The 72,089-nt window shown below is 45.1% G+C and overlaps 2 protein-coding genes across 3 annotated transcripts; both read right to left on the bottom strand.

Moving 5' to 3' along the window:
• Positions 1-3,837: 3,837 nt before the first annotated feature.
• LOC137347780 (metalloreductase STEAP4-like) lies at positions 3,838-18,671 on the bottom strand. Its single transcript, XM_068012750.1, has 5 exons — positions 18,442-18,671; positions 13,349-13,821; positions 12,642-13,169; positions 7,222-7,386; positions 3,838-5,857 (listed from the first exon to the last, which is right to left on the bottom strand). The coding sequence occupies exons 2-5, from the start codon at positions 13,817-13,819 to the stop codon at positions 5,609-5,611; spliced, it is 1,413 nt and encodes a 470-aa protein (XP_067868851.1). The 5' UTR covers positions 13,820-13,821; positions 18,442-18,671; the 3' UTR covers positions 3,838-5,608.
• A 20,526-nt stretch (positions 18,672-39,197) lies between these two features.
• Positions 39,198-55,683, bottom strand: steap4 (STEAP family member 4). 2 transcript variants are annotated; one of them, XM_068012763.1, is made up of 5 exons: positions 55,434-55,683; positions 49,146-49,583; positions 45,376-45,903; positions 43,744-43,908; positions 39,198-42,668 (listed from the first exon to the last, which is right to left on the bottom strand). In XM_068012763.1, the coding sequence occupies exons 1-5, from the start codon at positions 55,449-55,451 to the stop codon at positions 42,399-42,401; spliced, it is 1,419 nt and encodes a 472-aa protein (XP_067868864.1). In that variant the 5' UTR covers positions 55,452-55,683; the 3' UTR covers positions 39,198-42,398. The 2 variants fall into 2 exon arrangements, with proteins under 2 accessions (XP_067868864.1, XP_067868872.1); XM_068012771.1 differs by having other exon boundaries at positions 55,464-55,678.
• Positions 55,684-72,089: the final 16,406 nt, after the last annotated feature.

Below are 72,089 nucleotides of genomic sequence, written 5' to 3' on the forward strand. Positions count from 1 at the left end.
GAATGGAATGTTGGCCTTTATTGCAAAATGGATAGGTTATAAAACTAAGGAAGTCTTGCTACAGCTTTACAGGATGTTGGTGAGACTACACCTAGAGTACTATGTATAATTTTGGTCACCTTATTTCAGGAGGGACATTCTTGCATTGGACGCAGTTCAGAGAAAGGTTCAGAGAATCGGTGAAAGGGTTGTCGTACGAGGAAATGTTGGTGTTTTGAGGAAGGAGAGGTGATCTTAATGAAACATATAAGATTCTGAGGGGGCTTCACAGGGTAGATGATGAGGAGATGTTTCCCCTCGTGGGGGAATCTAGAACTAGGGGGGCACATTTTCAGAATAGGGCTTTCCCATTTAAGACAGAGGTGAGGAGAAATTTCTTCTCTCATAGGGTCATTAGTCTTTGGAATTCTGTACCCAAGAGTGCAATGGGAATATATTCAAGGCTGAATTAGACATGTTTGATCTACAAGGGATTCAAGGGCGGCAGGCAAGAAAGTGGAGTTGAGGCCAAGATCAGGTCAGCCATGATCTTATTGAATGGTGGAGCAGTCTCGAGGAACTGAATGGCATACTCCTGCTTCTATTTCTTATGTTCTTATGTAGCTCAGAAACTGACACTGCATGTACCTTAGAGGCAGGTATAGAGGTGAGATCAGCACGTGGTCCAGGCCCGAGAGGGCTGCAGCCAGACCAGGGGTGAAGGATGGAGTGTTTGCCAGATTACTGGAGGGCAAGGTCACAGACAAGTTCTGCTGCAGGGGGCTCAGATGAGGAACTCAATGGGGCGGCATACAGGAGAACACTGTTGGGATGCACACCGAGATGCTGGGTGCATTGGCTGGCCTGCCAGACAACTTCCTGTTATTGTCAGGGAGCATGGAGGAGTCCAACTCCAACTTGGCAGAGGGCATTGTGCAGAGCTTGCTCTCCCTGCAGCCTCTGCTCCATCTCACTATCGTATTGCAGACCCAGAGGCACTGCAGCTATAGCCCTCATACGGTTGCAACCTTTGTGTGGACTAGTCACCAAATCCTCTGCACCCCCTGTGAGGATGTTGCAAATCTAAGAGCTCACCACAACACTTCCAAAAACACTCATGAGTACTTCCAGATACTTTGCAATAGCAGATGTTATTCAAAATTACCTTACCCACAAGTTGGGTGCCTGGCCCATTATTTAATGATAGTGCAGGGCCCATCTTGCAGCTTTACTTTTGTTGCTTGCAGACTAACATGCAACTTTGTGGCCTGGACCTGCATGGTCCTATTTAGATATCCTGGCATCACATCAACAAGTAGGGCTGTGTGACATCAGGATAGCGCTCCTTGATAGACTTCTGATGCCTGCTGGAGACACCTGCATGGGTGTCCTTCTCAAGAGGGTGTGCTGTGCGGGCTGCACTGAAAGTGGCTGGTAGCACAGGATGCTAGGCCTCTGTAGCACAGATGAAATTCATGCCCTTCATCTTTACTCCGAGTTCAGATGGCAGCTGCCAATCAAGAGATCAACAGGCCACATTAACCCTAGTTCAGTTTAGTTCACTGATTTTTGTAAAATATCCATTCTCGGAATGTGGGTGTCGCAGGCAAGGTTGGCACTGATTGCCCATCTCTAGTTGCCCTTGAGAAGTTGCTGGTGAGCCACCTTCTTGAACCACTGCAGTCCATGTCGTGAAGGCACCATGCTGTTGAAGTGGAATTCTAGGATTCTGGCCCCCAACAATGAAGAAAGGGTGATATATATCCAAGTTAGGATGGTGTGTGTCCTGGAGGGGAACTTGGAGGTGATGGTGTAACCACCATTTGCTGCCCTGTCCTTCGGGAGGGGATGCTTAAGCCAATGATTTAATTTGTAAACCGTGTAGTTTCTCATCCATTCCAGTGGATACCTGTCATTGAAGTGGTGGCAAACTCTGCAAAGACCTGGATAAATGATGGTCTCTGTGGTGCCTAAAAGGCCACCTGGGCCCAAAGAGGCAAAGCCGAGGAATGCACTGCCTACACTGAGAATTTCCTATCCTTATCCTAAACTGGGGCCTAGCATAAGGTTGGAGTCCAATTTACTGAGGGATGCGAACTGTACCCGCCTCTTGAAGGGCAGAGTAAGCATCATTGATTGGGGAGAAGGGCATTGATCCAGGCTGGAATCATTGCCTGGACTCCTTAAGATTTTATGTGAGTTTTTTTTTAGAATTATGATACTATGACAACCCCCCCCCCACTCCCCCCTCAAAATTCAGTTGCTCGGTGGAATTTTGCGTGTTTTTACAGGGGATGCCTGATATGCTTTGACCCAACAGCAAGGTGAAGTTTCCTAACAGGTGATCGCCTATAGTGATCTGACGCACTTTCTAACACTGTGCAAATTAGATGCTCTCCCCTGACCCCAGATACTCTGGTGATGGGAATTGGGTCAGTACCAGGTGGAACTAGACAGTGTGATTCCAGTGCAAGTGCCAGGATTGGGACCCATTAAACCTGTGGTGCCTTATGAATGACAGATATTTGAAAAAAAATGACCAGCATCTGTATGGTAAGGGAAGAGATAAAATTATGGAGGCTGCTGTGTATTGATTGAGAGAGAAATGGTTGTTCAAAACCCAATATTGTAATAGATATCGAAAAAATAAGTCAGTGCAATTGGTTCTCAAAGCTCTCCACCTGTGTAGTTTTCCTCCATCATGACTGGGTCTGTTGTAGACTAATTGATAGAGATTGATTGCTATGATTAATCAGCTACTCCATGAGCCATGTATCATCCAACCACCAAAATCATCGATGGTAAAGTCGATGTACTTGGTCTTTTTACATTGAACAATTGCTATGTTATTACACATAAATTTCAAAGGTGAATTACGAGTGAGGAACTTTATTGTAAATATAGAGTATATTGTAGCTGTATATAATGCAAAAATACATGAATTCAATTAAGTATTTCAGCAAGTTGATCATTACTTTAGTCCATCAATGTTCCCTGTACTGCGCAGTTCAAATTCATAGGTCATGTTCACTGTAAATCTGGAGCTGCTTTCTATCACTCAGTCCATACTATTAGTCGCAATGCATTGACAGGCCTGCTATACGACCCGAACCCGACGGGATCCGACGACATGTGTCAGGTTCAGGTCGGGTCGGGTCACTCTGCCAGGTCTGGCTTTCAGGCTCGGGTCGGGTCCAGGTCGAGCCGGGTCCGGATCGGACACACACAGTATTAATTGGACTTGAAAGTTTGTTTAAAAAGAAGATTGGAGCCACGCAGTCAGTGATTGTTTGGTCACGAGTTAAACAGAAACCCATGGAGTTGTGTCCAGACAGGTTGTGCCACATTGTACCAGTATCTGTATTACTTAAAATAAATACAGCAATTGCCCGAAGGCTCAGAAAATATCATTATACATTACCTAGACTCCTGCTTTACAGGTTGAAATACTTGTTGCAAGTTTATCCAGTGAGCAGCTGAGATGCAGAGACCAGGAAGGTCCTGAGTGATTAATTATAAAATATACAGTATTTATATAAAAAATATAAAATGATCACTGTCAGGACTCTAGTCTACACACATACAGTACTGTATGAGACTCGAGTCCTTACAGTGATATTTTATTTTTTATATAAATACTATATATTTTATAATAATTAATAACTCAGGACCTTCCTGGTCTCTGCATCTCAGCTGCTCACTGGATAAACTTGCAGCAAGTATTTCAACCAGTATAGCAGGAGTCTAGGTAATGTATAATGATATTTTCTGAGCCTTCGGGCAATTGCTGTGTTTATTTTAAGCAATACAGATACTGGTACAGTTTGGCACAACCTGTCTGGGCACAACTCCATGGGTTTCTGTTTAACTCGTGACCAAGCAATCACTGACTTTGTGGCTCCAATCTTCATCTTTTTAAACAACCTTTCAAGTCCAATTTCAGTTTTTGTTGCTTATCTGCACAAGCTGAAAAAGTGAAAAATTCAGAATCGGAAGGTATGTAAAGTGAACATTCCGGTGGTCGGGTTGGGCTCGGGTCGTGTCAGGTCGGGTGCGGATCGGGTCGCACGTGGGAAAAAAATGGAAGGACTTGGGCTGGGTCGGGCTCGGGTCCGATGTGGTTCTGTCAAGTTCGGGTTGGGTATTTTTCCCCCAGACCCGAGTAGGCCTTTACATTGAACTACAACGTTGGATTTCTACAGCAACGATGAAAGCATCCCTATGCAACAGGACCAGGAAACAGTCCGAATAATTTTCATGCTACTTTTGTATTTTGACGGTACAAGTAAATATACCTCATAACTTTTGCTACACCATGTATTGTATATTGTATTTGACTGAGTATATTTTTAAAGACTGCATTTTACTGAATTTAAAAACAATGATGTGTCTTGATGATACAGTCCACTGCAACACTACTGACGTCGCAACTAAAACAAAATCTAATACTACAGCTTGATTTTCAAGCTACCCATTTATCAGGTGGGTGGTGGGCGGGGGCTGGTGGGGTGACAGATTGAGCCCACTACCCATTTGATGATATTTCCTGGAGGTCCAAGTTATTTTCATGTTTAGGATTCATTAGAACAGTATTGGTGAGCTGCCTGCGCATTTGCAGTGCTGACAGGCATCTTGCTGAGTGGGATGGGGTGGGCAGGGGTTGCACAGGGTAGGAAATCCAGCAGCTCCAATACAGGCTCAAACTTCGGGGGTGGGGGTGGGGTGCTCATCTTAATGAGAAGCTTCCAGGCACAGTGAGGGGTTTTGGGGAAGGATGGGGAAGGGAGGTGGGGCTGGGGGTTGCTGTGGAAAGTCCAGTAGCAAGCGTGGTGAATTATGTCGGTCCAGGAGGAGCCTTAAAACCACTCACATTCAGCAATTTTGCAAGCACCTCCAGTTTTAATCACCGTTAGTTTGACCACTTTATGTGCTGGCTTAATGAAGATCGTGCACTGCAGACGCCAACATAACAGCATCAAAATGGCATTGAGGTCTTATGTACCTTTGAGAAATTTTCTATAGTAAGCACTTGGGGGATCATTTTAACTTCAGCCAATTGTGTTGAACAGGCGATAGCAGATTGACCTCCCATTTTAATACCTCCCTTGTAATTTTCTTTTGCATTGATTTCAATGGCTGATCTGCTGTCATCAGTTTTACACTGACCTCAGATGTTAAAATGACATGGAGATGTTTCACCATGATAAGCAGCAATATCAATACAGGTATTATTTATAATACCATTTAAATTAAAGTGAGACGCTGATTTTATAGGTGACTGTTAACAGACAGATATTAGTGACAGAGCAGGGGTAATTTTAACCCTCAGGAAGGGTGCAGGAGGGGGATGTCAGCGAGAGATGGGTTTACCTGTCAAAAATGGGAAACTAGACCTCAGTTCTGCAAACACAATCCCACTTTCAGTTTAACCGGGGCGTGTTGGGGTTCGGGAGAGTAGCCTACTTTCTGGAGATGGGTCAGGAATGATAACATTTAACATCAGAAATGCCATTATTCCAAGAGGTGTGGGGTACCAGATTCCAGTGTCGAACATTTCTGTAGTATTCTATTCAGAATAGACTAATCATGCATTTGCAAAACAGATATTATTCAGGTGGAATGCTTTTGATTAAATGTTTAGATTGCCTAAGTCTTTTCCTTTCCTTTCCCAACCCTGTCGGATTCTTGTGATCATTCTGTCTACACATGGAGTTATGAGAATCAGCTTTAGAACCAGCACAATGCAAGGAATCACCATGGACAGTATGTACCCTGGTGGAAGCCCCCATTTATACGATGTGGGTCTTAGAAATGTATTCCCTCCAAGTACAGCAGCGTGACTCGTGCACAACAGCAGCGTGACATGACCCAGCTTTGACTGGAAGGAAAGGAGAAATATTTTAGGCAAGATTAATGATTCATATTTCTGACATCACATCGAGATCATTTAAACACGTGCTTCTCACTGAGAGCAAACACAAAATAACCACAGTTGAATGTTTTGTAGTGAAAGAAAATTCCATTGACCAAATACTGCCTCTTAAATCACAGTAGTTGATGCAGTCTAATGTAAACTGAAAACATGTACCTGAAAAGATATTCAGCATAAATAAGTTCAACAGATCAGTTTTCCAGATCATAGAGTTTAGAATTTGACTTCTGGGGATTGATTTTAAGTCCCAGACAGGAACTTGGCTGAGTGAGCAGCCAGCCCTTTGGGAGTGGCAGGGAGGCCCAACTACTTTTAATGGCCAGGCTTCATTAGAATGCAACTTCCCAACCAAGACAGTCTGGAAGTCAACAGGAGACAGGTGCCTGGTTGTCAAAATCGGGTGACAGGAGACACTCCCACTGGAAACCAGCAGGAACGGTCTCTGGTACTGATAAGCCTTCAGTACAGGTGGGGAAAGAGTCCTACAGGAATCATAGTCGGGGAGAGAGAGGGAAGCTTGGGACAGAGCAGACCTAAAATTTCCTTCTGGGACCCAGAGGAGTACTCCTCCACTCTGCATTATATACCATTATTGCCAGTGCTTCTCTGAACTTTTCATACTCCTAACCTCCAAATATGTAATCTTTTATGCTTTCCTAATTCTTTGGATCCTCACTATGTTGAAATCAAAGCTCATTGCTCTGTCCCTAGTCTGACCCATTCCTTCCCAAGTCCTCAAAATTATGGACCTCTTTACATCTCAGCTTCCCTTCCTTCGAAACAATACAGACTTTCAACTGGAAACAATGAAATTAGTAATTCCTGATATACTTTACCTTCTCTATTACTTCTTCAACTATGATTGTGCCTTGCATTATGACCATTGGACATAGGAACAAGAGTCCACTATTCAAACTCTCCACCTTGTTCTGCCATTTAGTTAGATCATGGCTGATATATACCTCAACTCCATTAACCCATCCTTGATCCATATCCCATGATAATCTTACCTAACAAAAGTCTGTCTCAATCTCAGTCTTGAAGACATTAACTAACCCAGTGTCCACAACCTTTTGGGGGACAGAATTTCAGATTTCACCTTGCTTTCGCAACTTAAATTTATATATGAAGAATGGAAACTTATTTCCTATCATTGACCTATGCAAGCCATTCTTAAACATTTGTTGATAAGCCTAAATATATTGACAGTTAAGCATTGCTGCCTAGTTATGTTTGGTTTATCTGACTCCCCATTATATACCAAAATTATATCGTAATGAACGACCCTCTATAACTAACTAATGCACTACCTGGACAAATCTGAATTCTCTCCAGTTCATTGTATTGCTGACAGATGGAAGGGATGTTATTCCAAGCAAGCAGAAGACAAAAAAGCCCAAAATTCCAAGTGCGTAAAACAAATCGCTACGCCAGACCCAGACCATCTCCATCTCTGAGGTTGTGTTCTTTTTCATCTGGGTTGAAAACAAGAAATAAACTGTATTAAGGTACAAAAATGTGTGGTACCTATTTATGTGGCAGCTTGACAATTTGACAATAAGTCAGTCACAGAGAGAAACAATCCCACTTTAAACAGGCTGGGCTTTTAAATCACCTTCTTGGATCACAATTCGTGGATTATTTGTGGTGATTAAAATAACAATCCTGAATATAACATTGCAGTAAAACAGAAGAATGCGTGAATGAACAAAGGCCATTCACTTCATTTAATTTATTCACTCATTCAAGCCCAGTTACAGGGCCAAATCTGACCATTTTTCATACTTATATCCATACTCAATTTGTGCTGCTTTTTTCTGAATCAGAATGAATTGATCCAATTCTCTTATGGATGCTTCAAACGAGCAGGCAACCACTGAACAAAATAAAGCCAATGTTTGTTAGTTCTATACTGAGTTCACATCCTCCATTAAAAGCTGCCAGCTAGATCCTTTCAATCTCAATGCATAGTACCAACGAAGTGTAAGATCCTCAGTATGTGGGATAGATCTTGATGTCGTGCTATGGTGTAAAATGGATGACAGCGAGTTGGCAGCTCCTTTTACATCTCTCCCACTTTTTATTTCCATTGACCTGCAGGCATCATATTTCCTCAGTTATCCTGATCAGCCGTCACAACTGTGGCGGATAACCTTTGCAAACTGAGTTTCTGCCAATCTTCCACTTAAGCTACAGTGGTCAATCAGGAGAAACCCCCTGAGAAAATTCCCAGCACATATAACCAGTAATGTATCACAACCCCAAGAACCTGAAAACAGGACTGAGTTCCATATATAGACAATGAAAATAAAACAACCATTGAGAATGTGTGGAAAATGTTAGGCATTAGCAGAACTGGGCAAAAAGGCAGGTGGACAAGGGATTGGATTTTACGCCGGGCGGACGAGAGCTGGCCACCAATGTAAAAGTTGGTGACGAATCCACTTCCACCCAGCCCTGGGATCTGACCCGCATTTTACAGGTCCCTGGGCTTTAATTTTTCCGAGGCGGGACTTCCAATCGCTTGAATGAGGATGTCCCGCCTCATTGAGCTTCCGGCCACATGGAGCCAGGACTGAAGGGAAGTAAGGGTTGACTCGTTGGGGAAATCGGTCGCGCCCCGGTGAGGCAAGGGTGGTCGTTTGGGGGGAAGGGGGGGAGCGTCTCGAGTCCTGGGAGTGATTGGGGAAGTGGGGGTGGCCCTTAATTGGGCACTTATGGATAAGGAAGGCAATTCTAGCTCATCCCTCCAGGAAAAAAAACCTACAGTCTGCCCATTACAGCATTCAGCTAATTCTTAAATTATTCTATGGTTCTGGGCTACATTATAATTGAAGACAAGAAAATATCACGCAAATGCATTAAACTTTATGGGCTGAATTTTACAGACCCCCTGACATTAGGGGTCGTGGCAGGAGGGCTGGAAAATGCCTCCGGGAGATGGTTGCCATGCACCCCACGGCGGGAGGGCCCGACCCGATATTGCTGGCAGCGGTGAGGCTTCATGGTGGCACCCCTGCCCACCACTAGGCGATGGGACCCCCATTAACATATGTAAATAAATTTAAATTAATGAATTAATAATACTTACGTTCCTGCCGTCTATCCCGGCGCAGTCTTCCTGCTGCTGGTTCTCTGTAAATTTTTTAATTGAGCGGTAGGGCTCAATGCCCTTTAAAAATGCTGGGGATGGACAGCCCTCTCCCTCCACGTCATTGGGAGGGGGGGGGGTGGCGTGGCGGCCCACCCTGGCTATTTAAATGAGCTGCCCCGCTTAATATCGTGGCGGCTCCGCAGCCTGCGGCCTGCCCTTGTTTTCAGTATCCCTCTATGTTAATATCATAAACATTTTAACTCATTGGCTGAGATAACAGGTACATGTCAAATGGGGTGCAGGCTTCTAATATTGAAGCACGTGAATCATACTGAAGTGATATTTTATCAGATGACTTTTAGGGTTAGATTTCCCTCTCATTGGTGGGTTCACAGCAGTACAGGACATCCATCTGACCACGTGACTCCGCCACTAATCTGTGCAAGTTTCTGAAGGGCATAATTGGTTAGGGCTGGAGGACAGTGGCAAAATAGTGACCATTTGTTTACTGCCATTAGGTGGGAATGACATTGAGTTCTGCTGCAGCATTTAAAGTTGAAAAGAGTGAAGCTGAAAAGAAAACAATGACTGAAGAATCAGAATGGTGTAGGCAATGGGGCGATGGCAGTGTATGCACGGGTGGGGCAGTGTGCTCAGCCTCAGAAAAGTCTCCTAGGTTTTCTGATTTATCCAGCCAACCCCTGGAGATGGGACATCCACAATTGGCCAAGCCTCCATGATGGGGCCCTCACCAACAGCCTATTCGGTCCCAAAATCTACTCTCCCAATTGGCTGACCACGCCCTCCTGCAATGGAACCCCTGCGATCAGCCAACAGCCACTCCTGCCCCGCACCGAGATGTCTGACCTCCCCCCACCCCAAAATGGACTTACCTTTGCTCCACTCCCTGGCTGCTCATGCCTGACAGACAACTAGACTGTCAATCTGGCTGGCTGCAGCCAGAAAACCTTTTGAATAAGATTAAAACTGATCCTGCCATTACATTCAGGAGAACCTGCGGAAACCCATACCCCCACTTCCCTGCATGCCTCACAGCTATTTTTAGGGCCTATGCCTTTATTTATAGAGTCAAAGATCCCGTAAGACTTGTTAACAGCGTTCTCACTTGTCCTGCCACCTTCAAACATTTGTCTCTCTGTTCTTTCACTCTCGTTAAAATTGTATCATTTAGTTGACACTCTCTGTCCTCTTTCTTCCCAAATGAATCACTTTACACTTTTATGCATTAAATTTCATCTGCCATGTGTCTGCCCAATTCACTAGTATATGTCCTCCTGAAGTCAGTCTGTTACTATTTTGCTCACTGTTTACTGCATTTCCTAGTTTTATGTCACCTACAAACTTTGAAACTATGCCCTGTATATCCAAGTCCAAGTTATTTAGATATATCTAAAAGAAGAATGACCCCAAAATTGCTCCCTGAGAGAGGCCTCGATGGGTGCAGCTTGAAGAACACTCAAGAAGCTCGACACCATCCAGGACAAAGAAGCCTGCTTGATTGGTACTCCATCCACCATCTTAAACATTCACTCCCTCCAGAGTGGCAACAGTGCATACAATCTACAAGATGCACTGCAGCAACACTGCACTAAGCCTCCTCCAACAGCACCTTCCAAACCTGTGATCTCTACCGCTTAGAAGAACAAGGGCAGCAGCTGCATGACAGTGCCACCACCTTCAAGTTCCTCTCCAAGACACACACCATCCTGACTTGGAACTATGTCGCCATTCCCTCATTGCCACTGGGTCAAAAGCTTGGAACGCCATCCCTAACAGCACTGTGGGTATACCTACACCAGATGGACTGCAGCTGTTCAAGGAGGCAGCTCACCACCACCTGCTCAAGGGCAACTAGGGATTGGGAACAAATGCTGGCCTAGTCAGCGATGCTCACATCCCATGAAAGAATATAAAAACACTGTATACTTCCCTCCAGTCTGGAAAGTAACAGTTCGCCAATACTCACTGGTTTCTGTCCCTTAGCCAATTTCCTACCCACCTAGCCACTGCCCCTTTAATCCCATGGGTGGCAATTTTTCCAACAAGCCTGTTATGTGATACTTAATCAAATGCCTTTTGAAAGCATTTGTCTCATTATCACTCATTTTACCTTGCACCAATTGTAATTTATTTTCTCTTACACCACCCTCCCACCTGTCCTTGGCTTTGTACTTGCTTAAAGGCTATTCATCTATATCACCTTCAGTTCTGATGAAAGGTCATTGACCTGAAACATTTGGATGCAATTTTAACTCACTCATAACCCATTCACTTGCACAGAGTTAAAATAGGGCCCATGTGAGGAGCGGAGCAGGCTTCGGAACTACACCAACAGCCATTGAGTAGGTTTACAAGGAGAAGAAATATCTCAAAGTATTCAGTGCAGGTACAATCATATCCAGATTCTCAGTAAAACTTAGTACAGTCTACTTATTTGAGAAAAAATACAAAAAAAAAATGTGCAGCTACAGCTACAATGAAGGTCACCCATCTTCATAAAACACAGAGTTTTATATTTTCCATTAGTCTTTGGCTTAAGAAATGCAATGTGATTATGGAAATTTGTGGGTTGAAGAAACTGGATAGAGGAAACACATGGATTGAAGAAGCTTGTTTATTGGAGCTGCTGCTTAACCCCTGCAAATGTTAGCGAGCTATCACAGGATAATGAAGGAATGACGGTAAATTAACAAAAACAAAGAACATAAAAGAATGATAATGCTTTAATAAATCATAGTTCTTGACATTAAATATTTATCCGAAAAAACTGTCCCTCGTTATTTACTCTTTTGTAGACTTTCCAAGCCATGGAATTCGCTGGCCGAGAGATCTGCAGGGAATTTATTTCTAGATCAAAGAACAAAGAACAAAGAACAGTACAGCACAGGAACAGGCCATTCGGCCCTCCAAGCCTGCGCCGATCTTGATGCCTGCCGAAACTAAAACCTTCTGCACTTCCGGGGACCGTATCCCTCTACTCCCATCCTATTCATGTATTTGTCAAGATGCCTCTTAAACGTCACTATTGTACCTGCTTCCACCACCTCCCCCGGCAGCAAGTTCCAGGCACTCACCACCCTCTGTGTAAAGAACTTACCTCGCACATCCCCTCTAAACTTTGCTCCTCTCACCTTAAACCTATGTCCCCTAGTAACTGACTCTTCCACCCTGGGAAAAAGCTTCTGACTATCCACTCTGTCCATGCTGCTCATAACTTTGTCAACCTCTATCATGTCACCCCTCCACCTCCGTCGTTCCAGTGAAAACAATCCGAGTTTATCCAACCTCTCCTCATAGCTAATGCCCTCCAGACCAGGCAACATCCTGGTAAACCTCTTCTGTACCCGCTACAAAGCCTCCACGTCCTTCTGGTAGTGTGGCGACCAGAATTGCACGCAATATTCTAAGTGTGGCCTAACTAAAGTTCTGTACAGCAGATCTTCTCTTATTTTCTCTCTATCCCTGTAGGGGGTTATTGGCCTTCACATAATACATCCCCACAGCAGCTGGGTGATACAGAACCCACACCACAGTACTATCCATTCAGTCTCATGCAGTATCCAGATAGAATGATATGAAAACAGAAATACATGAAAATTCAGAAGCAAACCTTACCTGTGATATGGTATACTGAGTTTGCCACCAATAATATGTGTATCTAAGTGGTTTGACCAACGAATAAAAAATATGAAGGAAGCCATAGGCAAATGATACAAGCCCAAGCTGCTTTCGGCACAACATCCATCTGTCGAGCCAGTTAGGGAATCTCTTGTACTTTGTCCCTCTGTAGAGTTGGAGGAATGCAGCAATCACACCTGGTAGGTAAACCAAGCCAAGCAGAATGAGACTGACAATTGGAAAAACATGATTGGGTATGGAAATCACCATCAGATAGGTTAGATCGGCTTTCTTTTTTACATAAGAATAGATCACTTTCATCACCACATAGTACAAGAAGAAGAATACTGTGAGACTAGCCGTTATAATAAGTGGTAGTTTCCACATGGGAAAGAGCTGGAGAGGGTAGTTCTCCAGTTCTTCAGCTGCTAGCAGGGATCCCTGGTCTAAAGGAGTGAGGCCTATACTTCTGGCAACATCCATCACCAGTTGTTTAGATTTATTGTCATCGCCACAGACAAAGACCTGAAACATAGAATAGTAATTTTTATTACTGGTGAAAATATTGATGCAACATTTCAACATATTCAGCATAAACTACTTAATATTGTTTTAAAAATACAGTTAATTGATCAGTGCAGACCATAGTTTTATTGCTAACCTCAATTTCTTCACATAATAAGTCGACACCTATGTGAAATTACCTGACTGCTGGCATCCAGACTGCCTGACTGCAGGGCCCAGGCTGAAACTGTGTTAAATCCCTTCACTACATTTGCTTTAGGAACCAGCTGGGACAGATACTGAGCATTGGACTCAGGGTATTGGTTCATTCTGAGGTTGTTGCTCACATCCACCAGCACTTTTTCATCTAGCAGATCGGACAGAGACGAGAGAAAATCATAGTTTTCCCTGTGAACAGCCAAGAAAATGATCTTCGATGTTTTCAGGGCCTCCGTGTGGCTAAGCACTTGTGCTCCACTTGGCAGCAGGGTAGAGTTCTTTGGGTTTCGGCTACCAAATACCACTGGGTAACCTGACTTGAGCAACCTCATGCCCAAGGATCTGCCAAAGTCCCCAGTGCCAAAAATGCAAATTGCGTCCCACTTATGGTCCAACCTTTTCCTGCTGCTAGTCTGATGAAGTGGGATCATGCCTGACGAATTGCTGTCCATCTCTGAAAAACAAAGTTAGATGAAATTTTACAATGTTTTCTCTGATCAATTAGCTGTAACAAATTAGAACATGCCAACATCCACGGTATTGATATTCATGTTGTTATTTTGCATCTTTCTTCTTAACGGAAAATTTTCCTAAGCTTTCTTTTCAACATAATTTTTGAATTGATTTTGCTTCAGTATGGACAAGATGGGTAGAATCTTCTGCATTATAACAGTTTTTACACTGGGACCGATTCCAAGCTCCGACCACGCTTGGGTCAGCTGGGGAAATTTTCCGGAAGGCAGTCAATTATTAGGCTGCCAGCATGTTCTCCGTCCAGTTAAAGACAGTGGGTGAAACTGAGATGTGGGAGGGCATAGTGGATTTTTTTTCTTTTATTTGTTCATGAAATGTGAGCATCACTGGCAAGGCCAGCATTTATTGCCCATCCCTGGTCCTGGGAAACTCACCCAGAAGCGAGGCCACATCAGGGCCATTCCAATAAGGTTTTCTGCCACTTTCCCGGCCACCGCCTCCAAGGGCTAGGAAGATTCTGGCCAATGTGTGACACCAGTCATGTCACTATTAGCATCACTGCACATCTTGGTTTTTATCATCAGATATCATGATGTCCTTCATGTTTACCAGGATGATGATGAATTCTTAAACATTATCTGATACTGAGGTTTACTGGTGTAGGAACCTTGCATAATAACATAAGAGCATTAGAAATAGGAGCAGGAGTAGGCCATTCAGCCCTTAAAGCTTGCTCTGCCATTCAATGAGATCATGGCTGATCTACTTCAACACCATTTTCCTGCACTATCCCAATATCCCTTGATGTTTTTAGTATGTAAAAATCTATCAATCTCAGTCTAGAGTATACTCAAAGACTGAGCCTCCATAGCCCTCTGGGGCAGCGAAGTCCAAAGATTCACCACCCTCTGAGTGAAGAAATTCCTCCTCATTTCAGTCCTAAATAGCTTGTCCCTTATTCTGAGACTGTGTCCCCTGGTTCTAGAATCCCCAGCCAGGGGAAACAAAGAACAAAGAACAGTAGAGCACAGGAACAGGCCATTCGGCCCTCCAAGCCTGCGCCGATCTTGATGCCTGCCTAAACTAAAACCTTCTGCACTTCCGGGGACCGTATCCCTCTATTCCCATCCTATTCATGTATTTGTCAAGATGCCTCTTAAACGTCGCTATCATACCTGCTTCCACCACCTCCCCTGGCAGCAGGTTCCAGGCACTCACCACCCTCTGTGTAAAGAACTTGCCTCGCACATCCCCTCTAAACTTTGCCCCTCGCACCTTAAACCTATGTCCCCTAGTAACTGACTCTTCCACCCTGGGAAAAAGCTTCTGACTATCCACTCTGTCCATGCTGCTCATAACTTTGTAAACCTCTCTCATGTTGCCCCTCCACCTCCGTCGTTCCAGTGAAAACAATCCAAGTTTATCCAACCTCTCCTCATAGCTAATGCCCTCCAGACCAGGCAACTTCCTGGTAAACCTCCTCTGTACCCTCTCCAAAGCCTCCATGTCCTTCTGGTAGTGTGGCGACCAGAATTGCACGCAATATTCTAAGTGTGGCCTAAGTAAAGTTCTGTACAGCTGCAGCATGACTTGCCAATTTTTATACTCGTATGCCCCGACCGATGAAGACAAGCATGCCGTATGCCTTCTTGACTACCTTATCCACCTGCGTTGCCACTTTCAGTGACCTGTGAACCTGTACGCCCAGATCTCTCTGCCTGTCAATACTCCTAAGGGATCTGCCACTTACTGTATACTCCCCACCTGCATTAGACCTTCCTTAGACCTGCATTAGAAACATCCTTCTTACATCTACCCTGTCGAGCCCTGTAAGAATTTTATACGTTTGAATGAGATCACCTCTCATTCTTCTAAACTCCAGAGAATAAAGGCCCAGTCTATTTAATCTTTCCTCAAGACATTCCAATAGGGTTTTTTGCTACTTTCCCAATCCCTCCATCCCAGGAATTTGGTTGGTTAACCTTCGTTGCACTCCCTCTATGGCAAGTATTTCTTTCCTTAGGTAAGGAGAGCAAAACTGCACACAATACTCCAGGTACGGTCTCACCAAGGCTTTATATAATTGCAGTAAGACATCTTTACTCCTATACTCAAATCCTCTTGGAAGAAAGGCCAACATACCATTTGCCTTCTTAATTGCTTGCTGCACATGCATGTTAGCTTTCAGTGACCATGAACAAGGACACACAAGTCCCTCTGAAGTTTAGCACTTCCCAGCCTCTGACCATTTAAGAAATACTCGGTATTTCTGTGTTTCCTACCAAAGTGGACAACCTCACATTTCTCCACATTGTATTCCATCTGCCAATTTTTTTCCCACTCACTTAGCCTCTCTAAATCCCTTGAAGCGTCTTTGCATCCTTCTCACAACTCACACTTCCACCTAGTTTTGTGCCATCTGCAAACTTGGAAATATATTTAATCCACACATTCAATTCATTGATAGAGATTGTGAATAGCTGGGGTCCCAGCAGGAGAAGACAGATGTGGTTCAGATTCAGCAATACCAGGTTACCAACCTGAAGATAAGTATCTGAAAATTTTTCCGGGCTTTGGGATTGGTCAGTATTTTCATCTCCTGGTGTCATACAAACAGGCAGGATTCCATTATCACTGTAATTTCCATTGTAATTCACTCACTGCTTCCATCCCCTTCACCAAATGTGCTGGGCAATTGCAGAATAATGATGCCCAGTGCAATAAAGTAGTGTAAATGGGTTTCACAGAAGTGATCAAGACCGTGGATTATGCTACTCCACTACCCGGGACCCACTCTAGAAAGTAAATATTTGTCCAAATTTACTGTCTGAGAAAAAGAAATAATTTTATTACAAAAGCAAAATACTATGAAGTTGGAAATCTGAAACAAAAACAGGAAATGCTGGAAGTACTCAGCAGGTCAGGCAGCATCAGTGGAGAGAAAAACAGAGTTAAAATTTCAGGTCTGTGACCTTTCATCAGAACTGGCAAAAGTTAGAAATGTGATAGATTTTGTGCAAATGAAAGCAGGGAGAGGGAAGAAGAACAAAAGGGAAAGTATGTGATAGGGTGGCGGGCAGGAGAGATTCAATGACAAAATGACAAAGCCAAAGGGAGTGGTAATGAGATAAGTAAAGAAACAAAAGATGACAGGATAGCAGTCTGAACACGAAGTAAAGACATTAAGAAAGAAACAAGGGATGGGGTGAAAGTAAAATGAATCAGCAAAAAAAGTATAAAGGAAAAAAATGGCAGCAGAGGTTATGATCTAAAATTTATTGGGCTCAATTTTTAGTCTGGAAGCGTGTAAAGTGCCCAGTCGAAAGATGAGGTACTGTTCCTCCAGCTTGCAGAAAGGATCATAACCTCTCCCCCAGTTTTTTCTTGTTCAGTGTTTTTTTTTTGCAGGTCTTTTTTTTTCTCCCGCATCCCTTGTTTCTTTCTTATTTCTTTTACTTTGCATTAGATGGCTGCTATCCTCTCATTTGCACCTCATCCAGACACATCTTTTGTTTCTTTACTTGTCCAATTACTACCCGTTTTGGCTTTGTACAATGAAACCTTTTGTCACTTAACCCCTCCTGCCCGCCACCCCATCACAGACTTTCCCTTTTGTCCTTCTCCAACCACCCACCCCCAACCCCCCCTTCACTTGCTCAAAACCTATTACATTTCTAACTTTTGCTAATTCTGATGAAAGGTCACACAGACCTGAAATGTTAACACTGATTTTGTTAACTGTCTTAAGACATTCTACCAACTTTATCTGTATGTGGCTAGCAAGCACTACATATTGCTTCCTGTACAGCCGATGACAAGATGCACAAATACTGGCATTGGCAACTGCCTGTATTTTTTGGAAATAGTCTGCCCCAGAAGTCCTGGATGGTTTGGGCCTAACCTTTCACAAGTTGGTGCAAATCTCTCTCTGCCTAGTTATGCTGGTGGAGCAAGTTGGCGAATCTTTAGCACTAAATGTGAGCAATATTTTTTTCCATTTTAGGAAGAGATTCTTAACAAGCATGACTGGTTCAATAAATATTTTAAAATAAAATTGCTGTCATGGGAGGGAAACCATACCAAAGAGGAATCACAATCAAAAGGAGTATGGGATAAGGATAAGGTTGGAGCATAAATTCACCAATGTTTGTCACTTTGAGTGCTGTTCCCCACTAGGAGCTTGAGAACGGTGAATTTATCTGTATCGCAGAGTAGAAATTTATTTTAAAAAACTGAAACAAAACCAGAAAATTTTTAAAATGGACAAAAGATTAGAAGAAAAAGAATGTCAAAATGTCACGAAAATAACAAGTGTGTTATCGAGTTGTCCCAGTAATGTACTGAACTAAAGTTTGCTTCTACTTCAGTGATGCTCCAAGTGAAAAACAAGTACACTGGGAGAAAAATCAATAATGTAGAGGAAATGGATGGCCTTATTTTGTCCATGTTATGATATTACTTGTGAATCAAACACTTTCTTTCCGATAGCAATTCCAGTTGGTAAAGTTGGAAAGTTTATAAAAATTTAAAGAAATTGTTGGAATGAACAATTATTTGTACAATAAGCTCTAAAAATATGAAATATATTAAAGATTCTTACCTTCGTTATTCTGGTTGGCTGGACTAGAAAATGAGGACTGTTAAAATAATGTGTGGATGCAGCCTCCTGATGTTTATCTTTCAATCTGCCCCTCATATTTAAAGACTATGATCCAGCTTCTGAGGTCAGTGTGCCTTTTGCTCCACCTCTTTGCATTTCTGCCAGAACTAGAACCCTCCAACAAACTCTGAGTGTATGTGATTTCTGATGACCACAGGAAATTATTAAATCCTCAAGTGAAAACTTTCGACATGATTGTTCAACAATGAATTTTTAAAACTTGGCTAAATGGCTCCTCTGTGAAATGAAAGTTGTTCTGAGTGTTAGCTTTTACAATGCAACAATTACAAGTAGTTCGCAGTCAGGTTTGCTTAGTATTAAAATGTCCATCAATATTTTCGTTATTGAATTTTAACACAAGTGTAAAGGGACACATAGGAATAAAATTCTTCATTTTATCAGTTTTCCTGAATCAATATCTACACTTTAAAGTGATTAGTTAATTTTATCCCAGATTTAAGGCACTTCCTGAAATTTTCCAATGTCAGTGTATCTCTCTTACCTGCACTTGGAGATATACGATCAGCAGTGTTTCCCTTACATCCTATTCAGTAAGCCACCAAAAGACAAACTAGATGAGCTATTATCTTAATACTTCCATTTTTCTTTACTTCACTCTGTTGCCTGCATGATGGCTGGCTGCCAGATTCTCCATCCTCATTCCTGTAGTTTCTGGTCTATCCATGTTCTCTCTCCTTTCTCCCTGTCTATCTTCATATTGCCTGGTCTCTTCTCAAATCTCTCCATTTCTTACATCTCATAACCTCATTGATTCTCAGTTGCATCCACCGTCCAGGCGGTCCCAGATTAATTTCTGGTCTGTGCTCAGTTACTTGCTCTTAGCCAGAGTTCAGCGTCCCCAAGCTACAGAGATACCAACATTCCACCTTCAACCAACTCCATTAAAAATACATTATCTGCTGATACAGTTCTTTGCTGTGGGATTGCTGCTATTTGCAAAACGACTGTCTTGTCTCGACACAACAATGGTTAGACTAAGAACTAGTTCAGTATGTGTGAAGTGCTCTCTTTCTCTTTTTTTCTAAGCCCTTCTATGTTCATTGCTGTTATTATTAATGATTCATTTCTTCACAGCAAGTAATTGATGTTTGGTGTTTTTTTGCTGAGCTGAAAGGATTCTTTTGTCTTTGTGATATTGGTTTAGTCATTGGAGTAATTTTGTGTTTTACCGGTATTAAGCAAGACTCCATTTTTTTAAATTTCCAAAATATACTTTATTCATATAAAACTGTAAAAAATACATTACAAAACAGTTCCAAAAAGCACAAAGTCAAATAATACAAGGAGTGCAAAAGAGATCAGTTTCCTTCAATACAGGAGTGAGGTGCCTCACAACCCTTCCATTTCATTTTACATGCTATGTACATTTTACAGCAAAACAAATATTTTCTGGAATAAAAACAAGAAATGCTGGAACCACTCAGCAGGTCTGGCAGCATCTGTGAAAAGAGAAGCAGAGTTAACGTTTCGGGTCAGTGACCCTTATTCGGATATTTTCTGGATACAGTTGAGGGGTTTTTCATTAGTCCAGCCCCTCAGTTCACCTTGGTGGGGGGACCTTACACAGTGGTCTTTCCCCATTGAGCCTTTGCCGCGGCTGCCCCAAGCATTAGTGTGTCCCTCAACACATAGTCCTGGACCTTGGAATGTGCCAGTCCGCAACATACCGTCGTGGACAACTCTTTGCGCTGGAAGACCAGCAAGTTTCGGGCAGACCAAAGGGCGTCTTTCACCGAATTGATAGTCCTCCAGCAGCAGTTGATGTTTGTCTCGGTGTGCGTCCCTGGGAACAGCCCGTAGAGCAGAGACTCCTGTGTTACAGAGCTGCTTGGGCTGAACCTTGACAAAAACCACTGCATCTCTTTCCACACTTGCTTTGCAAAGCCACATTCCAGAAAGAGGTGGGCAACCGTCTCTTCCCCTTAAGCAAGACTCAGTGAGACAACTCTTGCTTTGTCTGTTTTTATTTAAACTTGGAAGATTCATAACTAAGAAAATAAATGCATTAGAAATGTTTGTGCTGCCTGGTGCCATGTGATATTTTTCCCACATGCAAATATTGCGTAATGCTCAGCAGGGTTTTCAATGCAAGATAATTCATAAACTGCAAAAATATTGCCAATATACTAAGATCCCTGCAAATATTTTTGAATGTAAATGAGGTATATAAATCAACCTAACAGGAAAGATTGTATTGGTGTGTTAAAGACTGCATTATTGAGATTCCATTGGTTAAAAGGCAGTTTTGCAGAATTGCCTGGCAACAGCATTCTGGAAAATGTTTAAGAATCAGTTCAAACTGTCAACAGAAAGCCTGCTAGAGTGATGGGGGATATAGTTGCTGTCTATCTTGGTGCCCACTCCTCCTGCTTTTTGTTGATAAAATAGAAGACTATTAAGTCAACACAACAGGGACATGAGCACAGGCTGCTCAGAGGGGAAGCTGTGTTCAGAGGGAAAAGGAGAAGGGGTCGCAAAAGAAGACCCTACCCACCAAGGGTATTCAGGGAGCACTTCTGCTACCTCCACCTCAGCCAGGAGGAGTGGGTGAGGTGCCTATGTTTTCAGCAAGGAGGTGGCCACTGATTTGTGCCACCTCCCTCAACAGGACTTACAGCCGGACAGCAGGACAAGGTCGACCTACTAGTGGGCATCAAGCCCACTGTCAATCTCACCTTCTATGCAAGGGGATCCCTCCAAGTGGGAGCAGGCGACATAACCAATGCTTCCCAGTTTGCCATCCTTAGCTGTATCAGAGAGGTGACAGAGGGCCTGTATTCCAGGAGAGGGACTTAATCGTCTTCTCTTTTATCAACCAAAAGCAGGAGGAGTGGGCACCTGGATCTACCAGGGGAGCAGGATTCCCAATGGTCTCTGCAGGCTCCACATATAAATGGGGAGATGTACCAGAACTGCAAGGGCTACCACTTCACCAATATGCAGTGGATGTGCAACCATGGACAGAATATCATGTTGGTGAATCCCTGCTATCCTGGTAGCAGCCTCTGGCGGAGTGGCAGTGCTGGGAATATGAATGTTGTCATCCTGAGAGAGGACGGCTGGTGCCACTGCCTCTGCCCAGGGCAGTGCCTCAGCAATCCTAGTAATCTGTTGGAGGACAGATTGTTGGACTGCTGTGAGAGCCTGCAAGCTCCTTTGAGTATTGGTACCGCAGCCACGATGGCAGCAGTCTGAGCCTACATGCCAGCAATATGGATCTCAAATCTCAGTCTGAGCTTCCATTGCAGCACTGAGATGTTGGGTGGCTTCTGCCTGTGCTGAGTTGGAAGCTGAGACAATGGCCACCAGACTCTGCAGCATTGCTGGGTCCACAAGTGCTGTCATGGAGCTTGCTACTACTTCCACACTGGAACGAGTGCACTCCAAACTCAAAAGGAAAGCCCTCTGCCAACTTGTATTCAGACTCTGCCATCCCCTTGATAGTGACAAACACTGCCAATGCACCAAGCATCTTGGTGTGGATGACCATTAGTGTTCTCCTGTGTGGCGTCCCATTGAAATCCTCATCTGAGTCCCCTGCAACAGAACTCATCTATGGCCTCGCCCTCCAGCTAGCTGGCACACAACCTGTCCTTTGCCCCTGGCTTGGCTACACCCCACTTGTGCCCAATGACGCATCACGTGCAGATCCGAACTCTGTGCTACCCTCTAAAGTACACACAGTGCCATTATCTGAGATGGTGGCTGTGATTATTTGATCAAGTGACGATGCACCTTCAATAGTCCAGGATTGTTATGAAATAAAAACAGGAAGTGGTAGAAATACTCAGCAGGTCTGGCAGCATCTGTGTAGAGAGAAGCAGAGTTGGCGTTTCAGGTCAGTGACCTTTCATCAGGATTTTTATGCTAAAGACTGAGAGTGTAACTTGAACCCAGGACCTTTGAACTTAGAGACAAGAAGTGCTATTAACTGAGCCACAGTGGGATTTCAGAGTCATAGAGTAATAGAGTTATACAGCACAGAAACAGCCCTTCACCCCACCATGTCTGTGCCGGCCATCAAGCCTATCTATTCTAATCCCATTTTCCAGCACTTGGCCCGTAGCCTTGTATGCTATGGCATTTCAAGTACTCATCTAAATACTCCTTAAATGTTGTGAGGGTTCCTGCCTCTACCACCCCTTCAGGCAGTGTGTACCAGATTCCAACCACCCTCTGGGTGAAAACATTTTTCCTCAAATCCCCACTAAACCTCCTGCCCCTAACCTGAAATCTATGTTCCCTGGTTTTTGACACCTCTGCTAAGGGAAAAAGTTTCTTCCTATCTATCCTATCTATGCCCCTAATATTGTATACCCCAATCAGGTCCCCCCTCAGCTTTCTCTGCTTTAAGGAAAACAACCCTAGTCTATCCAGCCTCTCTTCATAGCTGAAATGCTCCAGCCCAGGCAACATGCTGGTGAATCTCCTCTGCACCTTCTCCAGTGCAATCACATTCTTCCCATAGTGTGGCAACCAGAACTGTACATAGTACTGCAGATGTGGCCTAACTAGCGTTTTATACAGCTCTATCATAACCTCCCTGCTCTTATATTCTATGCCTCGGCTAATAAAGGCAAGTATCCCATATGATTTCCAAACCAGCTTATCGATCTGTGTTGCTGCCTTCAGTGATCTATGGACAAGTACACCAAGGCCCCTCTGACCCTCTGTACTTCCTAGGGCCCTACCATCCATTGTATATTCCCTTGCCTTGTTAGTCCTTCCAAAATGCATCACTTCACACTTCTCAGGATTAAACTTGAGCTGGCATTTTTTGCCCCTTGCCTATCCTTTTAGACTACGAATAAATGAATGCATGAATGATGCTATAAATTACAGGAATTGGATTGAAGCATGACAGAGGATAACAGGCTGTTGGAAGGTAGTAATCACTGAGGGGTTGCTACCAAAACACAACATTGAATAAAAAAAAGTACTCAGTCATTTAACACCCCATGATTTCGTAGTACTTAGCATCTCATTACTGTCTCCTACTATTGTAACTTCATGTGAATGTGACTGTCCCAGCAAGAGCTTCACTTTTACAGTTTATAACACCTGTGTTCTCAAAAACAGCCAATAAAATTGCTGATCTGTCGACTAGATTAGGGGAGCTAAGATAGCCGTAGTAACTGGGGAAGATCAGCTGTATAGGCTGCATTTATGAATAATGATTTTGCCAGGTGGTTCACAATGTGATTCAATAGCATCTCAGTACCTCCTGAAACCAACACCAGGCTTATTTATCGGTGTCAGTCTCGCCCCTGAGTCAGACGTTATGGGTTCAATCACACTCTAAAGATCCACTTGGGACGTGTGGGAGTTTTTTTTATTCATTCATGGGATGTGGGCATTGCTGCCCTTCAGAAGGAGGTGTTGAGCTGCCTTCTTGAACCGCTGCAGTCCTTGGGATGTAGGTACACCCACAGTGCTGTTAGGAAGGGAGTTCCAGGATTTTGACCCAGGGACAGTGAAGGAACGGTGATATAGTTCCAAGTCAGGATGATGTGTGACTTGGAGGGGAACTTGCAGGTGGTGGTGTCCCCGTGCATTTGCTGCGCTTGTCCTTCTAGATGGTAGAGGTCGCGGGTTGGAAGGTGCTGTCTAAGGAGCCATGGTGCATTGCTGCAGTGCATCTTGTAGATGGTACACACTGCTGCCACTGTGCATCGGTGGAGGAGAGAGTGAATGTTTGTGGAGAGTTGTGAAAGGTGCTTGCTAACTTTAAAACTTTAAAAACTAAAAAAGACCTGCAAGGTAGTCCACACTTAACAGAAGCTACCAGTCAGAGGCAGTGACAGATTTCCTCAATAAATGAGTCCAGTTCTGATGACCAAACTTTAGGAAGGATGTGAGGGTCCTTGAGAGGGTGCAGAGGAGATTTACCAGAATGGTTCCAGGGATGGGAGATTTTAGTTACAAGGTTAGGTTGGAAAAGCTGGGTTTGTTCTCCCTGGAGCAAAGAAGATTGAGGGGAGATTTGGTAGAGGTGCATAGGCATAGATAAGTTAGAGAAGGAAAAAGAGCTCCCATTAACTAATGGTACAAGGACTAGGGGATGCAGGTTGTAGGTTTTGGGCAAGAGATACAGGGAGAATATGAGGAAGAACTTTTTTCTGCAATGGGTAAAATGACCTGGAACTCGCTACCCACAAGGTTGGTGGAAGCGGAGACAATGATTTCAAAAGGAAATTGGATGGCCACTTGAAGTAAATAAACTTGCAGAGCTAAGGGGATCGAGCGGGAGAGCGGGACTGACTGGATTGTGATTGGATAGCCAGCATGGACTCAATGGGCCGCATGGCCTCCTTCTGTGGTGTTTATGACTATATGTGCACACTTTGGAAGTTGCGGTCCAATTCACTCCATAATAACAGAGAGCACTGCTAGCCTCACCCTTATTCTTAATGATAAAACTGGGCCTATGAGGGGATATGGGGATAGTGTGGGAAAAAGGCATTGAAGTGGAAGATCAGCGATGATCATGTTGAATGGCAGGATAGGTTAGATGGGCTGAATGGCCCACTCCTGTTCCTATGTTCCTATGCATGTGTTTATCTTTCCGTACATGTAAGGAACCAAGAATGCTTTAATCCTGAGGCTCTCTATGATGAGCAATGAAGAGCTGATGTTAGGTGATACACAGCGAAGATAATTGTTCTGGAAGAGGTATGATATAATGACATTTTAGCTGAGGGATAAAAGCAAGACCATTTCGTTTTCTCAAATCCCTCCCCAAAAGGCTGTAGATGCTGGGCCGATTGAAATGTTCAAGACTGAGATTGACAGATTTTCTTTAGGTAAAGGAATCAAGGGATATGGTTGAAAGACAAGTAAATGGATTTGAGGTACAGATCAGCCATGATCTGATTGAATGTTGGAACATACTCAAAGACCTGAATACCTACTCCTGTTCCAATGTTATCTTGTACTATATAAACATAAAGTTAGGTAGATCCGGGCTGATCATCCTGCTACTGAGCTCAACATATCTAGCGTGAGGTCTTTTAGACAAGACTCAGCATCTAGAACTCTCATTCCTGGCATGGAAACAACGGCTTCTAGCTTGTCTCTCCAGCAGCGTATCCAATAGCAACATTTGTTGATATGTATATCAGCTTCAAAAAGCTACAAACATTCAGTTGCCAATAAAATTTAGATTCTACAGTGCTAAACACTGAAAAAGCATGTGCGCAGTAGGTGCAGGGGGAATGGAGAAATGGCAGAGCAGTCCCTAGCTTAGAAATTTGGCTGTGCAGTATCCATTGTTCAGGCACTAACAAGCCTATTAAGGTCTTAATATGGTGTGCAGGTAGTACATACCTTTTCAACCAGAAGTGTGCCGCTCGCCTATTGGAAAGGTTGAATGTACTAATGTCAGAAGCAAATATCAGGATTATTTACTGGGTGTTATCTTTTATTTAAATAAGGGACCTGCATTTCTTGTAGTTCCCATTTTCAATTTTCAGATTCCCCAGTGTTTAAGTTGCCATTTTCTGAATTCACACTTAACAACATAACGCTAGCTAGCAGAAAAGCCCCCTCACCATCTTTATGTAAAGGGATTGTGCAGAACTTACAGGTTAGTTGCTGTTTTCTGATTTCAGACAGCTGATTAAACACTGGAAAGGGTTCAATTTTTCATATTTGTTTTCCACATTTGTTGGCTGCCTTACAGATAGTTGAGCTGCAGTCGTGGAGGACGAGGGAGAACAGCAGATGCAGGAGTGGTTGTTAGAAAAGGGAGGAGGAGGAGTGCACTGCGCAGGAGGTCATCTCCACAGTGGGTATACAGCAAGCACTTCTCCTACATTAACTTTACTCAGGGGCAATGTCTCAGGAGCCTTTGCTTCACCAAGGACATATCATTGAAATATGTCACCCACTGCAGTCACAACTTGAGCCTTGCACCATGGCATGAACTGCACTGTCGATGGCTGTCAAGGCCCCAATGCCCAAACGTCTATATCACAAACTCCTTTCAGGCTGCAACCGGTGACATCAGGAATACGTAGTACATCAATATATCGCTGAGGCTCTCTACGGCAGGAGAAACACTCAGATCTCCTTCCTTAAGGATAGGGCAAAACAGGACGCGAGAGTAGACATGATCCACATGGCAGGATACCCCAAAGTATGAATTGCCATAAACTGAACACACATTTGTTTATGTGCTTCCTAGCACCAGTCTGGCATCTTTATTAGTCAGAAGAAATTTATCTCTCTCTCTGGTTTGCGACCACAGGCAGCGCATCATGCAGGTCTGTTCCCACTACCCTGGCAGCAGTCATGACTCATTTCATCCTACGCTGCTCCTCTCTGCTGCCTTTATTCCAATCTGGTCTCAATCAGGCTGGCTACTGGGTAGCAAGCATTATCCCTTCTGGATAAGGCTCATGACTCCTGCCAGGAACCAATGAGAGGGATGAGCCATAAGAGGGATTAATCTTTACCACAACGTGGCCAGCAACAAGTACAGGAGGAGGAGTAGGAAGAAGGGGGAGGAGAAGGAGCAAGAGGAGAAACAGCAACCACCAGTGCCCCTCCACACCAGAGCTCTCAGAGGCAAGCACATTGAGGAGTGCTTCACCTAAATCAGTCCCCCTATCCCCAGTATGTCAACAATCCCACAATCCTTAGCTTGACTTGGAGACTCTAAAACATTGTGATGGGTTCCAAGGGTCAAATATTTGCCCAACCAAATAAAATTGAAATGGCATTAGTGAAATTAACAGCACTGGACAGCAGTATACAGGAGGCTGATGGATGGTTAGTCAACCCCTGTATATGGCCGTCAGTCAGTTTTTAAAGAGTTGCAGATAGAAATTCCAAAGTGGGTTTTGCACTTTGCCACCATAGCTGGCAATTGTAGCAAGCCTTCATCATTCCTGTACTCCAAACCTCTTGTAATAAAGGCCAACATGCCATTTGCCTTCCTAATTGCTTGCTGTACCTGCATGCTAGCTTTCTGTGTTGCTTGTACGGGTACACCAAAGTCTGAACATCAACATTTCAAAGTTCCACGCCTTTTAAATAATATTCTTCTTTCTATTCTTGCTACCAAAGTGAATAACTTCACATTTCCCCACATTATATTCCATCTGCTACCTCGTTGCCACTCACGTAATCTGTCTATATCTCTTTGCAGCCTCTTTGTGTCCACCTCACAGCTTACATTCCCACCTAATTTTGTATCATCAGCAAACTTAGTTACATTACTCTGGGTTTCTTCTTATAAGTCATGAATATAGATTATAAATAGATGAGGCCCAGAACTGATCCCTATGACACGCCATTAGTTACAACCTGCCCTGTTTATCCCTACTCTCTGCTTCCTTTCTGTAACCAATTCTTCATCCATATTATCCCCAACTCCATGAGCTTTTATCTTGCATATTAACTTATTGTTTGGCACCTTTTATTTGGATGGGTTACATCTGGGCAAGACCAGGACTGATGTCCTAGGGGGAGTATTTTCAAGAGTGGTTGGGGAGGGTTTAAACTAAAATGGCAGGGGGATGGGAACCTTTGCAAGGAGTCAGAGGAGGGGGGATCAAGGACAAGTACAAAAGACAGTAAGGGAAATAAGAAAAGTGATAGGCAGAGAAATCAAGGGCCAGAATCAAACAGGGCCACAGTGAAAAATAGTGGGAAGGGGACAAGTAATGTTAAAAAGACAAGCCTTAAGGCTTTGTGCCTTAACGTGTGGAGCATTGGTAATAAATTGGATGAATTAATCACGCAAATAGATGTAAACGGGTATGATATACTCGGGGATTACGGAGACAATGCTGCGAGGTGACCGGGGATGGGAAATGAACATCCAGGGATATTCAGTTATTAGGAAGAACAGACAAAAGCAAAAGGTGGTGGAGTTGCATTGCTAGTTAAAGAGGAAATTAACGCAATAGTGAAGAAAGATATTAGCTCTGACGATGTGGAATCTGTATAGGTAGAGCTGAGAAACACTAAGAGGTTGTATATAGACCCCCAAACTGTAGTGGTGATGTTGGGAATGGCATTAAACAGAAAATTAGAGATGCATGCATGTAATTATGGGTGACTTTAATCTGCATATAGGTTGGGCAAATCAAATTACTCACAATAAGGTAGAGGAGGAATTCATGGAGTGTATACAGGATGGTTTTCTGGACCAATACGTTGAGGAACCAACTAGAGAACAGGCCATCCTAGACTGGGTATTGTGTCATGAGAGAGGAATAATTGGCTATCTTGTTGTGCGAGACCCCTTGGGGATGAACGACCACAATAAGGTAAAATTCTTCATCAAGCTGGAGAGTGACATAGTTGATTCTGACTGTAGGGTCCTGAATCTTAATAAAGAAAACTAGGAAGGTATGAGGCACGAGTTGGCTATGATGGATTGGGAAAGGTTACTTAAAGGGATGAGGGTGGATAGGCAATGGTAAACATTCAAAGAACGCATGGATGAACTACAACAATTGTTTATTCCTATATTAAAAACAAAATACTGCGGATGCTGGAAATTTGAAATAAAAACAAGAAATGCTGGAACCACTCAGCAGGTCTGGCAGCATCTGTGGAAAGAGAAGCAGAGTTAACGTTTCGGGTCAGTGACCTTCATCAGTTCCATGCCAGACCTGCTGAGTGGTTCCAGCATTTCTTGTTTTTAATTGTTTATTCTTGTCTGGTGCAAAAGTAAAATGGGAAATGTAGCCAAACCAAGGAAGAGGCATACAAATTTGCCAGAAAAAAACAACAGACCTGAGGATTGGGAGCAATTTAGAATTCAGCAACGGAGGACAAAGGGATAGATTAAGAAGGGGAAAACAGAGTAAGAGAGTAAGCTTACGGGCAACATAAAAACTGACTGTAAAAGTTTCAATAGGTACGTGAAGAGAAAAAGATTGGTGAAGACAAATGTAGGTCCCTTACAGTCAGAAACAGGGGAATTAAACAAATAAATGGCTGACAAACTAAATGCATACTTTGGTTCTGTCTTCACAAAGGAGGACACAAATAATATACCAGAAATGTTGGGGAACACATGGTTTAGTGAGAGGGAGGAACTGAAGGAAATCAGTATTAGTAGAGAAATGGTGTTGGGGAAATTGATGGGATTGAAGGCCGATAAATCCCCAGGGTGATAACCTACATCCCAGAGTACTTAAGGAAGTGGCCCTAGAAATAATGGATGCATTGGTGGTCATCGTTCAAGATTCTATAGACTCTGGAACAGTTCCTACAGATTGGAGGGTAGCTAATGTATCCCCACTATTTAAAAAGGGAGGCAGAGAGAAAACATGGAATTATAGACCAGTCATTCTGATGTCGGTAGTGGGGAAAATTCTAGAGTCCATTATCAAAGATTTTATAGCAGAGCACTTGGAGAACAGTGGTAGAATCGGACAGAATCAGCATGGATTTATGAAAGGAAATCATGCTTGACAAATCTACTAGAATTCTTCAAGGTTGTAACTAGTAGAGAGGGGGTGCCAGTGGATGTGGTTTATTTGGATTTACAGAAGGCTTTCGACAAAGTCCCACATAAGAGATTAGTGTGTAAAATTAAAGCGCATGAGATTGGGGGTAGTGTATGGGTCGGAGGGTGAGTTGTGGGGAGGATGCAGAGAGGCTTCACGGTGATTTGGACAAGTTGATTGAGTGGGCAAATGCATGGCAGATGCCGTATTATGTGCGTTTTTCCACTTTGGTAGCAAAAACAGGAAGGCAGATTATTATCTGAACTGCTATAAACTGAGAGAGGGGAATATACGATGAGACCTGGGTGTTCTCTTACACCAGTCATTGACGGTAAGCATGCAGGTGTAACAGGCGGTAAAAAAGGCAAATGGTATGTTGGCCTTCATAGTGAGAGGATTCGAGTACAGGAGCAGGGATGTCTTGCTGCAATTATACAGGGCCTTGGTGAGGCCACACCTGGAATATTGTGTGCAGTTTTGGTCTCCTTATCTGAGGAAGGATGTTCTTGCTATAGATGGAGTGCAGCGAAGTTTTACCAGACTGATTCCTGGGATGGTGGGACTGACGTATAAGGACAGATTGAGTCGGTTAGGATTATATTCGCGGGAGTTCAGAAGAGTGAGGGGGATCTCATAGAAACCTATAAAATTCTAACAGGACTTGACAGGATAGATGCAGGAAGGATGTTCCCGATGGTGGGGGAGTCCAGAACCAGGGTCATAGTCTAACGATACGGGGTAAACCTTTCAGGACTGAGATGAACTGAAATTACTCCAACAAGAGAGTGGTGAGCCTGTGGAATGCGCTACCACAGAAAGCAGTTGAGGCCAAAACATTGTATGTTTTCAAGAAGGAGTTAGATATAGCTCTTGGGGCAAAAGGGATCAAAGGATATGGGGGGAAAGCGGGAACAGGTTACTGAGTTTGATGATCATCCATGATCATAATGAATGGTGGAGCAGGCTCAAAGGGCCGAATGGCCTACTCCTGCTCCTATTTTCTATGTTTCTACCTTATCAAATGTCTTTTGGAAATCCAAGTATACTACACCTGCTGGCTCCCCTTTATCTACGCTACTAGTTACATGCTCAAAACACACAAATAAATTGAAACACAATGTCCCTTTCATAAAACCATGTTGACTCTGTCTGATCATATTATGAGTTTCTAATTGCAAGACTTCCCTTCTTTGAGCCAAGTTTCAGTTCATGCCACCATATCATTGTTCCATGCGGTGACTTGTGCCTGTCGCTCACTGACCTTATTTACCATACTATGTGTATTTAAACACATGCACTCCAAACCCATCTTAGATTGCTTTGCATTTACCCCTGTCCTCATACTTTTGAACTTTTTTTTTACTTTAGTGCTATTTTTCTCTCCCAGTCATCTGTCCACTTTGTTTCCCCTCTTTATTATTTTGTTCTCATGCCCTGTTCCTTGCCAAATTAGTTTAAACCCCATAGCACCAGTTAACTTTCCTGCAAGGACATTGGTTCCGATGAAGGGTCACTGACCCGAAACGTTAACTCTGCTTCTCTTTCCACAGATGCTGCCAGACCTGCTGAGTGGTTCCAGCATTTCTTGTTTTTATTTCAGATTTCCAGCATCCGCAGTATTTTGCTTTTATATCATTGGTGAAACCCGTCCATCTTAAACAGCTCCATCCTGTCCCAGAACTGATCCCAATGCCACAGGAGTCTGAAGCTTTCCCTCCTGCAAAATTCCTTCAGCCATGCATTAACCTGTCTTAACCTGCTATCCCTGTACTCACTTGTGTATGGCACTGGGAGTAATCCAGAGATTACTACCTTTGAGGTCCTGTTGTGTTTAATATCCTCCCCAGTTCCTGAAACTCTGACTGCAAGATGTCTTTCTCTTCTTATGTCATTGGTTCTCACTTGGACTACAACTTCTGGTTGTTCCCCTTCTCCCTTCAAAATGTTCAGCACCTCTTATGAAGTTTTCCAGGATTTCCATTGATCTTCTTATGGTGAAAGATTGGGAGGACTGATGCCACCACTGCCCCCCCCTCCCTACAACAAGAATTCTAAGTGCTGCATTTTAAATATCTGCACAAGTAGAACACCCTTCTTCTCAGATCAGCAAACTATTTAGGTTGAGGGACACCAATCACATTTGATAAGCCTAGGTTTAATACGTAATAATAGTGCACATAATGGACCATAATCTTCCAACATTGAGGATTGGTGCTGGAGGTGGATGTGTTAGGGACAGCAATAGGACAACTAGCTGTAATCAGAATGCTGCAGCAATGCCCTCATTTGTAAAAAATCTTGCTACTCTCATTCTTGCCAAACTCCATTGGTTCCAAGACCTCAAGCAACTTATTTGAAAGTTTGTATTGTTGCTATCAACTCTTTCCATGGCTTAACTCCTGCCCCACAATGTACCTCAGAAGATTCCACTAATGGTCCCTCCACACTTGCACCTTCTCCTTCTCTGACATTTTTCCCATGGCCTTTGCTGCACCATTTAGACTCTATGTGCTGAATTTTATCATGGGTTTCAGGACCCCAACTGTCAGGTCCAAATGGGGGACCCAAGCCTACAATTGCCAAAGGTGAGAGCTGCTTGGCGATTTTCCTGGAGGTGGCCTCCAAATTAGCAATGTCCAGGTCCACCTTCCAATTAAAGATGGCAGGTGGGCCCCCAATCAGGCTGGCAATTTTGAAGCTTCAGAAAGGCCACCGGGAGAGGTGGGCACTGCTGAGGCTAAATATGAAAGCTTGAGCATTGGAGGCGTAAGTTAAAGAAGAACTAGTGATGCCTGACGGCGTAAGACCCCATGGACTGGGGGGAAAGCCCTCCTGGGGGGGATCGTTGGGGCCAAGGAGTCTGACTCCCCTGTCCATGGCCGCTTCTGTGGACCATGGAGCCTATGGCTCTGATGGCCGCCCCCCCTGGCTGCCACAATGAAGCTGGCAGCCTCCCCACACAGCCGGGGTGCTGCCCTGTCATCAGCATAATGCCAGGGGCCCCACTTAATGGCTGCTAATTAGGGCTTTAATTATGCAAATTGGCTCCCCGTCTACATGGAATGGGCAGCCAATTTACATCCGGGACCACCTCCTGCTCCTCCTTGGGAAACCTCCCCAGCGGTGGGACAGCATCGGGGATCCATCCCGATACTGCTCCCTGCTGTTTTACTGGTTCCCCCCTGCCTCCGCTCCCATCCCCCGGCGGCTGGTAAAATTCAGCCCTATGTGCTTCCTCCTGGAACTCTCTCCCTAAATTCTACCTTCTTGTTAGCTCCTTTTTTGGTTTCAAAACTATATAAAAACCGTCCTGTCCAACTATGCTTTTGGGCTTTTCTAATTTATCTGTTTTCACGGCTGCTTTATTCTCACTGTTTCCCTTCATGTTATAAAATGTGATGGGACATTTTTCTGTGAGTGAGATCAATAGAAATAAGGGTGGTGATTGTTGCTGTTTTGCTTCATCTGCAAGAAAGCAAATTTGGGTGCATGCAAACACTTACAAACATTTCACATGAATTTTTAACTTTTTTTTATTCATTCATGGGATGTGGGCGGTGCGGCTAGGCCAGAATTTATTGCCCATCCCTGATTGCTCTTGAGAAGGTGGTGGTGAGCTGCCTTCTTGAACGGCTGCAGTCCATGTGAGGTAGGTATACCCACAGTGCTGTTAGGAAGGGAGCTCCAGGATTTTGACCCAGCGACAGTGAAGGAAGGGTGATATAGTTCCAAGTCAGGATGGTGTGTGACTTGGATGGGAACATGCAGGTGGTGATATTCCCATGCATCTGCTGCTCTTGTCCTTCGAGGTGGTACAGGTCGCAGGTTTGGAAGGTGCTGTCTAAGGAGCCTTGGTGCGTTGCTGCAGTGCATCTTGTAGATGGTACACACTGCTGCCACTGTGCGTCGGTGGTGGAGGAAGTGAATGTTTGTGGATGGTGTGCCAATCAAGCGGGCTGCTTTGTTCTGGATGGTGTCAAGCTTCTTGAGTGTTGTTGGAGCTGCACCCATCCAGGCAAGTGGAGAGTATTCCATCACACTCCTGATTTGTGCCTTGTAGATGGTGGACAGGTTTTGGGGAGTCAGGAGGTGAGTTACTCACTGCAGGATTCCTAGCCTCTGACCTGCTCTTGTCGCCCAGGTATTCATATGACCACTCCAGTTCAGTTTCTGGTCAATGGTAGCCCCTTGGATGTTTATAGTGGGGGATTCAGTGATGGTCATGCCGTTGAATGTCAAGGGGAGATGGTTAGATTCTCTCTTGTTGGAGATGGTCATGGCCTGGCACTTGTGTGGTGCAAATGTTACTTGCCACTTATCAGCCCAAACCTGGATATTGTCCAGGTCTTGCTGCATTTCTACACAGACTGCTTCAGTATTTGACAAGTTGTGAATGGTGCTGAACATTGTGCAATCATCAGCGAACATCCTCACTTCTGACCTTATGATTGAAGGAAGGTCATTGATGAAGCAGCTGAAGATGGTTGGGCCTAGGACACTATCCTGAGGAGTTCCTGCAGTGATGTCCTGGAGCTCAGATGATTGACCTCCAACAACCACAGCCATCTTCCTTTGCGCTAGGTATGACTCCAACCGGCAGAGAGTTTTCCCCCGATTCCGATTGATTCCGGTTTTACCAGGGCTCCTTGATGCCATACTTGGTCAAATGCTACCTTGATGTCAAGGGCAGTCACTCTCACCTCACCTCTTGAGTTCTGCCCTTTTGTCCATGTTTGAACCAAGCCTGGAATCAGGTCAGGAGCTGAGTGGCCCTGGCGGAACCCAAACTGAGCATCACTGAGCAGGTTATTGCTCAGCAAGTGCTGCTTGATGGCACTGTTGATAACACCTTCCATCACTTTACCGATGATTGAGAGTAGGCTGATGGGGCAGTAATTGGCCGGGTTGGACCTGTCCTGCTTTTTGTGTACAGGACATACCTGGGCAATTTTCCACATTGCTGTACTGGAACAGCTTGGCTAGGGGTACAGCAAGTTCTGGAGCATAGGTCTTCAGTACTATTGCCGGAATATTGTCAGGACCCATAGCCTTTGCAGTATCCAGTGCCTTCAGTCGTTTCTTGATATCATGCGGAGTGAATCGAATTGACTGAAGTCTGGCATCTGTAATGCTGGGGACTTCAGGAGGAGGCCGAGATGGATCATCAACTCAGCACTTCTGGCTGAAGATTGTTGCAAATACTTCAGCCTTATCTTTCGCACTGATGTGCTGGGTTCCCCCATCATTGAGGATGGGGATATTTGTCCAGCCACGTCCTCCAGTTAGTTGTTTAATTGTCCACCACCATTCATGACTGGATGTGGCAGGACTGCAGAGCTTAGATCTGATCCATTGGTTATGGGATCGCTTAGCTCTGTCTATTGAATGCTGCTTATGCAGTTTGGCATGCAAGTAGTCTTGGGTTGTAGCTTCACCAGGTTGACACCTCATTTTGAGGTATGCCTGGTGCTGCTCCTGGCATGCCCTCCTGCACTCTTCATTGAACCAGGGTTGGTCTCCTGGCTTGATGGTAATGGTAGAGTGGGGGATATGCCAGGCCATGAGGTTACAGATTGTGGTTGAGTACAATTCTGCTGCTGCTGATGGACCACAGCGCCTCATGGATGCCCAGTTTTGCATTGCTAGATCTGTTCGAAATCTATCCCATTTAGCACGGTAATAGTGCCACACAACACAACGGATGGTATCCTCAATGTGAAGGTGGGACTTCGTCTCCACAAGGACTGTGCTATGGTCACTCCTACCAATACAGCCATGGACAGAAGCATCAGCGGCAGGCAGATTGGTGAGAACAAGGTCAAGTATGTTTTTCCCTCATGTTGGTTCCCCCACCACCTGCCGCAGACCCAGACTAGCAGCTATGTCCTTTAGTACTTGGCCAGCTCGGTCAGTAGTGGTGCTACCAAGCCACTCATGGTGATGGACATTGAAGTCCCCCACCCAGAGTACATTTTGTGCCCATGCCACCCTCAGTGCTTCCTCCAAGTGCTGTTCAACATGGAGGAGTAGTGACTCATCAGCTGAGGGATGGCGGTAGGTGGTAATCATTCGGAGGTTACCTTGCCCATATTTGACCTGATGCCATGAGACTTCATGGAGTCCAGAGTCGATGTTAAGGACTCCCAGGGCAACTCCCTCCCTACTGTAGACCACTGTCCTGCCACCTCTGCTGGGTCTGTCCTGCCGGTGGGACAGGACATACCCAGGGATAGTGATTGCAGTGTCTGGGACATTGTCTGTAAGGTATGATTCTGTGAGTATGATTATGTCAGGCTGTTGCTTGACTAGTCTGTGGGACAGCTCTCCCAACTCTGGCACAAGCCCCCAGATGTTAGTAAGGAGGAATTTGCAGGGTTGACAGGGCTGGATTTGCCACTGTCGTTTCTGGTGCCTAGGTTGATGCTGGGTGGTCCGTCCGGTTTCATTCCTTTTCATTGACTTTGTAGCGGTTAGGTACAACTGAGTGGCTTGCTAGGCCATTTCAGATGGCATGGAAGAGTTAACCACATTGCTGTGGGTCTGCAGTCACATGTAGGTCAGACCAGGTAAGGACAGCAGATTTCCTTCCCTAAAGGACATTAGTGATCCAGATGGGTTTTTACAACAATCGACAATGGTTTCATGGCCATCATTAGACTAGCTTTTAATTCCAGATTTATTAATTAAATTCAAATTCCACCTTCTGCTGTGGTGGGATTCAAACCCACTGAAACTTCTTTTAAATGTATGACAATATCAATATGCCCATATTGAACTTAGAGACATATGCAGGACGTAAATATGTGCTGAAGAACAATGAGGAACCTTATTTGCAAGATATATATAATATTCTGCTGCTGTTGGAAGAAATAACATAGAAAACCTAAACATTAATTTCAGATAATTCTAAATTAGCATTTTACTGTTTAGTTTTATTGCCATTCTATATAATCATGGAACCATAAATCCTGTTACGACCAGGTGAGAAAGAGGTCTTGGGTTCCCTTTCAGCCGTCACCTGGTCTTACCGTAACAGGGTTTAATTTTTAAATACACCCTGTTTTCAGCTCTCCCTTGGTTGCAACATTTGCTGATGACACAAAGATAGGTAGGAGAATAGGCTGTGAAGAGGACATAGGGACCATAGAAAGGGATATAGATAGGTTAACTGAGTGGGCAAAAATCTGGCAAATGGAATATAATGTGGGAAAATGTGAAATTGTCCATTTTGGCAGAAAGTATAAAAAAGAAGCACAGTGGCGCAGTGGGGCGGCACAGTGGCGCAGTGGTTAGCACCGCAGCCTCACAGCTCCAGCGACCCTGTCAAGAACCCTCAGGATCTTATATGTTTCAATCAAGGGTGGTTATGGAAAGGATGTTTCCCCTTGTGAGAGAATCTCGAACTAGGGGGTCACTGTTTAAAAATAGGGGGTTGGCCATTTAAGACAGAGATGAGGAGAATTTTTTTCTCTCAGAGGGTCGTGAGTCTTTGGAACTCCTTTTCTCAAAAGGCGGTGGAAGCAGAGTCTTTGAATATTGTTAAGGCAGAGGTAGATAGATTCTTGATAAGCAAGGGGGTGAAAGGTTTTTGGGGGTAGGTGGCAATGTGGAGAAATCAGTTCAGCCATGAACTTATTGAATGGTGGAGCAGGCTCGAGGGGCCGATTGGCCTTCTCCTGCTCCTAATTCATATGTTTGTGTGAATCCTCGTTCACCACTTTCCAATTATTAGGCAAAGAAACCAGCACACACACACACAGGTTTTCTTAGGTTTAAAGAAGAAAGATTGAAATTTATTACACTTAAACTCTAATTTGGTTAATGCCTACAGATACATGATGCGCCCATGCTAGCATGCATATGCGATACACACATGCAAATAGAGACAGAAAAGAGCAGAAGAAATAAAGTGGAAAAGTTTGAGGCAATATGTGAAGAATTTTTGTTATGGGTCTTTGGGCTCACTGTAGAGTCCTTGATTGTAGGTAGATCTTGGTTTTCGTTGGGGCCCAGTATTCTTCTTAAACCTTGTTCACTGTAGGAGACTTTTTTCTCTTGGGGTTCATGTGTCTTTGGTGGATTCAATTCCATGAGAGATGGGAGCAGACAGGAGAGGCTGTGGCGAGCCAGCCAGGAGAGGTCTTTTCAATCCAGGAGCATTCTGCTTTCTGCAGGTTCTCTGTACAATTCAGAAAAAAAAACCTAGACTGCCAAGCAGGTTAGTCATGTGACTAACTGGTTTGACCACATATGTTTCTGGATTGTATTGGAACAGGAGATAGCTCCTTTGTTTCCAAACACTGTCTGTTAATATGCAAAAAATGTCTTTCCAGCCAGGGGCCTGGCAACCCCTTGTCATAGGCCTTCCCTTCTTCCCAGCAACAGTTTGAAATTTAATGTCCATGTGGCAAAATTAATGTGCCTCATTCTTGGCAGGTGGGGGCCTGCATGACAATTCCAATAGGATACCATTCAGCCTATTGTCCCTGTGTTAGCTCCATGAAAGAGATGTCCAATTACTTCCACTCCCCTATTTTTCCCCATCGGCCTGCAACCTTTTCCTTTTCATGTAAATCTCCAATTCCCTTTTAAAACTTATGACTGAATCTGCTTCCACTACCCTTTCAGGCTGTGCATACCAGATCACAGCAACCTACTGTGTTAAAAAAAATTCTCATTCACCCCAACCCTTCTTGGTTCTTTCGCCAATTATCTTAAATCTGTGTTCTTTGGTTACTGAACCCTCCCCTGCAAGTAGAATATTTCTCTCCATCCCCTCATAATTTTGAACACCTCTATTACAATTTCTCTTAACTTTCTTTGCTTTAAGAAGAACAATTTCACCTTCTCCAGTCTCTCTCAGTAACTGAAGTCCCTCATGCCTGGCATCATTCTAGTAAATCTCTATGCCTTCCCCAAAGCCTTGACATTCTTCCTCAAGTGTGGTGCCTAGAACGGGACACAATTGTCCAGCTGAGACCTAACCAGTGATGTATAAAGGTTTAACATAACTTCCTTGCTTTTGTACTCTATTCCTCTATTCGTAAATCCCAGTATCCTGGATGCTTTTTAAATAGCTTTATTAACTTGTCACGCCACCATCAAAAGATTTGTGGATGTAAACCACAGATCTCTCAGTTCCTGTAATGTATCTATAGGCACAGAGGTTTTGTGTACAGTTGCATAAAATTATATATTATGTACAGATTATTGAAGAAGACAGCTTTATTTTAATTTTTGCTGTCATGACATGACATTACAAATTATATCATTAAGATCATTAAAAAGACAGCTTTTCCTACAGTTTCATTGTTATTACATTGTTATAGATCTCAAATTCAAAAAGGCGTAAATACAAACTGCTTGCATGTGAAATGCATATTGGAAATTCAGGTGTTCACCCCAACTGAATTTCCTATCTGCTAACTTTGATTAATAGAAGATTATGAGGGCGTGTGCCTGAATTTCTCATATATGCATCTAGTGTACAAAGCTTGGTGCTGGAAACAGTAAAGATGAAGAGCTATCCCAGATATAGTAAGTGGCCTGAACAGCATAGACCAGAGCTCTTTGAGGGTCATTTACCAGATACAGTGCAGGGCCCCCCCCTGGCAGCGATGGCTGCCCCACCCGGAGGACACTCCCCCCACCCTCACCAACAGCCCCTTGCCCCAACCCCATTGCTAGGGCCTGCCTGAATGCAGGTTCTTCCCCTGCCTTGGGGCCCATTGCCAGGACCCCCATTGCCGGAATAAAATCTGGCCCAGTATAAAATTAAAAGTAAGGGCTTGCACAAATGAAAAGAGTAGTGTAGATCTTGTGGACTGAGAGAAATATAAAGATATAAAAAACATCAAAAAGATACAAAGAGAGCAGTGGTTAGCACCGCAGCCTCACAGCTCCAGCGACCTGGGTTCAATTCTGGGTACTGCCTGTGTGGAGTTTGCAAGTTCTCCCTTGTTCTCCTGCAAGTTGGCGTGGGTTTTCTCCGGGTGCTCCGGTTTCCTCCCACAAGCCAAAAGACTCGCAGGTTGGTAGGTAAATTGGCCATTATAAATTGCCCCTAGTATAGGTAGGTGGTAGGGAAATATAGGGACAGGTGGGGATGTGGTAGGAATATGGGATTAGTGTAGGATTAGTATAAAGGGGTGGTTGATGGTCGGCACAGACTCGGTGGGCCGAAGGGCCTGTTTCAGTGCTGTATCTCTAAACTAAACTAAACAAGGCTGTTTGATTTCTATTCTGTTTCTGCCTATTAAGAGGGCTTTGATTTATTATCAAATTTGAAATAAACCCAGTCTTGCATGTAGATATAAAGACTTTTCAAAGAATTTTATGTTGTGAATTGTATGCTCATTAAGCTGAGGGATGTTAGTGCTGAGAGATTGAACACTTTCTATTTCAGGTATCTAGGGGGTGAAATTGGTCATTGGGCAGTTTTGCTAAACAGTTGATAGTGAATCGGCCACTTGTTTTCAATTCCGGTCCACTTTCTATTCTACTGGTACAAAATGGATTCATTAGCTGCTGTTTTGCCAAAGACCAAGTTGACCACCCCACCACCTCACCCCAACCCTTCACCCCCAACTCCCCCACCCCCACCGCCTTCCCACTAGTGTCAGCATCAAGAACACCCTGGTGAGGCATGACAGTAGATCATATCCAGCCGAAATACTTGCTTCATCCTCAGAAGAGGATCCCTACTGTACCACTGTACCATTTTTCCATTTCACGCACTTGCTGCCTTAATTGCCAATTTAGTGTAATGGTTATGCTTTGGCCCCTTGCCTAGCAAAGAAAGAAATACTTTCATTAATGTCGTGTATTATGTCTAAACAAAGAACAAAGAACAAAGAACAAAGATAATTACAGCACAGGAACAGGCCCTTCGGCCCTCCAAGCCTGCGCCGATCCAGATCCTCTCTCTAAACATGTCGCCTATTTTCTAAGCTTCTGTATCTCTTTTCTTCCTGCCCATTCATATATCTGTCCAGATACATCTTAAAAGACTCCATCGTGCCCGCATCTACCACCTCCGCTGGCAATGCGTTCCAGGTGCCCACCACTCTCTGCGTAAAGAACTTTCCACGCATATCCCCCCTAAACTTTTCCCCTTTCACTTTGAACTCGTGTCCTCTAGTAATTGAAACCCCCACTCTGGGAAAAAGCTTCTTGCTATCCACCCTGTCTATACCTCTCATGATTTTGTACACCTCAATCAGGTCCCCCCTCAACCTCCGTCTTTCTAATGAAAATAATCCTAATCTACTCAACCTCTCTTCATAGCTAGCGCCCTCCATACCAGGCAACATCCTGGTGAACCTCCTCTGCACCCTTTCCAAAGCATCCACATCCTTTTGATAATGTGACGACCAGAACTGTACGCAGTATTCCAAATGTGGCCGAACCAAAGTCCTATACAACTGTAACATGACCTGCCAACTCTTGTACTCAATGCCCCGTCCGATGAAGGAAAGCATGCCGTATGCCTTCTTGACCACTCTATTTACCTGCGTTGCCACCTTCAGGGAACAGTGGACCTGAACACCCAAATCTCTCTGGACATCAATTTTCCCCAGGACTTTTGAGGGTACCTTCCACAATTAATTACTTTTTGTAGTACAGTGACTATTAAATGTAGGAAAAAGAATCTGGTTTTAAGTAGTCTAAACTCATTTCATGTGGGATCTTTACAATCAAAGTGAAGCTTTTGAGTCTATCAGTTTGTGATGTATTTGAACCCAGGTCCCAGAGTCATAGAGCAATTGCAGGAGAGCACGGTTGAAAAGAAAACAAAAGGGACCAATTCCTTCCTTTTCCCCCATCACAACACTGTCCAGCCTCTGTGCTAATCAGGTGAGTACTTTCTGGGTTCGGGTCATTCGGACATTCCCCTAGTACAAACCCACACCAGCAAGGCCTCACGCCTGAAAGTGAAAAGGAAGGTTAGCCACTGCTGCAAACTGCTAGTTCTGGAATCCACTCACTGCTATCCAAAAACAACAGAAGTCCTCTGACCCTCCCTCTCTTCCAGGTAATACTGAAGAAGAAGGAATTTATCTTTGGAATTGTTCGACAGTTGGTATCCAAGTTCTGCTTAGATCCTTTGACCTAGGTGAGACGAGGCATCAGGCTAAATACTCACTTCTCTTGGGCACACTTCCAAATGATCATAGAGGTAGGTAATTAGGCTGCTGTTTGCTCCTCCCTCTCATCTAAATCTCACTTGAATGCATTTGCCTGGTTCAGGCGAAAGCACTCCACTCATGTACCTCGAGGCATACCATAGAAACCCATGGGCAAAGGATCAGAAACTTGGAATCATGGGTCTCTACGCAATTATCCTTTGTGTTTAAGAACTGAGCGTTTCCTCGGCATAAATTGAGGAAAACTGGCCACAAATATTCTTCATATAAGTGATGATTTGTTAATGTGCACTGGCACTTTTTTATTTTTTGGTTTGCTCTGCCAGCCCTGCCGGATCCTAGTGATCATTCTGTCTACACATGGAGTTATAAGAATTAGCTTTAGAACCAACACAATGCATGGAATCACCATGCCCAGCATGTATGCTTGTGGAAGCCCCCATCTATACCACTTTGATTGCAGAAATCTGTCCCAGCCAAACACTGCGGCATGTGCTGTGCACAACAGGAGTGTTACATGGCCCAGCTTGGACTGTAAGACAATGAAGAAATCATTTAGTCAGTTCTCATTTACAACTGTAAAATACACTCATTGACAAAATTGTTCATGTTATTGCTCATAACAACAAAGACACAGCGGCAGACGAAAACAATGGCAGGCCGCCAGTGCGGGCCAACTTTAACCTTTAACTGTACTCATTTCAAGTGAATCTGCTATAGAGGATAATTTGTGAACTATGGCCGGAATTTTACGGCCCCCCCCAATGAGCGGGCTGGTGGCGGAGTGGGAGGGTGTAAAATTGAATGGGAGGCAGGAGGGTGGGGGGCTGTTGCCAAACCCCTCCAGCCCCCGTTACAATTTTACGCAGGGTGGCGGGGGCGAGAAATGGCGCCCCCCCCCCCACCCCGCCCCAGGCCAAACAAGGCCCTTAAGTGACCAATTAACTGCCACTTAAGGGCCTCCTCCCGCTGCTGTGGGTATTTCATCCTTGGCAGCGGCCTCCTTGTGGACTGGGAGAGTGGCCTCCTGGTCGGGCACCCTGTGCCCCACAAAGGGCTGCCCCCGAAGCACCAACCATCCCCAGTGCACAACACTGATCCCCCCCCCGCACCAACAACCGAACGCCCTTGCCTTGCCGGGGCCCAGCCAATTGTCCCTGGCTTGGCCCTAAAAATTTACCAGAGTTCCGGGGCCGTCCTTCCTCTTGCCTCTGACGGCTGGGTATAGTCCCACCAGTGGCCACCACTCCCAGTGGTGCTGCTGGGACTAAGAGCTGCCGGCCCACTGATTGGCCGGCAGCTCCATTTGGCGTGACTTCCTGCCTCAAGGAGGTGGAAGTTATGCCCAAGACCATTTAAGGGCCTGGGAAGTGAAAAATCCCAGTCTGGCTCCCCAGGCCCGACGGACACGGCTCGCCTCGACTTTTCAGCCAGTGGGCGGGGCCTCCCACTCAACGTGAAATTCCAGCCTATGTCTGCAACAGAGGGATGGGCATACTCTGACCAAACAGATTTGTGATTAGTGTGACATCTGTATTAATGATGCAATCTTTATCTAATTTGGAAATTCGACTTATTGATTCAACAACACACACAGTAAGTGGTACCTGCACAAATCGGAACTCTCTCCAGTTTAGAACATTGCTTACTGATGGAAGAGAAGTGATGCCCAGCAAAACATAAAGAGCAAACCCCATCATTCCTAATGCAAAATACAGGTCAACACGCCAGGACAGCACTTTGTTCAACTGCAACGTTTTATTCTTCTTTGACTACAAGAAAAAAGAGAAATATCAACATAATGGTGTGAATACAATATAAGGTGTGTTGGACTTAGAAACAAGAATTGACCCTTCAGTCCTTGAGCCTGTATTCAATTAGATCATGACTGATCTGCACCTCAACACCATCGACCTGCCTTAGCTCCATATCCCTTGATACACTTATCTAATAAAAAGCTATCGACCTCAGACCTGGAAATTCCAATTGTCCCAGCATATACAGTCTTTTGAGGAAGAAAACTCAGGATTCCTATTCCCTGTGTGTGAAAATGTTCCTGATTTCCCTCATAACATTTTTTAGCTATGAGATCATTGAACATTGATGCAAAATTTTTATTTTAAATGAGCATGCGTTTGGCATGCAGTTTACAGAATAGTTGCAGTCACATCATTTTGAGATGTTTTTCCATACATTGTTTGTTCTCAATTGCGAAGACCTCTCCGCGAGATACAAAAAGTACATCAAGTTAGATCAAATTCCTTACATTGTTGTCTTCAAATGTTGACAGCACTTGATATATCTTTATTAAGCCAAAGTGTCATTTCTTTGCTCATAATATTGAAAAAGAGATTCATTCTATATTTCCCCATTACATTCTCGTCATTTACTTTGCACATAAAGCAAAGAACAGGGACAGACCAGGTGGTCCATTGTGCCAGACCGATATGGTCATGGTGCAACTTATGCTTGCCATCCACACTTGCTCCCTATCAGCCATTCATGGAATCTCCTGAGAGTGGCAAAAACCACAGAGAGAAGAAAAACTACTGCCAATTTAGAAAAAAAACTGAGGAAAATTTAGGAAATTCTTCTCCAACCCCTGGACAATCAAAGCAGTTCCAGGAGAGTGTTGTGACTGGGAAACACAATCCTGGTACCCAGCTATCTTCCATATATAGTGACGTCAGTCACACTCAGGAAGCCATCTGGCTCCCTTTTGAAAGTTTGTAGTGAGTCCACACTCACTGCATGAACCAACAGTTTGTTTCATAAATTCTCTGTGAAAAGAATGACCTCTTCATGTCTAAACTAGCTTTATGCTTGCATAACTTATGCTCATATCCCCTGGACCTCAGATAAATTATCCACAAGTAGTGGAACTAACCTTTTCATTATTTTAAAGCGTAAATTAAACCTTCTCAAAGTTTGTGCTTTTCTAGAGTATAAAGCCCCAGGTCCCTAAGCCATTGTGGTAACCAAGGTCCTTTAAATTAGGTACAATCCAGTGACTCTTCTCTGAACCTTTTTCAGGGCCTATGTATCACCTATCATGTAAGGGGATCAAAACTGGACACCATTCTAACTGAAGCCTAATCAAGACATTATACAAACACACTATAGTATTTCTTGGTTTACATTTGATCATGCTGGCAATAATTCGTAACACTCTAATTGCTTCTGTGGCATTGGTATAAAATAATGCCCTAAATTAATACATGCATGGACAATTTTATTACCTCTTCAATCATAGAGTGCATCCAGCGCCATCTAACTGAATACCTAGTAGGTATGATGAATGTGTAGAGAACATGAAGGAAGGCATAGGTAAGTGCCACAAGCCCAAGCTGCTTTCGACACAACATCCACCTGTCGAGCCAGTCAGGGAATCGCTTGTACTTTGTCCCTCTGTAGAGCTGAATGAACGCAGCAATCACACCCGGTAGATAAACCAAGCCAAGCAGAATGAGGGACACATTTGGGAAGATACGATTAGGAATGGAAATCGCAAGCCGATAGGAAACGTCTTTATTTTCTTTTGCATAGGGATAGATTACATCAATAACCACACAGTAAATGAAGAAGAATACTGTGAGACCAGCTGTTATAATAAGTGGTAATCTCCACATTGGAAAGAGCTGGAGAGGGTAGTTCTCCAGTTCTTTGGCTGCTAGTAGGGATCCCTGGTCTAAAGGAGTGAGGCCTAGTCTTCTGGCAACATCCATCACCAGTTGTTTAGATTTATGGTCATCACCACAGACAAAGACCTGAAACATAGAACAGTAATTTTTATTACTGGTGAAAATATTGATTTGATATTAATTCAATATATTCAGCACAAACTACTTAATATTGTTTTTAAAATACAGGTCGTTGATCAGTGTAGGCAATAGTTTTAGTTGATTATTGCTAACATCACTTTGTTCACATAATAAGTAGATATCTACGTGGATGTATTATATTCGGATTTTTCAAGGTGCATTTTTAAGGTGGCACATGAAAGGCTATTACACAACATAAGAGCTTGTGGGGTTGGGAGTAATATATTAGCATGGATAGGGGATTCGTTAAGGAAAGAAAACAGAAAGTAGGAATAATCGGCCATTTTCAGGTTGGCAGGCTGTTACTTGTGGGGTGCTGCAAGAATCAGTGCTAGAGCTACGACTACTACAATCTATATGAATGAGTAGATGAAGGGACTGCATGTAATGTAGACAGGTTTGCTGACAATACAAAGCCAGGTGGGAAAGTAAGCTGTGAGGAGGGCCTGGAGAGTCTGCAAAAGGATATTGACAGGTTAAATGAGTGGGAAAGTAGGTGGCAGATGTGGGGTTTTCACTTTGGTAGGAAGAACAGAGATATAATTTTTTTTTAAATGGTAAGGAACGATTAAATCTTACAAAAGCAAAAAAACTGCAAATGCTGGAAATCTAAAAAGGAAACAGAGAATACCAGAAACACTCAATGGAGAGAGAAACAGAGTAAATAGCTGGAATTTTATCCTGTTAATGGGGGTCCTGGTGGCAGGCCAGAAGGTGCCCTCTGTTTGACCCCACTAGAATTCCATGGCGGGTAGCCAATTAATGGCCTGCTGTTGGTGATACCTTTCCTTTGAGGGATAAGCTCCCAACTCTACAGCTGCCAGCCAATTAGTCGACCAGAAGCTCAGCAGTACCAGCTTCGCCACCGGGAGTGGTGGCCACTGCCAGGAGGCCTGCAGTGGCAAAGATGGAGGAGACCCTGGGATGCAGGTGGGTGGGGTTGGGGTTGTTGGGACAGTCAGGCAGGTCCCAGTGAGGAGGTGGGGGTGTTGATGAGGGTGGAGGGTGGTCTTACCGTCAGGGCAGCCATTACCGCCGGGGATCTTTCTGTAGGCCACAGAATGCCCCCAGAGGAGGGACCCCAACCAAGCCCTCTAGGAGGCCACCATGTCTCACCTGGCAGTGTCTCCACATGGCTGTGAGTCCCTCTGCCGTTCGTGAAATGGGAGCAGAAGCAGGAAGTTCCTGTCAAGTGACCCTTGATTGGCCACTTCAGTGTCTCAATTGGCCTTGGGAAGGAGGGCCGTCCTCCAACTTCCCCGCTGTGGACAAAATGGCATGGAGGAAGGACTATGTCAGGCACAGTGCCTGTGCCACCCCATGCCATTTTGTTTGCCCCCGCCACCTCCATTCAAGTCTCCAAGGGCAGGATAAAATCTAGCCCCATATTTCAGGCTGATGATCTTTCATCAGAACTGCAAAACATTAGAGTTATAACAGATTTTAAGCAAATACAGAGTCAGGGCAAGAGTTGGGGGTGTGTGTGATTGGCAGTATGAAAGAACAAGGAAGACAGTGTTCATACCATTTCCCACATTTCTGCTCTAACCCCTTCTCCTCCCTCTCAGAACCATGATAGGCACTCCTTCTCCTCACCTTCCACCCCACCAGCCTCCGCACTCAGCTGATCATTATCCACCATTTCCGCCACCTCCAGCGTGATATCACCATCAAACACATTTTCCCCTCCCTTCCCTTTCAGCATTCCAATGGGACCATTCCTTCCATGACACCATGGTCCACTCCTAAGTCACTCCCAACATCCTCCACAGCACCTTCCCATGAAATTCAGGAGATGCAACACCTGCCCTTTTACCTCCTCCCTTCCCAACGTCCAGGACCCCAAACACTCCTTCCAGGTGAAACAGTGATTTAACTTGAACTTCTTTCAATTTAGTCAACTGTACTGATTGCTCACAACGTGGTCTCCTCTACATTAGGGAGGTCAAACATAGATTGGGTGACCGCTTTGTGGAACACCTCGGTTCAATCCGCAAGCACCATCCCGAGCTCCAGTTTTCCTGTCATTTTAATTCTCCGCCCTACTCCTCCTCTAACCTCTCTGTCCTTGGCGTCCTACATTGTTCCAATGTAGCTAATGTAAGCTGAAGGAACAGCACCTCATCTTTTGATTAAGCACTTTACAGCCTTCCGGACTCAACATTGACTTCAACAATTTCAGGTCATAGTTTCAGCCCCCAAATTTTTTCGTTTTTCTTTTTTTATTGTTTTTGGATGGCAGCTATTGTTGTTAATTTAACTTTTCCCATTTACAGCTCCTCTAGACCCATCTTTTGTTTCTTTATTTGTCCCATTACCATCTCCTTTTGCCTTGCACCATCATCAACCCTTTGGTCATTTAATCTCTCCTGCTTTCCATCATATCATATCATATCATTTTCCCCCTACCCCCTTTCCCTGCCTCTGTACTTGCTTAACACCTGTTACATTTCTAACTTTTTCCAGTTTTGATGAAAAGCCATTGACCTGAAATGTTAGCTTTGAAATGCTGGCTTTGGAAGGATTTGGGTGTCCTTAGACACAAAACATGCAGGTACAGCAAGCATTTAGGCCTTTATTGCAAGGGGGTTAGAGTACAAGATTAATGAAGTCTTGCTGCAATTGTACAGGTCTTTGATGAGACCACACCTGGAGTACTATGCACTGTTTTGGTCAACGTACCTAAGGAAAAATATAATTACCTTAGAGGTGGTAGTATGAGGTTTCATTAGATTGATTCCTGCAACAAAGGGATTGTCCTATGAAGAGAGATTGGGTAGTATACTCTCTGGATTATAGAAGACTGAGAGGTGCTCTCATTGAAACATATTAGATTCTGAGAGTGCTTGACAGGGTAGATGCTGAGAGGCTGTTTCCCCTAACTTGAGAGTGTGGGGGCATAGAATCAGGATAAGGGGTTGGCCATTTACGATTGAGGTGAGGAGAAATTTCTTCACTCAGAGGGTTGTGAATCTTTGGAATTCTCTAACTCAGATGGCTGTGGATGCTCAATTGTTGAGTATATTCAAGGCAGAGATCGATAGATTTTTGGATTCAAAGGAAATCAAGGGATATGGGAATAATGTGAGCAAGTGGAGTTTATCAGTCTTGATCTTACTGAATGGTGGAGCAGGTGCGAGGGCCCACATGGCCTACTCCTGCTCCTAATTTTTATGTTCTTATCTTACCTGACTGCTGGCATCCAGACTGCCTGACTGCAGGGCCCAGGCTGAAACTGTGTTAAATCCCTTCACCACATTGGCTTTAGGAACCAGCTGGGACAGATACTGTGCATTGGACTCAGGGTATTGGTTCATTCTGAGGTTGTTGCTCACATCCACCAGCACTTTTCCATCTAGCAGATCGGACAGAGACGAGAGAAAATCATAGTTTTCCCTGTGAACAGCCAAGAAAATGATCTTCGATGTTTTCAGGGCCTCCGTGTGGCTAAGCACTTGTGCTCCATTTGGCAGCAGGGTAGAGTTCTTTGGGTCTCGGCTACCAAATACCACTGGGTAACCTGACTTGAGCAACCTCATGCCCAAGGATCTGCCAAAGTCCCCAGTGCCAAAAATGCAAATTGTGTCCCACTTATGGGCATTTTCACCAGCTGAAGAATTATCCATCTGGAAAAGAAAAGTAGATGTTACCTTCATTGAATAAGTGGAAAATATAATCTGTCATATGTTTAGTTATTTTGAAGTGAAGGCACAGCCGGTATTAAGTGCCAATAACACAGGAAAAGTCAGACCAGTAACTTCCAGTACAAATCAGACCAGACCTATTGTATATTCCCTGTTATGTTTCAGCATTTGTTACCTTCCTTCTTCCACTATGTTTCTTTGTTTTCCTGCCTTTCTATACCCCAATTTGGAACAGGAGTTCATTAAAAGTAGTGAAATAAACCATGTCAGATAAATCAAATAACAAAATTCATTGAAAATGGCTGTTTTCTGAATTAAAAGTCTGCCTTAAATATTAAATAATCTGTCTTTAAATTTTCCCACTTACATTTTACATATTCCTAGATACAAATTATAAAGAACAATTTTAACCCTATCCACTCGGCAGAGACAGGACAGGCAGGCAGTTAAAATCACTTGACCAATTTCCGACCGAGGGCCTGCTCTAATCCTGCAGGTTTTGATTTTAACCCACGCCTCTGAGCCTGAGTGCTCCTCTGGTTTCCACAAGGAAAACTTAGTCCTTCCTCGCCTCAGTCTTCCCCTCCCTCCTGCAATTGTAAGATCCACTTGAATCCCCTTCTGGTGAATCACCATTCTTTCAGTTCCCGACAGCAGTCTCCTAACTTCCAATATTCCACTCCCACCTGTTTACTCGCTGTTGCTTTTAGGCTTTGGATTTTGGACTAGGTCTATGCAGTTGAGGCCTGGAATTTTAAATCTCAACAGGCCCCAAAATGCCGAAGTAGGATGTTTTGCCAGGCACCCTGGCCCCAGGGACCTGGGGGAGGGAGAAAGGCAGGAGGGGGAAAGGATGGAAGGGGAAAGAAGGAAGAGGAGAAAGGGCAAGGAGGAAGGGGAGCAACATTATTGTTGAGAAGGCTTGCAGTATCCAAGGCCTCCAGATTTTCAGAAGCTACAGTGGGAGGGCTGACAATCTGATTACTTGAAAGGCCGCCTATTATAGTTCAATCACAGCTTAGAGTGCATCCTCATAACAGCTTGCATTTACATAGTGCCTTTCACAACCCTGAGGTATCTCAATGCACTTCAGACCCAAGGAAGTTCTTCTGAAGCACAGGCATTGTTGTAATGTAGGGAAATGCAGCAGTTATTATACACACAGTAAGGTTGCACAAACAACAGTATGATAAATGACTGGATAACCTGTTTCTCTGGTTGTGTTCATTGAGGGAGAAATGTTCACTCAGGACACTGACAAGAGTGGAGTTCCTTCATGATCAGCTGAAAGCAAGTAGGCAAGTTCTCTGCCCCTTGGATGACAGAAGGGTGCCCTGACAGGCTCTGGAATGATTTATCAAGGAGGTATCAATGTCAGGACCATCAGCCTCAGGATATTGGTTCAATGCTGCAAGTGCTTCAATGTCATTACCTTGACAGCAAGGGTAAAAAAAGTGATAGGCTAAATTTTTCCCTCCTGCCTCAGTTGCTGACATTGGGCCCGGAAGCAGGAGGACTTTGTGGCTGGGTAAATCAAATTACATCAGCGCTGGCCAATTAACTGCCAACAGGTGCGAGAGCTGGTGTCCCCAGCAGCGCATGTGGTGTCAGATCATGCCGTGGGAAGTGCAGACGCCATCCTAAAAGGGCTGCCAGAACTTCCTGAAAAGATGAAATAACAACTGGAGTGGCAAGCAAGAGGTTCCAGCCATGGCAGCTGCACCAAGGATGACTGAGCAGTGTCCCAGGGTGGCCTCACGGTTCTCCTCCAGACTGTGCGTGCATGGGGAGGAGTTCCTCTTCTCCAAGGATGGAAGGAGGAGACCGGCCTCCAAAACCAAGCAAGTCTGGCTGGAGATTGCAAAGGAGCTCAGCAGTCTGGAGGTCACTCCTCACACCTAGCTCCAGTGCCAGAAGAGAATGAATGACCTCCTACGCTCTTCCAAGGTGAGTGCAGAACACAGTGCATAAAGGCGTTCAAATGAGATCGCCATGATTTTGCCCACTCAGGAGCTGTCAATGCCCAGGCAGCAGAATTGGTTGTCAGAGGCATGGCAGTCTTGCTGTGAAGGGCCCCAGTCAGACACAGATTATAACTGTGGCTGTGGCTGCCAAGTGGCAGCAAGCAGGAGGCATACCAGTGCCTCCATCATGCCTAGGCACACTACCACCTGCTCTGGTGTTGTGCTTGTCTAACTCTGCTCTTCTCTGTGCTTGCAGGAGAAAACCATGCATAATGCCAGAGAAAGGGCAAAGACAGATGACAGTGTCCCCTTTCTGCAGATCCTGATGCCGATGGAGGAGGAGGCCCAGGAAATTGGAGGCCGTTCCATCACTGATGGGGAGACAAGAGTCAGGAGTCGGGAGATGAGTGGAGCAGGGACTGACAGGAGATTGTCTCTGTATTAGGGGAGGAATGGTGCTCCTCTGTCTGCTACTAGTGGCACCGAGCACCACCACAAGGGCAGGCTCAAGGGTACGTTTGCATTCCTATAACCCACTAATTATTCTTCTTTCTCACGCAGGTCAAAGACAAAAGCAGCCACCAACCATGCCCGGGGGATAGTTGTCCACTTCTGGGGAGGTGGAGGGGACCTCAGAGGGTGCATTGTCATACCATTTCCCTGCTCCCTGCACCAGCGCAGATACTCTCACTTCAGTGCATTTAGATGTGTGGTCACAACCTGGTGAGCAGAGCACGCATGCGCCAGAGCAGCTGTGACAACCCAGGACACCAACACTTGGAAGACTGCAGGAGGCCAGGGCGATGCTGAGCCTGAGGATGGTGACATGCCTCTGGAGTCATCTGCAAGGCGCCAGCTGCTGGATCTACAACATGAGGTCAGGCGACATCTGGCACTGCTGACCATCTTAATGCATCAATGAGCCACGGACTGGGAGACCCAAAACATGTCTCCAGAGGATTCCCAGAGTGATCCTGAGGCACAAAAATTCAACGCCACGGTGACCTTCAGCACTACTGGCATCGGGTACCCACCACTTCCGATGGGCCTGAGCTCATTCTCCATCATGGCACACAGATCTGTGATGGTCTCCCTGGAGAGGCGGAGTTTTCGACCACACTGCTGCTTCAACATCTGCAGGTAATTGAGCCTGGTGCGGTAGACTCTGTCTGATGGGTAGGTCCTTCTGTGGACAGGGGGTTGGTGGCCTGCCCTCTGTGCCCTCCTCCTGTGTCCCCCTCCCAAGGCTGAGGATGTTGGTGGGCAATAGGTTTCTGCTGCCTCACACTCTGATGCTCCTGCTCACTGGAGGTCCTGAAACCTGACTGAATGAAGCCCATGGCGGGTCTCCGCACAGAGATTCCAAGGCCTCCTTCCCCAAGACCCTCCACGCCTCCCCACCCTTCCTACGGTCCCTGGTATGCTACCTGAAGGTTGGCAAAGTGCCAGCCAACTCCCAATACCCAAACATGACCTGCTACTGGGTGTCAATGGCAGTGCCCACGCTTCACATCCTCCCTTTGGTACAAGGCTCTCACCACCAATAGCTGCCATCTGCAGCCAGCCTTGACCTCCCACCCCCTTACCATCTCCATACAACTGGCAAGGCTCCGAACCCCTTGATCCCTGGGTGCCCCTTTAAAAATTCCATTTGCCCCATAAAATTTTAGTCAATTGCCTGATTAACAGGCTTAATCAGCCGCATCGAAGTGGTTGTTCCTCCCGCCACGCCATCCTCCCCTCAGAAAATCTGGAATTGACGTCGAGTATCAGACTTCCATTCTGATGCCTTCTGTCATTATTTTACTGGATGTCCAGCCTCCTGACCCACTTTCCACTCGCTCGAAACATTCAGCTCGATATCTTCCTATCTCTATTTCTTTGCATTACACCTCGCCAGAGCACTCCCTGCTTCCCACCCCCAGCACTCCAAGCATTTGACAACTCACTTCACATGCTTCTCCTTCAATCACAAGGGGACATTTCACTGAATCCCCTCGTTCCAATCATACACACATCTGTTGCTGCTGCCCACACAGCAGGCACAAGCAGCATTCTGCTCTTCCCTGGTCGCAACTGCAAAGCATTTCACTCCTCTGCTGACTGTTTTCCCATTTCATACTGGAGCCACATCCTTGCACACGACCACCTCCCCATTCTGTTCAGAGGTTGCTGCTGCTCCTCCTCAGTAAGAACACTACAGGAAGCTGCCCCACCTTCTGAAAAGCCTTTTACAACTACCGCACACTAACTCACTGCACAAAGGAGGGGACCAGAGAGGGTGCAGTGGACAGCCTTCATCCATACCCTTGCCCAGAGGGCGAAAAAGCCATCGACTTAATTGGAGCAGGTAACTCCAGAAGCTCTGACAATGGTGAGGCCAGAGGCTAAGTTCAGGAGGGTATCTGCTGAATTACTTAGAACTTCTCTCTTTTCTTAAAAAATTATACATTCAGCAATTGTAGCAACCTTTCTCTGCCATGATGGCCCTTTCCCTGTTCCCTTTTACAAGGTCCATCCCATGACTCAAATGCTGCACAGCAAGACTTGGATGGGAGGTGGACAACCCTCCAGAACAAACACTCGTTTCAACCTTCCCAAGCACCAGCAGAGAGACTGGCATCCTGGGTGAAATAGATAGATAGTATGAAAAGTGTCAGCTATGGCTGAGTGGTAGTTCACTTGCCTTTGAATCAGCAAGTTGTAAGATTAAGTCCCAACCCAGAACCTGAGCACATAATTTAGGCTGGCACTTCAGTGCAGTACTGAGGGAGTGCTGCACTGTCAGAGGTTCTGTCTCTGGATGAAGTGTTTAAACCAGTTCCTTGTGCATGTAAAAGATCCCACAGCACTATTTGAAGACCAGTGTCCTGATTGACCTTCAGCCCTCAACCAACACCCAAAACAGATTTTCTGGTCATTCATTTAATTGCTGTATGTGGGATTTTGCTGTGCGCAGAGTGGTTACTGCATTTCAAAAAAATGCCTGTAAATCACTTTGGGACATCTTAAAGTTGTAAATGCAAGTTCTTCCTTGCACATGATGAATTATAAAGTACAAGTGAGCACGAGCAGGGCTTAGCTGCAATGTCACAGTCTGCAATAAGGGTTTCTTCCAAATTGAACACTATGCAGCCACCCCTCGCTGACTTTCTTGAATGCTTTGAAGCAGACTAAGCAGAAATAGAATGACTTTTAAGGCAGACATTTCTGTAAAAAAATCGAGCCACGTGGACTGTAAACAGATTCCAATGATCTGAACAAGTGCAGGTAATGCCCTGATAAATAACAATTCCAAATCACGCCTTTACCACCCAGTAGTACTGGATGAGACCACCTCTGTGTTCTATTTTGCCCTTTTTCAGTGAAAGTATCATTGTGGTTCTACTGGCATCTTAGTTCTCTGATTTAAATACATTAATGAAGCTCCTGCCAGCCTTCAGGTAGCACCTAGGCCACCCTCAGAAAGAGCCTTTCAAAATGGTGATGGGCTGGTGGTTTACGAGGTAGTAAGTACAGTGCTGTGATTTCTGCAGCATTACTGCCCTGTCTCTACCCGGTGGAGGCATTTAATATTGGCCACACTGTCTCTGCTGACATGTGAAGTATATCTGCTTGAACAAAATACCAAAAGGCTGCTAAAAATATTTAAAATTATAACCTAACTTCAGTCAGCAACACAGAAAAGCAGAGGAAAAGAGAAAATTTGGTAATAAATTGGAACACTGACAATTTACATTTCATACATCCACTATTTCATGATCTTATGGCATTAAAATTGTTTTTTTAATCTAATATACACAAACTACCTTTATAAAATTGTTGAAATAAATACATTTATGAAATATTTTTCACTTTCCTTTCCTACCTGTGATGTTTCAGGCATTATCCAACTCACCACAATATGAAGTCTGCGAGGTCACAAATTGCCACACACTCGGCTAGAAGCTCGCTTTTGCTGGCTTGTTTAGTCTTCTGGGCAAGCTCATCAGTTTCACAAGTTTTCCAGCTCTTTCTGTCTTTAAATAGTTGGTTGTACAATTCTGGATTTCCAATTGCTTTCCTTTCTTTCTCAATCTGTCAACATAAATCATTGCAAATTGCACTCAAATTCCTCAAAGATTATGATGAAATTCCCATTGGTGGTTCAGCTGATGCTAACTGCTCTTTCCCAGAAATGTACACCACAGAATTGCGCAACTGTATTTCATAAGTATTCTGACCTACTTTCCGAAAACACAGCAGTTACAGCAATGTATTGCCTGGACACAGCTGGATATGTAACGTACTTTAGAAGACCAGACAAAGAATGTTACTAACCATACTAAATGACATCAGCACATGTAATTTATTTAATATAAAATCATTTGTTTTTTTCAACTTCTATAGAATAAATGATCCTTTATCATCTCATATAAAATACAATAAACAAGGTTACACAATTTCTCAAATCTTGACTTATTTAAATCTTTGGCTCATGAGTTTTAATTTCAAATTCATTGCCTTACTTGCAGGTGAATTACTGTATACACCATGAGCTAAAAATTTGTTTGCCCCGTATTTGGGAGGGGAGGATCACAATTCGTGACCTACCCATGTCAGTTCCTTGGAAGTGGGGCAGCACACTAACTTGGTGCTCTCAACTCATTTGCCCAATTGTAACATGGGGTGCAGAGGGTTCCCTGCTGCTGGTGTCTTCCCAATGCTGTCAGCTGCCTCAGTGCTCAGCAGGGAGTCAATCAGCATTGTGCTTTGAGCATGTGGTACCAGCAGCACTCTTTTCTTAAAGGCAGGCGGTCCCTCTTGAAGGGATGCTGTACTGAACAATGTTGCTGGAATTTAAAAGATTGAAAATGGAACACCAGGGCAGAGAGAGGATTTCAGAGTTATGGATGCAGTGTTGGAGTCTTTAATGATGGACGTGGGCGGGAGGAGAGAAATCATTACTCTGCAGGGGGCCAGGGACCCCTTAAAAATCACCCTCAGAAGGGAGTCAGAGAAGGTGGCAGAGAGGTTGACTCCTGGAGTCTGGGCCTGAGGATCTGGCAGCAGTGCCTCAAGAAGTCTAATGACCTCACGCAGATGGTCAAGGTCAGTGAATGCTTCTTCACGTGACATGTCCTACTCACCGCAGTGTCTGCCTGTCACGCTGCTCAATATACCACACTCCATCACTCACCCATCAGCACTCCCGACACTCAGGACTCAAGCCTAACATTCAGACACTACACCTCACCCTCATATGCTTACCAATGCTGCCAGCCTCACATCCACCTCTCATTGCCTCCACATACCTCCAGCTATTCAGCAATCGCAGGCACATCACCTAAATATGATGCTAAACATTCACTAACATTCTGCTCCTTCTCTTACAGGACAAGGTGGCACACAATAGAACGGAGCTGAGCAGAACCAGGAGGGGAACAAGAACACCTGAATCTCCTGCGCCCTGCAGAGGAAATGGTTCTCAGCACCATGGAGCGTCGGAGCACCTGGCATCTGACGTCACTGAGAACATTGAGGATAACGGTGCACACTCTCATAGTGCTATCTAGCATGATGAGTAAGCTGTTGATGGTGTGACCTGCTTCTAACCCCAGCCCCCTTCCCTCACACCAAAAATCCCCTTCTGAGTTCCTGCTTTCAGACACCCAAGAACATTGAACTTGAAACACCATAGCATACAAGGCTACAGGCCAAGTGCAGGAATATGGGATTAGAATATGGGTGCTGGATGGCTGGCACAGACACGATGGGCCAAAGGGCCTGTTTCTGTGCTGTATAACTCTATGACTCTGTGACTCTATGACTAACATCTACCTAGCCAGTCACAGCAGCCCAAGGAGAAGAAATGGAGCAATAGCACAGAACTAATGAAGAGGCCCCATTGCTTGACCTGACACCTGCAGCCATCAGCTTAGATACTGTATGCACATGAAGGAAAATGTAGAGTTGGGATCAACATTTGGTGAGTCATCTGGGCACAAGTGGTGCTGTAGCCAGGCCAGGGATAAAGGATGGTTCATTTGCCAGCTCCCCAGAGGGCGAGGTCGTAGATAAGTTCTGCTGCAGAGGACTCAGATGAGGATCGCAATGGGGTGGCATACACAAAGATGCTGCCTGCCTCCCAGACAGCCTCCTGTCACGATCAAGGTGTTTAGAGGGATCGGCTCCAACTTGGCAGAGGACATGTCCCACATCTTGCCCTCTCCACAGTCTCTGCTCCATCTCACCATCATGATGTAGACCCAGAGGCACTGCCGCTGCTGCCCCAATACCTGTTGCAGCCTTTGTGTGGACAGGTCACCAAATTCTCTACCCTCTCTGTGAAGATGCAGCAACACCAGCCAATCCAGGAACTCACAACACCTCCAAAAGCTAGACTCCAGAATACTTCCAGACACTTTGTAGTGGCAGAAGTTCTTAAAAATGAGCTTATCTGCAATTTGGGTGCCTGCCCTTGAAGGAGCACTGGTGCAGCCCCATCTTGCAGCTTAACACTTGTTCTTTGCAGAGTGATATATGAATACATTGCCTGGACCTCCGTGAACCAAATTACACATCCTGGTATCACATCAGTCTGTTGGAAATGTGCGATGTCAGGATAATGCTCCTTCATAGCCTTCTGGTACCCGCTGGGGATGCAGGCGGACACACCCTCTCAAGAGGATGCATCGCACGGGCAACGCCAGAAATGGCTTGTGGTGCAGTGTGCCCCAGCAAAACATCACTAAGCCCCCATAATCGCTGTGTCCAGCAGTGCTACAGAAATGAATTTCTCGTCCCACGTGTTTTATATAGACATCAGGTTTCTGCTGTTTTTGCTCATGCAGGGCTCAGAGGGTATGCTGTGTTATGTGGGTGATAATATCAAGGCTGCTGATTGACAGTAATTGAATAAATCAAATTCCATTCGTACTAAATGGTTTACTGTGATTTTTGTTGGCAATTGAATTCTGCGACTGCCCAGCATTCTGTGGAAACTGTAAATGAGTGGGCATTATTTGTTACTTTCTATTTACAGCTGAAAACGCATTGCTCATTGTGCCAGATGGAAAAAAAACATATCTGAACCTCAAAATTCCATAGGTGGCGATCTTAATAGTTGCACCCTCTACTGTCCTCCAACACTGTTCCTGCTAGAGTTTGCGAGATCAGTGTATTGCAATTTAATCTGCACGGAGCAGGTGGGTGCTGGCACTGCAAAGGGCGCATTTTTGACAACTGCCTTTGTCCATACCAGTGGAAATTCAGCATTCTGTCCACCTATACCTCCACCTTGAACTGGCAGTGTTTCGAACAGCCCTTGAGCAGTGGGGACAATCGAGGAGAGTATTCCTCTTTATGATACCATTATTTTAAAGAAACATACATAAAAACATAGAAAATAGGAACAGAAGTAGGCCATTCGGCCCTTCGAGCCTGCTCCGCCATTCATTATGATCATGGCTGATCATCCAACTCAGTAACCTGTTCCCACTTTCTCCCCATATCCTTTGATCCCTTTAGACCCAAGAGCTATATCTAACTCCTTCTTGAAAACATACAATGTTTTGGCCTCAACTGCTTTCTGTGGTAACGAACTCCACAAGCTCACCACTTTCTGGGTGAAGTAATTTCTCCTCATCTCAGTCCTGAAAGGTTTACCCCTTATCCTTAGACTATGGCCCTTGGTTCTGGACTCCCCCACCATCGGGAACATCCTTCCTGCATCTACCCTGTCAAGTCCTGTTACAATTTTATAGGTTTCTATGAGAACCCCCCTCACTCTTCTGAACTCCAGCGAATATAATCCTAACCGACTCAATCTCTCCTCAGACGTCAGTCCCGCCATCCCAGGAATCAGTCTGGTAAACCGTCGCTGCACTCCATCTATAGCAAGAACATCCTTCCTCTGATAAGGAGACCAAAACTGCACACAATATTCCAGGTGAGGCCTCACCAAGGCCCTGTATAATTGCAGCAAGACATCCCTGCTCCTGTACTCGAATCCTCTCACTATGAATGCCGACATACCATTTGCCTTTTTTACCGCTTGTTGCACCTGCATGCTTACCTTCAGCGACTGGTGTATGAGAACATCCAGGTCTCTCTGCATATTCCCCTCTCTCAGTTTATAGCTGTTCAGATAATAATCTGCCTTCCTGTTTTTGCTACCAAAGTGGATAACCTCACATTTATCCACATTATACTGCATCTGCCATGTATTAGCCCACTCACTCAACTTGTCCAAATCACCCTGAGGCCTCCTTGCATCCTCCTCACAACTCACACTCCCACCCAGTTTTGTGTCATCTGCAAATTTGGAGATATTACATTTAGTTCCCTCATCTAAATCATTAATATATATTGTGAATAGCTGGGGTCCTAGCACAGATCCCTGCGGTACCCCACTAGTCACTGCCTGCCATTTGGAAAAAGTCCCATTTATCCATACACTTTGTTTCTTGTCTGCCAACCAATTTTCTATGCATCGCAATACACTACCCCCAATCCCATGCGCTTTAATTTTACACACTAACCTCTTATGTGGGACTTTGTCGAAAGCCTTCTGAAAGTCCAAATAAACCACATCCACTGGCTCCCCCTCATCAACTCGACGAGTTACATCCTCGAAGAATTCTAGTAAATTTGTCAAGCATGATTTCCCTTTCATAAATCCCTGCTGACTCTGCCTGATTCTACAACTGTTCTCTAAATGATCTGCTATAAATTCTTTGATAATGGACTCTAGAATTTTCCCCACTACCGACGTCAGGCTGACTGGTCTATAATTCCCTGCTTTCTCTCTACCTCCCTTTTTAAATAGTGGGGTTACATTAGCTACCCTCCAATCTGTAGGAACTGTTCCAGAGTCCATAGAATCTTGGAAGATGACCACCAATGCATCTGCTGTTTCTCGGGCCACTTACTTAAGTACTCTGGGATGCATACCATCAGGCCCTGGGGATTTATTGGCCTTCAATCCCATCAATTTCCCCAACACCATTTCTCTACTAATACTGATTTCCTTCAGTTCCTCTCTCTGACTAAGCCCTGTGTTCCCCAACATTCCTGATATGATATTTGTGTCCTCCTTTATGAAGACAGAACCAAAGTATGCATTTAGTTGGTCAGCCATTTCTTTGTTCCCCATAATAAATTCCCCTGTTTCTGACTGTAAGGGACCTACATTTGTCTTCACCAATCTTTTTTTCTTCACATACCTATTGAAACATGTACAGTCAGTTTTTATGTTCCCCGCAAGCTTGCTCTTGTACTCTATTTTCCACTTCTTAATCAATCCCTTGGTCCTCCTTTGCTGAATTCTAAACTGCTCCCAATCCTCAGGTCTGTTGTTTTTTCTGGCAGATTTATATGCCTCTTCCTTGGATCTAATGCTATCTGTAGTTTCCGTTGTAAGCCATGGTTTGGCTACCTACCCCGTTTTTCTTTTGCGCCAGACAGAGATAAAAAATGGTTGCAGTTCATCCATGCACTCTTTAAATGTTTGCCATTGCCTATCCACCCTCATCCCTTTAAGTAACGTTTCCCAATCTGTCATAGCCAACTCTCGCTTCGTACCTTCGTAGTTTCCTTTCCTAAGATTCAGGACCCTAGTTGCAGAATCAACTACGTCACTCTCCATCTTGATGAAGAATTCTATCATATTATGGTCGCTCATCCCCAAGGGGTCTCGCACCATTAGATTGTCAATTATTCCTCTCTCATTACACAATACCCAGTCTAGGATGGCCTGTTCTCTAGTTGGTTCCTCAACGTATAGGTCCAGAAAACCATCCCTTAAACACTCCAAGAATTCCTCCTCTACGTTATTGTGAGTAATTTGATTTGTCCAATCTATATGCAGATTAAATTCACCCATAATTACAGATGTTCCTTTATCGCATGCGTCTCTAATTTTCTGTTTAATGCCATTCCCAACATCACCACTACAGTTTGGGGGTCTATATACAACCTCCACTAACATTTTTTACCTCTTAGTGTTTCTCAGCACTACCCATACAGATTCCACATCGTCAGAGCTAATATCTTTTCTCACTATTGTGTTGATTTTCTCTTTAACTAGCAATGCAACTTCACCGCCATTTGCTTTTTGTCTGTCCTTCCTAAATACTGAATACCCCTGGGTGTTCATTTCCCATCCCTGGTCCCCTTGCAGCCATGTCTCTGTAATTCTGACTATATCATACCCGTTTACATCTATTTGCGTGATTAATTCATGCAATTTATTGCGAATGCTCCGCGCGTTAAGGTACAAAGCCTTAAGGCTTGTCTTTTTGACATTATTTGTCCCCTTCCCACTATTTTTCACTGTGGCCCTGTTTGATTCTTGCCCTTGATTTCGCTGCCTATCACTTTTCTTATTCCCCTTACTTTCTTTTGTTCTTGTCTTTGATCCCCCCTCCTCTGACTCCTTGCAAAGGTTCCCATCCCCCTGCCGTTTTAGTTTAAACCCTCCTCAACCACTCCAGCAAATACTCCCCCTCGGCCATCAGGGGTGCAGGCCATTTGCCAGCTCGGCACTGCACTGTTGGGGCCTGCACACCTTCTTGTGGAGGACATTACACCTCATTTGGCATATTCAGCCATCACTACCACACTGGGTCCTGACTGAGCTCAGAGGTGGGAGTTCTCAGATTAGGCAGCCCTCACTCTTGCCCATCAACAACAATACCAACTTGCATTTATAAGGCACCTTTAAGGTAGTGAAACATTCTAAGGCACTTCACAGGAGTGTTATCAAACAAAATTTGACATTATCAAAATCATTTGCCCTTCAAGGGCAGCAAGGAAATTCTCATAAATAGTGGAGATCCAACATAACTAGGTTTCCACTATTTCCAATGAGGTTCTACTGGTTTCCTGCCAACGTTTCAGCAGCAAACTGTCAAAGGAATGTGCCAAGGAAGTTCAGGGCCCTGATAGCAAAAATAGCTACGAGGAATATGGAGAGCCCTGTGCAGGACTGGGGATGGTTGAGGGCTTTTCTTGTAGAGATTGGCTGCACGTTTTGGGAGCACACAAGGATAATTCTGCATTTTGGCAGAAATGGGGTGGAGGTCCTGGAGTCTGGCACATACTGGTAGGGCTGCTGGGGTCTGGCAATCTTTTCCTTTGCCATCCTGTATAATTTTTGTCCTGCTAGCAGCCTACTCTCACTGAGATCCTTTAGGCTTCTCCCACCATTCCTAAACCTGCTTTACCATTGTCACCACTACCAGTCCTTACTTATTCCCAGCTTTTCCCAGTTGCCAGTTCTGTTCCGATGTAAATTTTAGTGTATCTCACATTTCATTGTTGTTGTTGATGAATATGACCAATACATGCAAAAATTTATTAAGTATGTAAATATACTAAAACATTTCACCAGCTCTTGTTTGCAGTGAAATGCTGCAAGTATCCAGAATCAAGGCTACAAGCTGGATTTAGGCAGGTTTAGTAAAAGTTTAAAAAAATAAGAAGTTGAGGAGCTGCCTAAACCCTGGGGTCAACTCAGGGTGCTGGAAAACGGATTTTGGATCTTGGGGTTGTCCATTGCTGCTCTGGTGGACGGGCTCCCTGAACACAGCCATGTGGTCTTCCTGTCCTTCGACGATACCGATGCCGGATTTAAGATGAAGGAGCGAGGTCGCTGCTCCCGAGCCGGTGGGAAACTCAGTTGCTCATCCAGGGTGTGGAGCGTGAAGGGTGGCGCGGCCATGCCGGGCTCCAGGTTTCTGGAGGTGCAGAGGGAAAATGTTGACGGCTTCTGCTCCTCCTGAATCCAAGTGTTTCCAATTTTGATCATGATCTGCTGGTAGTTGCCATCCTGCAGGTTGAACGTGACTGTTGCGGCGAACATTCCCAGCATATACACACTACTGAGCCAGCGACGCTTGAGATGGCTTGGCCATGTGAGCAGCATGGAAGAGGGCAGGATCCCCAAGGACACATTGTACAGCGAGATCCTCACTGGTATCAGACCCACCGGCCGTCCATGTCTCTGCTTTAAAGACGTCTGCAAATGCGACATGAAGTCCTGTGACATTGATCACAAGTCATGGGAGTCTGTTGCCAGCGATCGCCAGAGCTGGCGGGCAGCCATAAAGGTGGGGCTAAAGTGTGGCAAGTCGAAGAGACTTAGCAGTTGGCAGGAAAAAAGACAGAAGCGCAAGGGGAGAGCCAACTGTGTAACAGCCCCGACAACCAATTTTATCTGCAGCACCTGTGGAAGAGTCTGTCACTCTAGAATTGGTCATTATAGCCACTCCAGGCGCTGCTTCACAAACCACTGACCACCTCCAGGCGCTTACCCATTGTCTCTTGAGACAAGGAGGCCAAAGAAGAAGAAGATGTAAATGTACTGGCTATTTACTGAAATGGTGTTTTTCAGAAAATTATGAATTAATGAAAGAGGTTGCTATTTAATGGAATAAAATTGGTGCAAAACGTATTAATTAAATAAAAGCAGTACCCATTTGATGACAATGTGACTGACAATTAAATTGTACAGGCTTGTGCAAATTGATACATTGAATAAAAGCAGCAGGCATTTATTAGAATGTGCTGCCCTCAAAATGCATTAATTAAAGAAAGAAATAAAATATGGTACACACAAAGTACATTAAACAAGAGAAAAAAATAAAACAGGGGCAAAATACGCATGGATGCAGCCTGACCTGGTGACTCTTTTCAGAATTCCCTTAAACAGGGCTGTGCTAAAATTTATTAATTAAATAAAAGTACATAAAGAACAGTCTTTTCTAAAGACTGCATTTGTTGACAACGCGATCGGTAGGTGGCGCTGATTTGGCACATGCGCAGAAAACAGCATGTGCCACTAAAACGTCACAGCTTGCGACTATAGCAGCTGCCAGGACTAAAGATGGCGCTGCTCAAAGAATCACACAGATGAAACCTAACAAACACGTGGCAGCATACATTGGCCGGAGTGAGAGAGTGGAGCGGGCCGGGGAGAGCAGTGCGGGGGGCGGGGAGACTAGCGCGGGGAGAGCAGCGGTGATGGTGACGGCGGCGGGGGAGAAAGAGGGAGGGAGGGGAAAGAGGGAGGGGGGGAAGAGGGAGGGAGGGGAAAGAGGGAGGGGGGAGGAAAGAGGGAGGTGGGGGAGGAAAGAGGGAGGGGGGGAGGAAAGAGGGAGGGAGGGAGGGGGGAGGAAAGAGGGGGGAGGAAAGAGGGAGGGAGGGAGGGGAGGAAAGAGGGAGGGAGGGGGGAGGAAAGAGGGAGGGATGGAGGGGGGAGGAAAGAGGGAGGGAGTTGGGGGAGGGGAGAGAGTGGGGGGGGAGGGCGGGGGGTGGGGGAGAGTTGGGGCGGGGAGCAGCAGAGCGGAAGAGGAGTGCCTTTTTCTGTGCATGCGCCATAAACACAACAGCAAAAGACTTACCGGCCAGTCCCTGGACCCGGCGACACCAAGGTCTTCGCACGCTCGCTCCCCGCAGCTCTCTACGGCCTCTCGCTTCCGGCCCTCTCCATTCAGCCGTTCCCTCCAGCTGCGGATGCCCAATCCAGTTGCTTTCTCCCCTACCCAGTTGCTTTCTCCCCTACTTCTCCACAGTACTTCAGGCATTGCAACTGTCTGGTCCCTGCATTTTGCATGCTCCCTCTCCCCACCCCTCCCCGCTCTCCCCACCCCTCCCCGCTCTCCCCACCCCTCCCCACTCTCCCCATCCCTCCCCCCTCTCCATCTTCACCTCCCCCTCTTCACCCACCCCTCCCTCCCCCTTTTCACCCACCCCTCCATCCCCCTCTTCACTCACCCCTGTATCCCCCTCTTCACCCACCCCTCCTCTACCCCCCTACCTCCACCCCTCCCTCTACCCCCCTACCTCCACCCCTCCGCCACAGTTGAATATCTGAAGTGCAGTTGCAAAGTCGGGGAAATAGCATCCAAAACAAAACCTCAACAATTCTGGGTTTAATTATTGAGAAATTTTATTAAGTTCATTAAGCATCCGAGGAACTGCTGTGCATGGATACACAGCATTCCCGTGAGACAGACAGGCCGATTCTCTGCTATGCACAGCTAAAGAGATTGTTCCTGGAGAGCCTTGTGGTGAATGAACGCTTGGCTCTCTATTCCACAACTGTATTGTCCATGTGAAGAAGACAAAGTCACAAGAGTCTGAGCTCAGTCTATTCTTGGTGAATGTTCCCCAAGCGCATCCCAATGTGCATTCCCAATTCATCCATAAATACAATGTTCCTTTCCACATCGTGACGAGCTCCGCAGCATGATCCAGTTGCCTTCGTTGCTTGAATGCTGACCTTAAGTCTCAAGGATTGTTTTCTCGACGGCATGTTTTACATGAAAAGAAATAAAGCAAATCAGAGTCAGAGCTTGCCTCCCTCCATCCACTGAAATTACTGTTGTGCACACCTTTTTAAGTTCTGCAGTGAAGGCACCAATTGATAACGTCGCCAATGAAGCACTTATTACTCACCTCAGATGCAGGAATCATCACATCCTTGCGTCATCTCCTGCACTGCCTCCTTTGCTTGAATGCCGTCCTTAAGTCTCAAGGATTGTTTTCTCAAGGGCACGTTTTACATGAAAAGAAATAAGGAAAGAACAGGAGTGTCAGAGCTTCCCTCCCTCCAATGAAATTACTGTTGAGCATGCTTTATGTTCTGCAGTAAAGGCATGTACTGATAACACCGCCAATGAATCACTTAGTACCCACCTCAGCTGTAGGAGTCAGGATGATGTAACTGCCCCTATCTCGTGATGGTTCAATGCTGCTCTCAGGGAAAACATGAATGATGTGAGGGTGCTGGAAAAAGAAGCACATTTCTTTTGGACTATGAACATAAAGCAGGCCATTTAGCCCAGCTGTTCCTTGCTAGTGGTTATGCTACTGCGCCTTCCCATACGCTCCCATTTAATCCTGCCTACTACTATCAGCATCACCTTCCATTTCTTTCACTCTTACCTATCTTTGCCTTAAAGCAATACTGAGGATGGAGAACGGTGTGGCTGCACTCCCACCTCACCAGTTGTGTACGCAGCAAGAGCATTCACATTTGTGCTACCACTGGACACGGCATGAGGTGGCTGTGTGTCCATGTGCACTGCTCGGATGGGTGCAGGAACAGGTGACTGTGTAACTGAACAGCAAGGAGAGGGTACCGCAGGTGGGGGAAGTGGAGCTTTGAACAGGCAGGCATATGTTCAGGAAGTTCAGGAAGGCTGTTAAGGGACCACACGGGATACATGAGATGAGATAAGAAATACAGAATGCACTCCATTGAAACGGTACAAAAACGAAAGTGACCGTTTAGATGGAAGGTTGTTCGCTGGACTGCAGCACATGTACTGCCTGCACACAGCAACTTACAACAGGGACTGGAGCACATGCAGTGCCCCAGACAATGGAAATGTTTTCAGAGCAATTTACAACAGGGACTGCAGCACATGCAGTGCCCCAGACAATGGAAATGTTTTCAGAGCAACTTACCTTGGAACAATCTCCTCTGTCTAAGAAAAATGAAGCAAATCTCCAAAACGACTAAATAATTGAGATAAAATGCGAGAAAATGCCCAACGAAACCTCTCTTCCTTCCACTTTCAAAAACTCGCGCCGAAGCTTTGACGCATGCGTGAATATTGGAAGATTGACGCATGCGTGAATATCGGAAGATTGCAAGAAGCGCATGCGCAGAGGCCATCCTGGCGCGTTGCCCGAGGAAGTTGACGTTACGCGATGACGTCATCTGCGCATGCGCAAACTGGGCCTGGCAAGCCGGACCGCAGCGCATGCGCAGAGAGCAGGAGACCGTCTGCGCATGTGCGCACCGTGGCGCAGCCTGATGACTTCAGCGCTGGCAAGCGTTGTCATGAATCACTTTGTATTTAAATATAAGCAGTACATTGAGAAATTTATACTACATTGCCACACAGTGGTGAAATGTGCAACTACATTCTGTCAAGCCACTGATTACATTGGAAAATTTCCATAATGAACAGCTGCTGAATTGTATCCGTGTTGCCAGAAATTGTGACATCATAATAAAAATTTGTGGACAGGAAGTACATGCCTGATTATAATTTTAATAATATGTATGCAAATTTGCTAAATAAATACAATGTTCTGAATGTGCCCCCAGTGTTTATGAATAAAATGTACCAACATGAGTATTGTGAGGTTAATCTCTGTAGATTCCATTCACTCGCTGCTTTTCTCCCTCTCTCTCTCTCCATCGCTCTTTCTAATGGACTATAAGAAAAGCGTAAATGTAAAAGCTATAGATCAAATTTCCAAAACATTTGAAATCTCTGGGAGATTGTTGTACATACCAACTATCCCATGAGAAATTGTTTCTTTTTTCTAACCTCTAACTTTACAGAAGGTTTGTGAATTGTGTTCTTGTTTCCTTTAATTCTATGCTCATTGCTCAAGTTAAGTAACTTGTTTACTTCAGTACTTTTATGTCTACCCTCAGTTTTTAGTCCAAGAAAATAGGCTTGAGCCTTTCTTCACAAGTTAGTCCCCAAAAGCCTGGAAACATCCTGATTACTCTGCACCCTTTCTTGTCCATTTATGTAATTTGTTGAGGTAGCCTGTTCAAAATCACACGCTATATGGGGCTGGCACCGGAGGAGGAGCGCGCCTCAGCCCTCTGTTGGACCCCCAGTGCAATCTAACGGCGGGCAGCCAATTAACTGTCTGCTGTTGGGGCACCAACCCTTTAAGAGACGAGCTGCAGCCTTCAGAGCTGCCGGCCAATTGGCAGGTCAGCAGCTCTGCAGGACCAGCAGCACTACCAGGAGCAGTGGCCACTGCCGGTACTGCAGAAGGCCTTGCAGTGCCGAGGACATCGGAAACCCCAGGAGTGGTAAGGGGGCGGGGTCAGGGTACCGGGGTCATTCAGGCAGATTCTGGAGATGGGGTGTGGGAGGGTGTGTTGGTAAGGGTGGGGACGCGTCTTCATGGGTGGGCAGCGATCGCCACTGGCAGGGCCCTCTGGGTTGTCCTCAAAGGAGGAACAGCCCACGACCCCGCTAGGAGGCTGCCAGGATTTACCTGGCGGCGTCTCCATGTGGCGGCGGGCCCCGCTGCCTTAATTAAAATTAAAGTGAAGGCAGGAAGAGGCCTTTAAGTGGTCATTAATTGACTGATTAAGGGCCTCAATAGGCCTCGGGCGGGAAGGCTGTCCTCAGGAGACCCATGTAATGTTGGGAGCGGCGCCCCTTGCCATTTTGTTTCCCCCCCTACCTCTGTGCCTGTCTCCAAGGGCAGATTCTTCTTCTTCTTCTTAGGCAGTCCCTCAGGAATGAGGATGACTTTCTTTCACTTCAGGGTTTGTGGGTCCTTAGGTGACTGAATAGTCCAATTCTGGATTCGCACATTCTGCCACAGGTGGGGCAGGTGGTTTTTGGTGAGGCGAGTGAATGGGATGCTCGAAATTCCGAACGCTCCTTCCGCTGTTTGCACTTGGTCGCTGCCTGGGCATGTTGATGTTGTTTGAACTGGCTGGCACCTTTGCGGATGCTTCTTCTCCATTTTGGGCGGTATCAGGCAAGAGATTCCCACAAATCGGTGGAGATGTCACATTTTTTCAGGAAGGCTTTAAGGACATCCTTGCAGCCTTTCCTCTTCACTCCTGGTAGCCTCTTACCATGACAAAGTTCAGAGTAGAAAACTTGTTTTGGGAGTCTTGTGTCACGTATGCGGACGATGTGGCCCGCCCCACGTAACTGACGAGCCATGACCAGTATCTCAATACCGGGGATGTTGGCCTAAGAGAGGACACTGATATTGGAGCGCCTGTCCTGCCACTGAATTTGCAGGATCTTGCAGAGGCACTGCTGGGGCTTAGAGATGTCTGCTGTACAGTGTCCATGTTTCCGACGCATACAGGAGGGCAGGTAACACTGCGGCCCTGTAGACCAGGAGCTTGGTGCCAGATTTGAGGTCTTTGTCATCAAAAACTCTTTTCCTCAGATGACCGAAGGCTGCGCTGGCAGACTGAATTTCATCGTCGATGTCTGCCCTTGCTGAGAGGAGGCTCCCAAGGTATGGGAAGTGATCCAGATTGTCTAGTGGATCTCCGGAGATCTTGATAGTTGGGGGGCAGTGTTGCACTGCAGGAGCAGGCTGGTAGAGGACCTTTGTCTTCCGGTTGTTTAGCTTAAGGCTCATCCTTTCATACGCCTCCGTGAATGCATCGACAAGGGTTTGAAGCTCGGCTTCTGAGTGTGTGCATACGCATATGTCGATGACAGAGGTTGGAGTGGCCTTGGTTCTGGACTGGAGGCAGAATAAAATCCTGTCCACTATCATTCACCCCTTTTGTTGACCTGATAAGAAAAGTTCTGCCTGGGCTGCGACTGATAAGGAATAAGATTTGAAAGTGTTCATTAATCATATCTTGAACCATCTGGTCAGCAAATCTGGTACTGGAATACGCCTGGAGTGCAATGTTATCCTGAAATTTTACAGATCAATGTTTAGCCCAGTCCCCGCTTCCATGTCAGTTTTATTGAAGGCGGAGGGATTCGCCACCACATGGAGATGCCACCAAGTAAAGCCTGGCAGCCTCCTAGTGGGCTTGGGGTGGGTCCCTCCTTTGGGGGCAATCCAAGGCCCCTGGCGGGCCCCCCCCGGCAGCGATGGCTGCCCCACCCGGAGGACACTCCCCCCACCCTCACCAACAGCTCCTTGCCCCAACCCCATTGCTAGGGCCTGCCTGAATGCAGGTTCCTCCCCTGCCTTGGGGCCCATTGCCAGGACCCCCATTGCCGGAATAAAATCTGGCCCAGTATAAAATTAAAAGTAAGGGCTTGCACAAATGAAAAGAGTAGTGTAGATCTTGTGGACTGAGAGAAATATAAAGATATAAAAAACATCAAAAAGATACAAAGAGAGCAGTGGTTAGCACCGCAGCCTCACAGCTCCAGTGACCCGGGTTCAATTCAGGGTACTGCCTGTGTGGAGTTTGCAAGTTCTCCCTGTGTCTGCATGGGTTTCCTCCGGGTGCTCCGGTTTCCTCCCACAAGCCAAAGACTTGCAGGTTGATAGGTAAATTGGCCATTAGCAATTGCTCCTAGTATAGGTAGGTGGTAGGGAAATATAGGGACAGGTGGGGATGTGGTAGGAATATGGAATTAGTGTAGGATTAGTATAAATGGGTGGTTGATGGTCGGCACAGACTCGGTGGGCCAAAGGGCCTGTTTCAGTGCTGTATCTCTAATCGAATCTAACCTAATCTAATCTAATTTGCAAAAGGCAATTCAATAAAAAAACTTGCGGGCGTAACCAAGGACAACCAACAGTTTTTATAGGTATGTTAAAAGAAAGAGGGTAGCTAAGGATAATGTGGATCTCTTAAAAGCACACAGGTGATACCGTAATTGAAAATAAGAAAATAGGAAACTTGCTAAATAATTACTTTGTATAGGTCTTCACAATAAAGGAAGAGGATTAAATTAACAGAGGGACAAGGAAACCTAAAAATAAATCAAGGGAATCCTTTCCTTTATTAGCCGAGGTATAGAATACAAGAGCAGGGAGGTTATGCTGGAACTGTATAACTCATTGGTTAGGCCACAACTTGAGTACTGTGTGCAGTTCTGGTCACCTCATTACAGAAAGGATGTAATTGCTCTAGAGAGGATACAGAGGAGATTTATGAAGATGTTGCCAGGATTGAAAATATGCAGCTATGAGGAAAGATTGGATAGGCTGGGATTGTTCTCCTTGGAACAGAGAAGGCTGAGGGGAAATCTAATTGAAATGTACAAAATTTTGAGGGACCTGAATACAGTGGAGGTGAAGGGTCTATTCACCTTAGCAGAGAGGTCAGTGACGAGGGGACATGGATTTAAAGTGATTGGTAGAAAAATTAGACGGAGATGAGGAAAAACGTTTTCAACAAAAGGGTGGTGATGGTCTGGAACTCATTGCCTGAAAGGGTAGTTGAGGCAGAGACCCTCGACTCATTCAAAAGGAGTCTGGATATGCACCTCAAGTGCCGTAAGCTGCAGGGCTACAGACCAAATGCTGGAAGGTGGAATTCGGATAGGTGGATCACTTTTCGGCTGGCACAGACATGATGGGCCGTGGCCTCTTTCTGTGCCTTACACTTTCTATGATTCTATCTGGTTAACATGGACCTTTCCACTCAATTCTCCAAGATCTGCAGTCCTCATTCAGTGTCTCTACACTGAATTGGGTGACTTGCCTGGATCTCTCATGGAGCGGGGAATTGTTTACAGATGTTGCCACTTTCTCCAGGATGCTCTGCAATGGTGTGAAACCCTCTCAAGTGTTGGCACACAGCAGGGCAGTGGGCTTCACCATTACCCCAGCCATCTGCCATACATCTTGGGAGAGGCACACAGAACATCCATATGTGTCTATTGATCGTCTAGATCCTGATCTTAGTTTCATGGGATGACCATGCATATTCTGCATCCAGAGGATGACTTTCTTAAGCCTCTGCTCAGACTCCAATTCCATATCTGCATCCTTGTGCCTTGTCTCTCACCACATGCCAATTCCTACTTCTGACTGCTGCCCATGG

The sequence above is a fragment of the Heterodontus francisci genome, chromosome 2, assembly GCF_036365525.1.
Source record: "Heterodontus francisci isolate sHetFra1 chromosome 2, sHetFra1.hap1, whole genome shotgun sequence".
In the NCBI taxonomy this organism is placed as follows: Eukaryota; Metazoa; Chordata; class Chondrichthyes; order Heterodontiformes; family Heterodontidae; genus Heterodontus; species Heterodontus francisci.

Coding starts and splice junctions, on each gene's coding strand:
- steap4 (XM_068012763.1), bottom strand. Junction 45,904..49,145: donor GTCTGGATGCCAGCAGTCAG/GTAAGATAAGAA, acceptor TCTATGTTTCAG/GTCTTTGTCTGTGGTGATGA. Junction 43,909..45,375: donor TGCACTCTATGATTGAAGAG/GTAATAAAATTG, acceptor TTTTTCTTGTAG/TCAAAGAAGAATAAAACGTT.
- LOC137347780 (XM_068012750.1), bottom strand. CDS start 13,819: ATGGACAGCAATTCGTCAGGCATGATCCCACTTCATCAGACTAGCAGC. Junction 7,387..12,641: donor CTCAGTATACCATATCACAG/GTAAGGTTTGCT, acceptor TTTTCAACCCAG/ATGAAAAAGAACACAACCTC. Junction 5,858..7,221: donor GAGAATTCAGATTTGTCCAG/GTAGTGCATTAG, acceptor CTTTCCTTCCAG/TCAAAGCTGGGTCATGTCAC.